General features: G+C 42.3%; 2 protein-coding genes and 2 long non-coding RNA genes across 7 annotated transcripts in view; 3 read left to right on the top strand and 1 right to left on the bottom strand.

Moving 5' to 3' along the window:
- The window catches only part of PHLPP2 (PH domain and leucine rich repeat protein phosphatase 2), an 86132-nt gene extending 52202 nt beyond the window's left edge, over positions 1 to 33930 (top strand). For all 3 annotated transcript variants that reach the window (XM_086689000.1, XM_086689001.1, XM_086689002.1), the window contains 10 exons: positions 1565 to 1625; positions 5056 to 5151; positions 13105 to 13260; positions 16253 to 16453; positions 20507 to 20669; positions 20891 to 21021; positions 21654 to 21764; positions 22596 to 22790; positions 25752 to 25983; positions 29135 to 33930. In XM_086689000.1, coding sequence (XP_086545126.1) covers positions 1565 to 1625; positions 5056 to 5151; positions 13105 to 13260; positions 16253 to 16453; positions 20507 to 20669; positions 20891 to 21021; positions 21654 to 21764; positions 22596 to 22790; positions 25752 to 25983; positions 29135 to 30289 — 2501 coding nt within the window. In that variant the 3' untranslated portion in view covers positions 30290 to 33930. The remainder of the gene's footprint in view (positions 1 to 1564; positions 1626 to 5055; positions 5152 to 13104; positions 13261 to 16252; positions 16454 to 20506; positions 20670 to 20890; positions 21022 to 21653; positions 21765 to 22595; positions 22791 to 25751; positions 25984 to 29134) is intronic.
- A 2160-nt stretch (positions 33931 to 36090) lies between these two features.
- On the bottom strand, positions 36091 to 52076 carry MARVELD3 (MARVEL domain containing 3). Of its 2 annotated transcripts, none has more exons than XM_086688999.1 (3): positions 51605 to 52074; positions 48552 to 48679; positions 36091 to 37741 (listed from the first exon to the last, which is right to left on the bottom strand). In XM_086688999.1, the coding sequence occupies exons 1-3, from the start codon at positions 51988 to 51990 to the stop codon at positions 37104 to 37106; spliced, it is 1152 nt and encodes a 383-aa protein (XP_086545125.1). In that variant the 5' UTR covers positions 51991 to 52074; the 3' UTR covers positions 36091 to 37103. The 2 variants fall into 2 exon arrangements, with proteins under 2 accessions (XP_086545125.1, XP_025776588.1); XM_025920803.2 differs by lacking the exon at positions 36091 to 37741 and adding an exon at positions 42176 to 43663 and having other exon boundaries at positions 51605 to 52076.
- On the top strand, positions 51292 to 56819 carry LOC147573396 (uncharacterized). Its single transcript, XR_015244714.1, has 3 exons — positions 51292 to 51399; positions 55895 to 55997; positions 56704 to 56819. It is a non-coding gene; the product is annotated as an uncharacterized LOC147573396 (long non-coding RNA).
- Positions 56820 to 56821: 2 nt separating this feature from the next.
- Positions 56822 to 70959, top strand: LOC147573395 (uncharacterized). Its single transcript, XR_015244715.1, has 2 exons — positions 56822 to 56854; positions 70795 to 70959. It is a non-coding gene; the product is annotated as an uncharacterized LOC147573395 (long non-coding RNA).
- The last annotated feature ends 471 nt before the right edge of the window (positions 70960 to 71430 follow it).

Below are 71430 nucleotides of genomic sequence, written 5' to 3'. Positions count from 1 at the left end.
ATATTCAGGATGATATTTACCTCTTGGTATGTGCAGTGTTTTAATTCTTGAAAAAGTCTGAAGCTTATAGACAGAATTTGAAGATTTGTTAAAAGTTGGATGATGGGTGAAAGAGTGTTCATTATTATATTCTCTTTTCTGTATCCCTAAAATACATTATTAAAATAAAAGATAGTTATAGACTTCTCTTTTCACTGCCTTTTATCATGTTAGAGAAATTTCAACTTGTAGCGTAGATTAATTGCTTGGGTCAAAACAGTGTCAAAGCTGATGAGTATTGACTTGTGCAAGTTCTAGATATTCTTGTGAGATGGTAGTCGGTCTTTTGTTGTGGAAATGTTTACTATTAGCCCTATTCTGTGTTCTAAATGTATCTAGAGAATGAATGAGTGGCCCTGCTAGAAAAGACCTCATAGACATAAATGCTGTCTTCGGTAACTGGGATTCTGTCACAGAGCTGTACCAAACGGGGCTTGTTTGAAGTTAGCCGCTCTGTTTACAGAAAGAATCCTTAAGTTCTTAACCTGGAAAAATTCACACCAACACTTGCAGTTCTGATGTCCCAAAAGTAAAGAACTCAGCTTCACAAAAGAATTATCCAAGTGATCAGTTAGTGTAGGAAAAGGCACTTGACCCCACTGATCATCGGCGATGTGCACATTGAAACCCCAGTGTGACACCACTACACACCTATCAGAATGACTAGAATAGTCCTTGAAAATCACTGAAAATACTAGTTGTACATTGGCCAACCACTCTGGAAAACTGTGTGGAATTATCTACTAAAGCTGAAAGTGTACTCAGTAACCCCAAAGTGGAAGAGACTTAAATGCCCACCAGCTCTAAAATGGGTCCATAAATTGTGGTATAATTACATAAAGAATTTTATATGGCCATGAGAATGTATGAACTACAGCCCTAGGCAGTAATAGGAACAAATGTCACAGGCACAATGTAGAGTAAATAAAGCCAGAGAAAGCATTATGCAGACTGTGCATGTGTATTTATGTGGATAGGCAAAAGCCATCTGTGGTATTGGGAGTTGGGGGTGGGGAGGGAGGTTGCCCTGGTGGGCAGTGACCAAAACAGGGAAACGGGAGTGAATTTCAGGGCAGCGGGTAATATGCTGTTTCTTGATCTGGGTACTGGTTACCCTATTGTGTTCTGTTTGTAAAAATCAATTGATCTATACACTTAAGCTTGTTGTACTTTTCTGTATGTATGTTTTTTACTTTAATTAAAAGATACTGCCCGTAAAAATCCAATTATTAAAAATTTTTTTTAAGTTAGAAAGCTAAGTAGTCACAGCTAACATTTAGCAACTTTCTGTGCTGTGTGAGTCCAGACCAGTACACAAGATCCTTTAATCAGTTGTTTCATTTGGGTTTCAAATCAGGTAAAGTTAGTCAGTGTCAGTTACCCAGCTTTTTGTCTTTAGTTCATCTCAGGAGATGACATCAGTTTTTTCTCTGGTGATTTCACTAAACCACTTTGCTGTTGTTTACTCTCTCAGTTACTTTCTTCTTTGGAGAGTATCACTAACACCTGTTTGTTTTTTGATTAGGGCTGACAGCAGTGAATGTCTATCCAGTACCCAGTCAACTCACTTCTCTAGAACTTTCCCGGTGAGTGTGTCTCATGAGAGTGGTGCTTGTTTGATTCTTAATATTTAAGAGATGGATGTGGATACTTTGGTGGTTTCGAGGTGTAAGACATCTAAATACATGAAAATATTTGGATAGCCTGGAGAAGGGAGAAAGAATGAGTGGAGAAATACTTTTAATGGCTGTACCATCTATTTAAAGGGAAAGTCCTCTTGAAACAGAAAGATGCCTGTGAAATATTCTTAAAAAGTCTGCAGATTTAGAATGAGATGCAAACAAAGGAAACCTTTTATTCCCTTCATGGCAGTGATTTCCTTTTTGCTGTCTGGAATCCGAGAACTCGTCTTGGTTTTATGTTTACAATTTTATTTTCTTTTTTGATATTCTTATGACCCATGTTGGTCTTATGTTCAGAGAGATATTAATTATATTCAGGATCTTATTACTTCCATTTGTGGACAAGAACAGATATAACTGAGGTTTTGCTTTCTTTCCTTCATTTTTAACACTGTTCATTCAGGAATCAGTGGCCTAGTGGAGAGTGTGACAGTCAAGCCAGCAGTGACAGGGCAGCATCGTAAGTGTGTGATTATAGATGACAGAGCAGGTAGAAGGGGCAGTGGACGGGGTCCTATACATATGGCCAGGATTGTTGTAAAGATTAAATGAGGTAATAAATGCAAAATATTACCATGGTGCCTGGCATAAAATAGTCTTTTGGGGGAATATTAGCTGCTATATAACTAGGTTTCTTTTTGTTGTTTTTTTTATTATCATTATTATTAAGCTGTTGTTTTAGATTCCCTCCCATCCATTTCTTTCTTTCATACCTTTACAGCAAAACCCCAGCATGGATCAACACTAAGATTTACCTTCTCCTCTGAGTTTCATCATTACCAAAGACAATCATATGGACACCACTGTAAATTCACAGTTTCCAACCTCATCAGTGCCCTGGGCATTGGCTCCACATTGTCCAACTTCCCTCACCCTCACCTGCACTAGCCCCAACTCCTTCACTCTAGAGCTTAGCTTCCCACTTGATCGAGAAAGTAGACCGTCTTGGGTGATCTCCCTGAGCGTCCTATCACCTTTCTTAAATTCATGTAATTCATATCCATTCTCAGTTTCTTTCTCTATTCAAGGCCAGTCCATCCTCTGGGCCTGGGATGGCTTCCACTCTGCTGCTCTGGACCTTGCTCTGTAGTCACCACTTCCTCACCTCTTGTGTGTGTTCACTGTCTTTTTTTTCTCAGTCTGTACACACACTCAATCTCCTCTGTCTTAATAGAGTCTGCTCTATCTTGCAGCCCTTCTAGAAGCTATCTATTTCTTCTCATCTCCTTTTTGTCCAAATTTCTCAGTAAGTATTTTCATTTGTTGGCTGGGTTTCCTTGGTTCTCATTTGTTTATCCCACCACAGCTTGCTTTGGACCTTCTCCTGTGGAACTTTCCTATATTGACACTGTTAATCTTGCTCTTTTCTTCAAACATCCTTCCTCAGTTGGCTCACATGATCTCATTTTTTTCATGCCACTTCGACCACTCCTGTCCCTTGCGTACTTTTCTTCCTCAGCTAGCCTTTTACAGATCACTTATTCCAGGTCTGTCCTCACTTCCTGCTTTCTTATTTGACGGTCTCATCTATTCCAGTGATTTCGGCTACACTTCGGTATCAGCGTCGCCTGGATTGCCAGCCCACACCTCTTCTTCCAGCCTCAGACCCATGTATCCAGACCCATGTATCCAAAAATTAGACATTTTTGACCTACCTGTGTCCAACTACCTCAAATATGTGCAAAGTGAAACTCTGTATCCACTCCTCCAGCCCTGCCTTAGCTTGTTGTCTTGTGTCTGTTTCAGCTTTTGGCATTATTGTAAGATAGTCATTTCAGATGGACACCACTCGAGACTCACATATCCAGCCTCATTTGGAGCCTCCCACTCCTTTCTCTGGATATGATTTTCTCCCTGGCAGTCTAGATGAGAAGCCTGAAAGTCATTTTTTATTCTTCCCTCTGCTCTACTCCCATGTCTAATTCATCTCCAAGTTGTTTTGATTTTTGCCTCCTAAGTATTTTTGGAATCCCTCCCCTCCCTTCCGTATGTATCACCACCCAGTTAGGCCCGTGTCATTTCTTGTCTGGAATTCTGTAACGGCTTCCTGATTGTTCTTCCTTTTACTGATATGAGCACCTCAGTCAGACCTCTGTGTGTACACAGAGTAAACTATTTAAAGTACAGCACTGGGGTGCCTGGGTGGCTCAGTCAGTTAAGTTTCTGACTCTTGATTTTGGCTCAGGTCATGAACTCACAGTTCGTGGGTTTGAGCCCCATGTTGGGCTCTGCGCTGACAGCATGGAGCCTGCTTGGGATCCTCTCTCTCCCCCTTCCTCTCTCCCCTTCCCCACTCATGTGTACATGCTCGCTCTCTCTCTCTCTCTCTCAAAATAAATAAATAAAGTACAAGACTGTGTTCCCCACTGCTTACAAACCCTTCAGTGATTCCCCTGTACCTGCAGGATAAAGTCACAAACTTCTAGATATGATTTAGGTCTTTCCGGCTTTGTTTCTTACCATTTGGCTCTGTATTTGCTGCTCTGGGATCACCAGACTGCTTATTATTCCCCACATACGTCATGCCATTTCCTTTCTTGTTTCTGCTCTAGTTCATGTTGTCACCTCTTGCTTGGTTTGTCCTCCTCATCTCGGGTCATTGTACAACATTCTTCAAATTCCAACCCAGATGTCATATTTCTTGGGGAGTTTGCCCTGATCCATGTCAGCAAAGTGCTCCCTTCACTTAGCCGTCATAACAGTATCTGAGTTTCTCCTACAGTGCCAACTTCTTTCTGCCTTGAGTTGATCTATCAATCAGTAGGTACTTTGAGCCTTAGCGAAGCTAAGTAGCATCTGAAAATGGAATTCCTTTTACTGAGTATCTGCCCGGTGCTCTACTAAATGCTTGAGTTCAAATTCTAAATGATTTGCAGCCTTCCCCCACCACTTGTCTTTTGTCACTACTTCCTTACTTCTATTCATTTGGTTCATTTTCTCCAGAATTTCTTTCTCTTCTCCTTCATTCATTCATTACCTGTGGAAATCCTTCTCATCTTGAAAGTTTGTTTAAAATGCCACTCCTTTCATTGTCTTTCCTCATCTCTCTTTCATCTCACTACTTGTGTGCTTTCCTACTGCTCATAGGCTTTGTGTCTTCTTTGAGGAGGTAAAATAATTGATCTAATATAATGCATGTTTCTGTCTTTGTCTCTTTCTGTCAACAGCATTCATTGAGCACTTAGTATTATATTCCAGGTAATGCACTAGGAATGCCTTGGGGCCCGTGCTCCTGCCTGCAAGGAGCTCAAGGGCTGGTTAACAGATACATTACAGACTAGTGAAAAGAGTTCCACACATCATCAGCAGCAATGCCTTTAATTATTTTCTGTAGAAACCTGCTGGAGTGTGTCCCTGATTGGGCCTGTGAAGCAAAGAAGATGGAGATACTAGATGTGAGCTGTAATCTTCTGACGGAGGTTCCCATGAGGTATGTGTGTGTTAACATATGTATGCATTAATATATATATGTCCATATGTATGTATAATTATTTTCCTAGATTTGTGTTGCCTTTCAAAGGTACTTTCATCTGTTTGTTCGGTAGGTATTGAGTACCTGTCTAGTGCAGGGCAGTGTGAATTGCTGTAAGGCTAATACATATTAGCCTTACATATTACTTACATAATAGTAATGGCTAATGCACAGTCTTGGCCTGCACGGAACTTGGTAAGTGGATAGTTGGGGTAAACTTGTGCACAGATAACTGTGATAAAATGTAACAAGGGTCACTGGCATAGATCAGCGATCTGATTGTGCTAATAGATCATTTGTATTGGATAAGTTTTATGAACTGAGTAATGTTCTAAGAACTTCACATTTATTGAGAGAGAGAGGGAAGATGGCGGCGTAGGAGGACGCTGGGCTCACCGCGCGTCCTGCTGATCACTTAGATTCCACCGACACCTGCCTAAATAACCCAGAAAACCACCAGAGGATTAGCAGAACGGGGTCGCCGGAGCCAAGTGCAGACGAGAGGCCCACGGAAGAGGGTAGGAAGGGCGGCGAGGCGGTGCGCGCTCCACGGACTGGCGGGAGGGAGCCGGGGCGGAGGGGCGGCTCGCCGGCCAAGCAGAGCCCCCGAGTCTGGCTTGCAAAAAGCGGAGGGGCCTGACGGACTGTGTTCCGACAGCAAGCGCGACTTAGCGTCTGGGAGGTCATAAGTTAACAGCTCTGCTCAGAAAGCGGGAAGGCTGGAGGACAAAGGGAAGGAGAGCTGCTGAGCCCCCGGACGACAGAGCTCAGTTTGGTGGGGAACAAAGGCGCTCGCCAGCGCCATCTCCCCCGCCCATCCCCCAGCCAAAATCCCAAAGAGAACCAGTTCCTGCCAGGGAACTTGCTCGCTCCGCGCAAACACCCAACTCTGCGCTTCTGCGGAGCCAAACCTCCGGCAGCGGATCTGACTCCCTCCTGCTGCCACAGGGCCCCTCCTGAAGTGGATCACCTAAGGAGAAGCAAGCTAAGCCTGCCCCTCCTGCCCCTGTGCACCTTGCCTACCCACCCCAGCTAAGACGCCAGATCCCCAGCATCACAAGCCTGGCAGTGTGCAAGTAGCCCAGACAGGCCACCCCACCCCACAGTGAATCCCGCCCCTAGGAGAGGGGAAGAGAAGGCACGCACCAGTCTGACTGTGGCCCCAGCGGTGGGCTGGGGGCAGACATCAGGTCTGACTGCGGCTCCGCCCACCAACTCCAGTTATACACCACAGCACAGGGGAAGTGCCCTGCAGGTCCTCACCACGCCAGGGACTATCCAAAATGACCAAGCGGAAGAATTCCCCTCAGAAGAATCTCCAGGAAATAACAACAGCTAATGAGCTGATCAAAAAGGATTTAAATAATATAACAGAAAGTGAATTTAGAATAATAGTCATAAAATTAATCGCTGGGCTTGCAAACAGTATAGCTGACAGCAGAGAATCTCTTGCTACAGAGATCAAGGGACTAAGGAACAGTCACGAGGAGCTGAAAAACGCTTTAAACGAAATGCATAACAAAATGGAAACCACCACGGCTCGGATTGAAGAGGCAGAGGAGAGAATAGGTGAACTAGAAGATAAAGTTATGGAAAAAGAGGAAGCTGAGAAAAAGAGAGATAAAAAAATCCAGGAGTATGAGGGGAAAATTAGAGAACTAAGTGATACACTAAAAAGAAATAATATACGCATCATTGGTATCCCAGAGGAGGAAGAGAGAGGGAAAGGTGCTGAAGGGGTACTTGAAGAAATAATAGCTGAGAACTTCCCTGAAGTGGGGAAGGAAAAAGGCATTGAAATCCAAGAGGCACAGAGAACTCCCTTCAGACGTAACTTGAATCGATCTTCTGCACGACATATCATAGTGAAACTGGCAAAATACAAGGATAAAGAGAAAATTCTGAAAGCAGCAAGGGGTAAACGTGCCCTCACATATAAAGGGAGACCTATAAGACTCGTGACTGATCTCTCTTTTGAAACTTGGCAGGCCAGAAAGAATTGGCACGAGATTTTCAGTGTGCTAGACAGAAAAAATATGCAGCCGAGAATCCTTTATCCAGCAAGTCTGTCATTTAGAATAGAAGGAGAGATAAAGGTCTTCCCAAACAAACAAAAACTGAAGGAATTTGTCACCACTAAACCAGCCTTACAAGAGATCCTAAGGGGGACCCTGTGAGACAAAGTACCAGAGACATCACTACAAGCATAAAACATACAGACATCACAATGACTCTAAACCCATATCTTTCTATAATAACACTGAATGTAAATGGATTAAATGCGCCAACCAAAAGACATAGGGTATCAGAATGGATAAAAAAACAAGACCCATCTATTTGCTGTCTACAAGAGACTCATTTTAGACCGGAGGACACCTTTAGATTGAGAGTGAGGGGATGGAGAACTATTTATCATGCTACTGGAAGCCAAAAGAAAGCTGGAGTAGCCATACTTATATCAGACAAACTAGACTTTAAATTAAAGGCTGTAACAAGAGATGAAGAAGGGCATTATATAATAGTGACAGGGTCTATCCATCAGGAGGAGCTAACAATTATAAATGTCTATGCGCCGAATACCGGAGCGCCCAAATATATAAAACAATTACTCATAAACATAAGCAACCTTATTGAGAAGAATGTGGTAATTGCAGGGGACTTTAACACCCCACTTACAGAAATGGATAGATCATCTAGACGCACGGTCAATAAAGAGACAAGGGCCCTGAATGAGACATTGGATCAGATGGACTTGACAGATATATTTAGAACTCTGCATCCCAAAGCAACAGAATATACTTTCTTCTCGAGTGCACATGGAACATTCTCCAAGATAGATCATATACTGGGTCACAAAACAGCCCTTCATAAGTTTACAAGAATTGAAATCATACCATGCATACTTTCAGACCACAATGCTATGAAGCTTGAAATCAACCACAGAAAAAAGTCTGGAAAACCTCCAAAAGCATGGAGGTTAAAGAACACCCTACTAACGAATGAGTGGGTCAACCAGGCAATTAGAGAAGAAATTAAAAAATATATGGAAACAAACGAAAATGAAAATACAACAATCCAAACGCTTTGGGACGCAGCGAAGGCAGTCCTGAGAGGAAAATACATTGCAATCCAGGCCTATCTCAAGAAACAAGAAAAATCCCAAATACAAAATCTAACAGCACACCTAAAGGAAATAGAAGCAGAACAGCAAAGGCAGCCTAAACCCAGCAGAAGAAGAGAAATAATAAAGATCAGAGCAGAAATAAACAATATAGAATCTAAAAAACCTGTAGAGCAGATCAACGAAACCAAGAGTTGGTTTTTTGAAAAAATAAACAAAATTGACAAACCTCTAGCCAGGCTTCTCAAAAAGAAAAGGGAGATGACCCAAATAGATAAAATCATGAATGAAAATGGAATGATTACAACCAATCCCTCAGAGATACAAACAATTATCAGGGAATACTATGAAAAATTATATGCCAACAAATTGGACAACCTGGAAGAAATGGACAAATTCCTGAACACCCACACTCTTCCAAAACTCAATCAGGAGGAAATAGAAAGCTTGAACAGACCCATCACCAGCGAAGAAATTGAATCGGTTATCAAAAATCTCCCAACAAATAAGAGTCCAGGACCAGATGGCTTCCCAGGGGAGTTCTACCAGACGTTTAAAGCAGAGATAATACCTATCCTTCTCAAGCTATTCCAAGAAATAGAAAGGGAAGGAAAACTTCCAGACTCATTCTATGAAGCCAGTATTACTTTGATTCCTAAACCAGACAGAGATCCAGTAAAAAAAGAGAACTACAGGCCAATATCCCTGATGAATATGGATGCCAAAATTCTCAATAAGATACTAGCAAATCGAATTCAACGGCATATAAAAAGAATTATTCACCATGATCAAGTGGGATTCATTCCTGGGATGCAGGGCTGGTTCAACATTTGCAAATCAATCAACGTGATACATCACATTAACAAAAAAAAAAGAGAAAAACCATATGATCCTGTCAATCGATGCAGAAAAGGCCTTTGACAAAATCCAGCACCCTTTCTTAATAAAAACCCTTGAGAAAGTCGGGATAGAAGGAACATACTTAAAGATCATAAAAGCCATTTATGAAAAGCCCACAGCTAACATCATCCTCAACGGGGAAAAACTGAGAGCTTTTTCCCTGAAATCAGGAACACGACAGGGATGCCCACTCTCACCGCTGTTGTTTAACATAGTGCTGGAAGTTCTAGCATCAGCAATCAGACAACAAAAGGAAATCAAAGGCATCAAAATTGGCAAAGATGAAGTCAAGCTTTCCCTTTTGGCAGATGACATGATATTATACATGGAAAATCCGATAGACTCCACCAAAAGTCTGCTAGAACTGATACATGAATTCAGCAAAGTTGCAGGATACAAAATCAATGTACAGAAATCAGTTGCATTCTTATACACTAACAATGAAGCAACAGAAAGACAAATAAAGAAACTGATCCCATTCACAATTGCACCAAGACGCATAAAATACCTAGGAATCAATCTAACCAAAGATGTAAAGGATCTGTATGCTGAAAACTATAGAAAGCTTATGAAGGTAATTGAAGAAGATTTAAAGAAATGGAAAGACATTCCCTGCTCATGGATTGGAAGAATAAATATTGTCAAAATGTCAATACTACCCAAAGCTATCTACACATTCCATGCAATCCCAATCAAAATTGCACCAGCATTCTTCTCGAAACTAGAACAAGCAATCCTAAAATTCATATGGAACCACAAAAGGCCCCGAATAGCCAAAGTAATTTTGAAGAAGAAGACCAAAGCAGGAGGCATCACAATCCCAGACTTTAGCCTCTACTACAAAGCTGTCATCATCAAGACAGCATGGTATTGGCACAAAAACAGACACATAGACCAATGGAATAGAATAGAAACCCCAGAACTAGACCCACAAACGTATGGCCAACTCATCTTTGACAAAGCAGGAAAGAACATCCAATGGAAAAAAGACAGTCTCTTTAACAAATGGTGCTGGGAGAACTGGACAGCAACATGCAGAAGGTTGAAACTAGACCACTTTCTCACACCATTCACAAAAATAAACTCCAAATGGATCAAGGACCTGAATGTGAGACAGGAAACCATCAAAACCTTAGAGGAGAAAGCAGGAAAAGACCTCTCTGACCTCAGCTGTAGCAATCTCTTACTCGACACATCCCCAAAGGCAAGGGAATTAAAAGCAAAAGTGAATTACTGGGACCTTATGAAGATAAAAAGCTTCTGCACAGCAAAGGAAACAACCAACAAAACTAAAAGGCAACCAACGGAATGGGAAAAGATATTTGCAAATGACATATCGGACAAAGGGCTAGTATCCAAAATCTATAAAGAGCTCACCAAACTCCACACCCGAAAAGCAAATAACCCAGTGAAGAAATGGGCAGAAAACATGAATAGACACTTCTCTAAAGAAGACATCCGGATGGCCAACAGGCACATGAAAAGATGTTCAGCGTCGCTCCTCATCAGGGAAATACAAATCAAAACCACACTCAGATATCACCTCACGCCAGTCAGAGTGGCCAAAATGAACAAATCAGGAGACTATAGATGCTGGAGAGGATGTGGAGAAACGGGAAGCCTCTTGCACTGTTGGTGGGAATGCAAATTGGTGCAGCCGCTCTGGAAAGCAGTGTGGAGGTTCCTCAGAAAATTAAAAATAGACCTACCCTATGACCCAGCAATAGCACTGCTAGGAATTTATCCAAGGGACACAGGAGTACTGATGCATAGGGGCACTTGTACCCCAATGTTCATAGCAGCACTCTCAACAATAGCCAAATTATGGAAAGAGCCTAAATGTCCATCAACTGATGAATGGATAAAGAAATTGTGGTTTATATACACAATGGAGTACTACGTGGCAATGAGAAAAAATGAAATATGGCCTTTTGTAGCAACGTGGATGGAACTGGAGAGTCTGATGCTAAGTGAAATAAGCCATACAGAGAAAGACAGATACCGTATGGTTTCACTCTTATGTGGATCCTGAGAAACTTAACAGGAACCCATGGGGGAGGGGAAGGGGAAAAAAAAAAAAAAAAGAGGTTAGAGTGGGAGAGAGCCAAAGCATAAGAGACTGTTGAGAACTGAGAACAAACTAAGGGTTGATGGGGGGTGGGAGGGAGGAGAGGGTGGGTGATGGGTATTGAGGAGGGCACCTTTTGGGATGAGCACTGGGTGTTGTATGGAAACCAATTTGACAATAAATTTCATATATAAATAAAAAAAAGAACTTCACATTTATTATTTAATCCTTTAACCACCTTATTAGATAGACGCCGTTATTCTCATCTTACAAATGAGAAAACGAAGGCTTTTTGTGGTTAGGTAACTTGTCCAAGGCAACACTTAACTAGGAAATGATGGGAGCCGACATTTCAATGTAGTCGTTCTTATTCCAAAGTCTTCACTCTTCGTCATTACACTGTATAAATAAAATGCATTGAGGAGGGCACCTTTTGGGATGAGCACTGGGTGTTGTATGGAAATCAATTTGACAATAAATTTCATATTTAAAAAAATAAATAAAATGCTTTAGAAATTAACAACTTTGAACATTTAGAGAATGCTTCATGAGAGAATTGCATATTTGAGTTGACCTTTACAAGATGGTGAGATTTCTGTATGTGGAGGGGGAGAGAGGGAAATGCTGGGGCTGAGGGGATGATATATTCAATAGCACTGAGATGTAAAATGTGTGCTTATCACCTAGTGGAGTCTTTAAAGTAAACTGGAGCCTTACAGCATGGTAGGTGTGAATGCAGCCTTTGGAATCAGACCTTTGTTCAAGTCCTGATGTTCATGTAAATGGACCCATGCAGTTCATATCCATGAATTAATAGTTGAAGTGGCCTAGCACGTTTTAAGTGATAGTAGTAGTTTTTGTTATAATAAATTTTGTTGATTATAATCAGTTACAGTTGATCCTTGAACAATGGGGTGTCCTGACCCCTGCACAGTTGAAAATCCATGTGTAACTTTTGACTTCTCCCAGAACTTAACTACTAAGAGCCTACTGTATACTGGAAACTTTACTGATAACATAACATCATATTTTGTGTGTTGTATGTATTAGATACTATATTCTTAAAATGAAAAAAGAAAAATCTCATTAAGAAAATCCTAAGGAGGGGGCACCTGGGTGGTTCAGTCAGTTGTGCGTCTGACTTTGGCTCAGGTCATGATCTCACGTCTTGTGAGTTCGAGTCCCGCATTGGGCTGTATGCTGACACCTCAGAGCCCAGAGCCTGCTTTGGATTCTGTGTCTCCCTCTCTTCTGCCCCTCCCCGGCTCGTGCGGTGTCTCTCTCTCCCCTTCAAAAGTAAACATTGAAAAAAAGAAAAGAAAATCCTAAGGAACAGCAGGTATAGTGTTCTGCATACACACACACACAGACACAAACACGTGTGTGTGTGTGTGTGTGTGTGTGTGTGTATGTGTGTGTGTGTGTGTGTGTATAAAACCTGCATGTAAATGGACCCATGCAGTTCATATCTGTGTTGTTCAAGGATAAACTGTGTATTAATAAACTGAATTTTTGGTGCTGTCTAAACTTAAAATGTAAGTCAGTTTATTCTAGAGATTGCTTTTTTTGTTTAGGTCTATTCTGTGCTGTTTGCTTTCATTAAGTCACCTTTTCCCAGAATGGCCTTAATGACTTCCTGGTGGGAGGTGGGTAAGCATATGGTCATGGCCGCTTTGTTGGCTCAAGTGCCTACCGGTGTTTAGACTGTCTAGAAAAATATGTTTCTATTAGTTTACTGATTTCCGTGAAATAGCCAAGGGCAGACTCAGAAAAAATGATTTAAGTAAGTTTTTTATTTGTTTCTTTGTACTGTTCCCCTTAGAATTCTTAGTAGCTTGAGTCTTAGAAAACTGATGCTGGGGCACAACCAGGTACAGAGCCTGCCAGCCCTGGTGGACCACATCCCTCTTGAGGTGCTGGATATTCAGCATAACTTACTCACCAGGCTGCCAGATACTCTCTTCTCCAAGGCCTTAAAGTAAGTACTATAAGGTGTATTTAGAAGAGCAGAATCATTGGCTCAACAAACTGCATTGACTTGTCATTGGAGTGACCTTTGGAACTATATTTACAGTGTTTATCTCACGGTTTAACTGTAGGTAGAGATTTATTTATTTGTAATTTATAAGAAATAAAATATGACACTGTTGTATGACGTAGTAATCTTCAACTCAAAGGTTGAAATAACCATCAAATACTTAAGTTTTAGTGTTGTAAACAATTTCAAGTGGGTTGGGAAATTTCAAACAGATTTTCATTTCAGAAAATGAATACATTTATGACCTCTTAAAGAAAAATCACAGTACTCTGATAGAGCTTTCTTGGGAGGTGTTCAGCTTTTGCATTGGGATAAAAGGACATATCACTGAAATTAATTTAGGTTTTGCTTCTTGCTTTATCGATCTATCCTCAAGTTACATTCTTTATGTGCACTGCTTTTTTACTGCCTACTTTGAAAATTGTGCATTTAAAGGTAAAATTGTTCCAAAAGGTATTATTTGCTTTCTCATTATAAGTTAACAGATAGTATGTCTTCCAATTACTTCCTGTAATCAGGTTTATCTGTCTAATACATATGTCACCATTAAGGGAAAACTAGTTTTAAATATAATCTTCTGCAGTAGGGAGAAAGCAATATTGTCTTCAGTTTGGAAGTGGAGAAAATGGAGATGAGCAGTAGTGCTTTAAGGCTACAGGGTATATACAAAAAGCATTTAGCTCACAGGTGTCTGGCTTGTTCTTTGGCAGATTATACATCTCTCTTTTTTTTTTCATTTTTTAAAGGTTTATTATTTATTTATTTTTAATTTATCGTCAAGTTAGCTAACATACAGTGTAGTCTTGGCTTCAGGAGTAGGTTCCCATGATATATCACTTACATACAACACCCAGTGCTCATCCCAACAAGTCCCATCCTCACTGCCCATCACCCATTTTCCCCAACCCCCTGTCCGCATCAACCCTCAGTTTATTCTCTGTATTTAAGAGTCTCCCTCTCTGTAACTTATTTTTCCTTCCCTTCCCCTATGGTCCGTCTTCTATTAAGTTTCTTGAGTTTCACATATGAGTGAAATCATATGGTAACTATCTTTCTCTGACTGACTTACTTCACTTAGCGTAATACTCTCCAGTTCCATCCCTGGAACTGGACAAGGCAAATGACAAGATATCATTCCTTTTCATTGCCGAATAGTATTCCATTGTACATATATACCACATCTTCTTTATCCATTCATCAGTTCATGGACATTTGGTCTCTTTACATAATTTGGCTATTGTTGATAGCACTGCTATAAACATTGGGGCACATGTGCCCCAATGAATCAGCACTCCTGTATCCTTTGGAAAAATTCTTAGCAGTGCTATTACTGGGTCATAGGGTAGATCTATTTTTAATTTTTTGAGGAACATCCACACTGTTTTACAAAGTGGCTGCACCAGTTTGCATTCCCACCAACAGTGCAAGGAGGTTCCTCTTTCTCTGCATCCTTGCCAACATCTGTTGTTGCTTCAGTTGTTAATTTTAGCCATTCTGACCAGTGTGAGGTAGTATCTCAATGTAGTTTGGATTTATATCTTATACATCTCTTAATGTATAATATACTTGGTTGGATTTTCCTAAAAGTAAAATCTTTGGAAATTCTAGAAAATATTTGAGTGTAGTTTTCTTTATGGAATGTTTATATGGGATCTTAATGCAGTAAAATTTAACTTGTTAATTAACAGGTATTTGTTAGTAATGCATAACATTGCATTTAGTCTTTTTTTTTTTTTAATATTTATTTGTTTGGGGGAGAGTTTGAGGGAGAGGCAGAGGGAGGGAGACCGAGGATCTGAAGCAGGCTCCATGCTGCCACGCTCATAGCAGCGAGCCTAATGTGGGGCTTGAACCCACAAACCACAAGTTCATGACCTGAGGTGAAGTCGGGCGCTCAACTGACTGAGTCACCCAGGTACCCCTCCACTGCATTTAGTTCTAATGACAGTTTGAATAAAATTAGTTTACAACCTTAGGATTTGTAGTAAGGAAGTTACTGAGTAGCTGTAGCAAACCTTTGATGACATTTATTTAATACTGACTGCACAGAGCACTTTTGGGACCTACAAAGACACACATACAAACAGTACCCTCAACACCTAAAGAGCTAGTTAGGGATATGGATCACATAATATGAAGAAGACTTAAGAACACACAACAAGGTTAATAATATTAGCTACCTTTTATTTGAGCATGTTCTATAAATATGAAACGCCATGCTAGGCAAATTTTAAACATCATACCTTGTTTTGCCTATGAGATTGGCAGAGATTAAAGTGAATTATACTCAGTGTTAACAAAGGATTGAGCAAACAGACATTCTTAAATCCTTCTTGTGGGAGGTATAATTTGGTATAATCTTTCTGTGGTTCAGTTTGACAGTATGTGTATACAAATCTTAAAGATACATGTATCTTTTGACCGTACAAATTCTGCTTCTGATAATATAGTCTAAAGAAACAATTAGAAAAGGACACAGAGTTGCTCATTATGATGTCTGTAATAGCAAACAGTTATGAACAGCCTACATGCCCATTATAGGGGACTAAAAAGGGGATTGGCTAAATAAATATGACCTATTAAAATCAAAAACTTTTCTGAAGGATGTCTTCATAGTTGAGATATTCATGAACATGACATTCAACAACACCTTTTTCATAACAACAGACAGTAAAAGATGAAGCTAGGTTATAATCAGGCCACCCAGAAGCCCAGGAAGCACAACCAAGCCTGAATTCTTTTCTCTCTGCTTGGCTTGCAGGAGTTGAATAAAAGGAACTTTGGCTGGGTGGGTAAAATCAATTAGAGAAAACCCTGGAGAAAATTACTTGTGTTACAGGTTGGGGAGCATGAAACGACAGCATCCCGTACCGAGATGGGTGACGGTAACAAATAACCATAAAGTAAACGATGATTGTGTGTGTTCCATCAGTCTCAGATACTTGAATGCATCTGCAAACAGTTTGGAATCTTTGCCATCCGCTGGCGCTGGAGAGGAGAGTCTGAGTGCTCTGCAGCTGCTTTATCTGACAAACAACCTCCTGACAGACCAGTGTGTGCCCGTTCTGGTGGGGCATCCACACCTGCGAATCTTGCATCTTGCAAACAACCAGCTACAGACCTTTCCTGCAAGGTAAGCAGATGCAGACTTCAGTCATTTCAGACACATAGCGTGAAATCTGCATTTGCCAGTCTCCATTACAGCTATCTTACTGGGTACTCGTGCTTTATGTTGCGCAACTTACTGGTGCTATGATTCTACTAGTTGAATGGAAAAATCTGTACCCACTTGTTAAGTATCCATAACCAGAAGTCGTGGCTGAAATCCATTTAATTTTTTGTTGTAATTACTTAATAATAGTCTGAGAATTTTCAGCCTAGACAAGTACAAGCTTATGAAATACATTCTGAAAACAAGTTTTTTCTTTTTTTGTCAAAACTGTTTTATAATATACTGTTGAGTCCATAATTTATTTGTTTTATATATATCTTGAATGCCTTCTGTATCTCAAGTACAGCATAAGTACTGGGGAAACAGTGGTGATTAGGTTACAGTCTCTGTCTTCAAGTAACTTACAGTCAAATTAGGGAAATAGACAATAGGTAATTGCAACGCAGTTTAATAAATGCAGGATTTGGGGGTGCCTGGCTGGCTCAGTCGGTAGAGCATGTTACTCTTGATCTTGGGGTTGTGGGTTCAAGCCCCACATAAGGGTGTAGTGATTACTTAAAAATAAAATCTGGGGGCGCCTGGGTGGCTCAGTCAGTTGAATCCGACTTCAGCTCATGTTATGATCTCATGGTTTGTTTCTTCCATCCCGCCTTGGGCTCTGTACTGACAGCTCAGAGCCTGGAGCTTGCTTTTGATTCTGTGTCTCTTCCTCTCTCTGCCCCTTCTCCACTCACACTCTGCCTCTGTCTCTCTCTCAAAAATAAATAAACATTTAAAAAAATTTTTTAAATAAAATCTGAATGAGTGAGTGAATGAATGAATGAATGAAGGATGTTAAAAATATGCATAGGTAGCTAACTGCACCATACAGTACCTGGGGGTGGGGTTGGCCTTCCTGGAGGAAGAGGTGATATAGCCAGGCTATACCTATAAGAAAATATAAGCGAGATATTTAATGCTGTCAAAGTTTTAAACAGTGTTCGTGGAGAAATAAATATCTTCCAAAATACATTTGATAAAAAAAAAATTGGGGAAGATTTGATGCCAGGAAAATCCATCTATACCATGAAAGTACTCATTAAAAATCATGTTTTCAAAAATGAAGACTATATGAAAATGACATTTGATATAATTTGAATGAAATTATATATATCATATAAAATTATATCATTTGTACTATAATTTGAAATTATATGTTTGATATAATTGGAAAACAAAGCTGTTTTGATTCTGATGATATTTTACACATTTTCTTAGAAATGTGATAAACTTAGAAAAATTCATGGAGATATTATAATTTTTTTTTTTTTGAGAGAGCAAGGAGAGCATGAGCAGGGGAGAAGCAGAGAGAGAGTCTCAAGTAGGTCCCATACCCAGCAAGGAACCTGCCCCGGGGCTCTATCTCATGACCTGAGATGAAACAAGAGTACTACACTGTATCAGCCATCCAGGCACCCTTAGAGATTATAATTTTTGTGAATGTTTATGAAATGAGGTATTTGGAGCTTATAGAAGACAAGCAAGGACAAGATTACCTCCTTCAAAGAATTTGAACAATGGCTTTTAAAGTGAATGCAGAATCTTAATCCTGTCAGATTAATTCCGTTGGCCTCAAATATGTTCCTGTAAAGTGAAAACAGACCATTGACAAGTCATATTGGCTTATGAAGCTATTGGGAGATACCAGATATGATACTCTGAAGCTAATGAATTCCTCCTAATCTGATGACATTCTTATTGTTGGAAGTCAAAAGCAGGCTGATACAAAACTTAAAACTCATTAAAGATTATGAAAATAGGTTAGAAGTAAAGATAAGAATTAAGAAGAGATCACACAAAATTAAAGTACTCTGCAGATAATAAAACTAAATGGAATTTAGGAGCGGTATATTAAAATGTATGTTCTATACTGAATAATAAGTCCACTGTCAAATCATCTCCTGAACAGTGTTTAATTATACTAGCATAGTCCAAATCTTCTGTTTCTTGTTTTTTTTTTCTTTAATTTTCTTTTGAGAGAGAGCATGTGCGTGTGAGGGGGGTAGGAGCAGAGAGAGAGAGAGAGAGAGAGAGCATAGCCCCACTCAGAACTTGATCTCACCAAGTGTGAGATCCTGATCTGAGCCTGAATCAAGAATTGGACGCTTAACACACTGAGCCACCCAGGTGCCCCAGAATCTTGTTTATTTTGGACTACTTTGAGAATCTAGAGTAGTTCTGGGTGCTCAGTAAGAAACTGGCTGAGATAGGGATCCTGCATTTCTTCTTACAAGTTAGATCCAAGCAGGGAGTAGTATAAGAGAAAAAACAGGAGATTTGGACAGGAGAACACTTTAAAAATGTATTGTTAAGTAAAATTTAAAAAGAGTGGGGTTATTAATATATATAATATAACATCATTTTTTAATTTGAAAAATGTAATTTATTGCATTAAAAAGGACAAGAATACGTTCCACCAAACTATTATTTTAAATTTTTTTTTTTTCAACGTTTATTTATTTTTGGGACAGAGAGAGACAGAGCATGAACGGGGGAGGGGCAGAGAGAGAGGGAGACACAGAATCGGAAACAGGCTCCAGGCTCTGAGCCATTAGCCCAGAGCCTGACGCTGGGCTCGAACTCACGGACCGCGAGATCGTGACCTGGCTGAAGTCGGACGCTTAACCAACTGCGCCACCCAGGCGCCCCAGCCACCAAACTATTATAAGAGATTATCTCTGGTAGTAGGATTAAAAGAATTTTTTTCTGTTCATCTTTATTTTTCAGTTTTTTTTTTTTTTTTTCAATGAGTATACATTACTTTTGTAATCAGAAAGGAAACAATTTTAGTTTACTGAGTTTGGTTACTAAAAAGTATTTTTGAATTTTCTATCAATAGACATTATTTATGATATATGGAGGGGCTCCTGGGTGGCTCAGTTGGTTAAGCCTCCAGCTCTTGATTTCAGTTCAGGTCATGATCTCACAGTTCATGAGCTCAAGCCCCGCATCAGGCTCTGCGCTGACTGTGTGGAACCTGCTTGAGATTCTCTTTCCCTCTCTCTCTCTTCCCCTCCCCTGCTCATGCGCGCTCTCTCTCTCTCTCTCTCTCTCTCTCAAAATAAATAAACTTTAAAAAAAGAAATTGTTTATGATATGTAGAAAGGGAAGGATATAAATTTTATGTAAAATAAATACACATATAAAAATTTTGGTAGGACATAAATTTTATATAAAACACATATGCATATGAAAATTCTAAATATGAATCTCATTTAGCAAAATGAGACAAGTAATTTCAGATTGGTGGTATTGTTGATTTATTTTCCAAACTTTCTCCACGTTATGGCAGTTTATTTATAATTTTTAAATCAATAAATTATAAGTAAATCAGAGCAGTTTGTAATAATCTAGATAAAGATGTTAAGCTGTCTGAAGACATTTTGCTTGTTGTGTAGAAAGCTTTGCTTAGTCCTGTAGAACAATGTGATTTGCTTATATCGCAGTTTGTGGCACATGGCTATACATATAGTAAGCACTCCTTAAATGTCTACTGAAGATGGATTATGTTATTAATAGGTAACTGTAGAAATTTAACACTGAATGGAATCTTAGTCATGATTTAGTACTTTATAGCTGAGGATATTGATATCCACTGACATTAAATATGACAGTATTTTGCAACTAGTCAGTGGCCAAGCAAGTACCATAATAATCTTCCAACAGTGGGCTAGTGCTGATTCAGCCACTTCCCATAAGTCAGATAATGTTCATACCCACAAGATCTAGCAGCTATAAGAGAATCAAGGGAAACTTCAGTCCTTGAAACACAGTGAGAAGCAGATGAGGCTGAGATTCAGCAGGAACAGTCACCTTGATGAGCCGTTCCCTTTGTTGGTGTCTGGCTGTTTCACTCTGACCAGTCCTCTGGCAGCAGACCAGGTCGCCGCTGTACTCTGTGTGTGGCTGCTATAAAACTGGCTTGGCATCTTCTCATTTTGAGTGCATTGTGCTATGTTGTTATTTGTTTTTCAGCAAACTGAATAAATTGGAGCAGTTGGAAGAACTGAACCTAAGTGGCAACAAGCTTAAAACCATTCCCACGACCATAGCCAACTGCAGAAGGCTTCACACCCTTGTCGCACACTCCAACAACATCAGCATTTTCCCAGAAATTCTGCAGTTGCCTCAGATACAGGTACTTTTATGTGATGGAATGGTGTCCTGCTGGAGAAATGGCAGGGTGTTCTCTTCTCATAAAGGGGAAGCAAGCGGCAGTTTGGGATCACAATAGATTTTATTGATTCCTGGGAAGAAATGAAGTTTCCTTTGGGGATACACTAGGGGGCTGAGAGTTAGGGAGTTAAGAATTCAGTCTCTGTGATGTATTTTCTTTTGATTTCTCCATTTTCCTCTCAGTTTGTAGACCTAAGTTGCAATGACTTGACAGAGATCTTGATTCCGGAGGCTCTGCCTGCTACTTTACAAGACCTTGACCTGACCGGAAATACAAATCTGGTTCTGGAACACAAGACGCTGGACACATTTAGGTAGGAAAAATTTTGAAGTTGAATCCACGTGTCTCTTAGTTCTACCAGCCATGTGTGGATCTCCTAAAGCTCTGTAGAGATCTTGATTAATTAAAGGAATAGAATGAATTAGGCCATAAAGCCCCTCAGTCTCTCGTTTAATTCAGTTATGAATGGATAGTGTATCCAGTAGACAGCCCATTTATATCAGAACTCAGTGTCATGGCTACTGCTCAGCCACACCCACACACTGAATATTTTCACATAGACATCTTAGGTGACACCGATTACATTATATTACGTCATCGAAGAAATGATGCAGGCTCATTCATTGCACCAAGACTTTGTGGTATCAGAATATTTAAGTAGACAGTTGGCTAAAACTTTGAAATCTGTTGTGCTTCGTTTTTCATTGAAATGAACAGTATCAGCTGTAGCAATATTTGGCCCCTGTTTCTTCTTCCTACCTACCCCTTTCCTTTCTCCTCCTTCTTGGCCAGTAGATCAGTACACTACTTTCATGCAGTCTCTCTGTAAATGAATCTTGGTCTGTCAGCAGATGATTTTATAAAAACACATGTTCTTGCTGGGATAGTTTTTGTAAAACACAGAAGGATATGTGGTTTAACCTTCCCTTCCTGCACTTCCCACAGCCATATCACAACCCTGAAAATTGATCAGAAACCTTTGCCAACCACCGATTCTACAGTTACATCAACCTTCTGGAGCCATGGACTGGCTGAGATGGCAGGGCAGAGAAATAAGTGAGTATCTTGGCCATGGAGAGAAATGAAAAAGGCAGCCCCTGACATCTGATCTGATGCTGAAAGCTAGGCCATGTTGTTCTCCTCTGGGACATAAACAGATCATAGAATGCCAGCCTCAGAGAAGGTCCCCCTGAGACTGTGATGCAGTGTGACAAACACAAGATGAATGTACAGTCCACAAAATACCAAACAGCCCCTCTCAAGGCTAAAATGGTGACTGCTACTTTCTTTACCAATTACAGCTTTATCCTTCTGCTAATCTTCTTTCCCTATAGTTAAGATTTACTGAGATAGCCAACCACAGAATGGCCCCATGTTCTGATAGCACCCAGTCTTGGATGATCCCCTATTTCATTAGACGGTCCCCAAAATGACCCAACAAAAGCCCAAATCCTGTAGTAGATTCTCTCCAACACGCTCTTAACCTATTCACCCCAGAGTTCCATGGTACACATTCTCTATTGCTGCAAAGCATAATAAACCCAACTTGTCCAACCGTCATCGTGCTTCTGGGGATCTTTGACTGAAGGATGTTGGCCATACTAGTCATTAATCATTGCTAAGGGAAAACATTTCATCTTTCCAGCCTTTGGCAGCATTGCAAAGCTAGTATGTACTGCTCCTGAGTGGGGCTGAATTCCCCCACTTCTTATGACATCACCTCTTTCAGATGCTACTTAATTATCTAATACTTATTTCATGTGTAGATTAGAATTTACTACTGTTCTTTCCACCCTCAACTAATACTTTTCAAAGAAGGTTCCCTGGAGAATAACGCTTTTACCATAACTTTCTTTGATCTTTGTTTCTTTCATATTTGTGTTACAGGCTGTGTGTATCTGCCCTAGCTGTGGATAACTTTGCAGAGGGGGTGGGAGCCGTGTATGGCATGTTTGACGGGGACCGTAATGAGGAGCTCCCTCGCCTACTCCAGTGCACCATGGCAGATGTGCTTTTGGAAGAAGTACAGCAGTCAACAAATGACACTGTTTTCATGGCTAACACCTTCTTGGTATCTCACAGGTAAGCAGGTGGGTTGAATATTCTCTAACTCAGCTCTGCTTTTGGAAGACTAAATCTTACTAAGCCAGAAGGTCAGGGTCTAAATTACAGGTATAGGATCAAGGTGAGATCTTGCTCCTCCTGCTGTGACTGTTCTTTATATATCAGCACCGAGGAATGTGGGGACTTTGGTCCTTTAACCAGTGACCTACAAAGGGTTAAAGTACTGCTCAGATTTGTGTATTTAGAATACTTATTATTGAGGATTGGCCAATTAATCTTTTTTTAAAATTTTATTTTTTTAAGTTTACATCCAAATTAGTTAGCATATAGTGCAACAGTGATTTCAGGAGTAGATTCCTTAGTGCCCCTTACCCATTTAGCCCAACCCCCCTTGCACAATCCCTCCAGCAACCCTCAGTTTGTTCTCCATATTTATGAGTCTCTTCTGTTTTGTCCCCCTCCCTGTTTGTATATTATTTTTGCTTTCCTTCCCTTACGTTCATCTGTTTTGTCTCTTAAAGTCCTCATGAGTGAAGTCATATGATTTTTGTCTTTCTTTAATTTCACTTAGCATAATACCCTCCAGTTCCATCCACTTAATTGCAAATGGCAAGATTTCATTCTTTTTGATTGCCTAGTAATACTCCATTGTGTGTATGTGTGTGTGTGTATATATATATATACATCTTCTTTATCCATTCATCCATTGATGGACATTTGGGCTCTTTCCATACTTTGGCTGTTGTTGATAGTGCTGCTATAAACATGGGGGTGCATGTGTCCCTTCGAAACAGCACACCTGTATCCCTTGGATAAATGCCTAGTAGGGCAATTGCTGGGTCATAGGGTAGTTCTATTTTTAGTTTGCTGAGGAACCTCCATACTGTTTTCCAGAGTGGCTCACCAGCTTGCATTGCCACCAACAGTGCAAAAGAGATCCTCTTTTTCTGCATCCTCGCCAACATCTGTGGTTGCCTGAGTTGTTAATGTTAGCCATTCTGACAGGTGTCAGGTGGTATCTCATTATGGTTTTGATGTGTATTTCCCTGATGATGAGTCATGTTGAGCATTTTTTCATGTGTTGGTTGGCCATCTGGATGTCTTCTTTGGAGAAGTATCTATTCATGTCTTTTGCCCATTTCTTCACTGGATTATTTGTTTTTTGGGTGTTGAGTTTGATAAGTTCTTTATAGATTTTTGGGTACTTAACCCTTTGTCTGATATGTCACTTGCAAATATCTTCTCCCATTCCATCAGTTGCCTTTAGTTTTGCTTATTGTTCCCTTTGCTGTGCAGAAGCTTTTTATCTTGATGAGGTCCCAGTAGTTCATTTTTGCTTTTGTTTCCCTTTACTCTGGGACGTGTTGAGTAAGAAGTTGCTGCGGCCAAGATCAGAGAGGTTTTTGCCTGCTTTCTCCTTGAGGATTTTGATGGCTTCCTGTCTTACATTGAGGTCTTTCATCCATTTTGAGTTTATTTTTGTGTATGGTGTAAGAAAGTTGACCATTTAATCTTCTAAGCCACTTAAGGGCAAAAACTCTACATAACCAAACTAGTGAATATCTGTTAGTAGCTAATATCACATCTTGCGTATCAGGTGGGCTCTGTGAAGGACACACACAGCTGAGCGGTGGTGACCTTGTCTCGCTGAGGTTGAGATGGAATAGCCGGGAGCCCAAACCAGTTTTGTCTCTCATTATAACATAAAGCAAAGATGCTGGGAAAGGAGTCTATTTTTCAGTAATAGAATTGAGCTAGGAGCTTGGCAAAATAAAGAGTTTAGGAAAGAGAACTTGGTTTATGAAGCACCTCCCAGAGCCAGCCAGAAGACCAAGTCTTCCTCATACCGTATCTTTAATTTTCCAAACAAACGAAAGAGGTAGGTATTTCATCAGGCAAGTTTCTCAGAGAAATATCTTGCTGAGGATCTGCAATGAGCACATGTCAGAGCTGGAATTTGCAACCAGATCTTTCTCCTAGCACCTGCCCTGTGGTTAGCGTTGTGTGCCATGTGCTAGGGAATGGATGCCATGTGTATGGGAGATCTAGAAGGAACAGTGTGGCCCTCCTTTCAAGGAACTTAAAGACCGAGTGAGGGGTTGTTCCAGGAGCAGCACCTTCAGCACGACCAGAAACTTGTTAGACTTGCAGATTATTGGGCCAGCCCTTTACCCACCCAATCAGAACCTCTGGGGGTGGGGCCCAGCAGCCTGTTCTAAAGAGCCCTCCAGGTGATTCTGATGTGCTGAAGTTGCAAGTGACTTGAATGAGGTCACTGCAGTCTAGGATCAGACCCAAGCAGAAGCAGTAGAGAAAGATGTATGTTCACTGTCTCCCCTACCCCCAACCTTTTTGTAAAATTTCTTTCCTCAGTCCACTGAGCATGGAAGGCAGAACTCTTCACCATCATCTGTAGCAAGAGACTGCCTTTAGGTGGATACAGGTGAGGCTGGTTCACAGTCATGTGGCAGAGAAACAAGGAAATCACGGACATGAAGGACTGCCGCTTCTAAAACTAGCTACCATGTCTTTTCTTTCTTTCTTTTTTTTTTTTTTAATTTTTTTTTTTCCAACGTTTTTTTATTTATTTTTGGGACAGAGAGAGACAGAGCATGAACGGGGGAGGGGCAGAGAGAGAGGGAGACACAGAATCGGAAACAGGCTCCAGGCTCCGAGCCATCAGCCCAGAGCCCGACGTGGGGCTTGAACTCACGGACCGCGAGATTGTGACCTGGCTGAAGTCGGACGCTTAACCGACTGCGCCACCCAGGCGCCCCTCTTTTTTTTTTTTTTAAGTTTACTTATTTTTGAGAGAGAGAGAAAGAGAGGGAGGGGCAGAGAGAGGAAGAGAGAGAATCCCAAGCAGTCTCTGTGCTGTCAGCTCGATGCAGGGCTCGAATTCATGAACTGTGAGATCATGACCTGAGCGTAACCAACTGAGCCACCCAGGTGCCCCTGTTTTCTTTTCCTTCTTAACAGAAAATTGGGAATGGCTGGACAGAAGCTGGGCTCCTCCGCTCTCCTTTGTTATATCCGCCCTGACGCTGCTGACCCAACAAGTAGTTTCAGTCTGACTGTGGCCAACGTCGGCACGTGCCAAGCAGTCCTGTGCCGTGGTGGAAAGCCAGTGCCACTCTCAAAAGTCTTCAGCCTGGAACAGGACCCGGAGGAGGCTCAAAGGGTGAAGGACCAGAAAGCCATCATAACAGAGGTGAATTTCACTCATTGGCAGTTACTTCTCCCCAGATCTAGTGAATGCTGTTCTACATACAGGCAGTGAACTTCCATTTTCTTCCCATCAAGCCGTGCAAATTGCATCCAATCCAGATAATAGTATTAGAAGAAAACCTAAAGAGCAGTTAATGACTAGCAAAAAGAAAAGGCAAATTAGAAATGAAAAGTCTTAGTTTGCAATCCTTCAGATTGATACCTGGCATGTAAAATAAATGTAAATGTCTCCCTTGGTTAATTTTTAATTCCTCTGGTTTGTTACTCTAAACAGAAAAAGAGAAAGTTCTACAGTTTGACATCCCTGTTGTGAAATGCAAAGTTTCAAAATATTTTTCCTGTGTATACTGTGTATGGCTTAGTATGCTCTGGTGGGTTTTTTTAATTTGTTTTTTTGTTTGTTTTTTTGTAATGAAGCATCAATATCTGTGCTATTTTATAGCTTCTCTCCTTTTTTAGTAGAGTAACATTTTTGCTTTCAAAGAGACTTTAGCAGTAAACAGAACACTGTTTACTACAAAGCAGAATTCTCAGATGCTTTGCCCATTTTTGATTGTCTGTTTCTTTATTGTTGGGTTTTAAGAGTTCTTTGTATATTTTGGATACAAGTCCTTATCAAATATCTGTTTTGCAAATATTTTCTTAGAGTCTCTCTTTTTTTTAACAGTACCTTTTGCAAAACAGAAGCTTTTAGTTTTAAAGAAGGCCCACTTACAGTTTTTTTCTTTCATGGATCATGCTTTTTGGTGTTTACAAACTCATTAACAAACCCAAGGTCACCTAGATTTTCTTCTGTGTTATCTTCCAGAAGTCTCATGTTTTAATTTCGGTCTGTGACCTGTTTTTAATTAATTTCTGTGAAAGATGTAAACTCTGGGTCTAGATTCCTTTTCCCTTTTTTGCATGTGAGTGTCCACTTGTTTCTGCGGCAGTCATTGAACAGACTGTCCTTTCTCCATTAAGAAACTGCTTTTGCTCCTTTGGCAAAGATCAGGGGACCTTATTTGTGTAGGCCCATTTCTGGGCTGTCTGTCAGAATTCTGTGGATGGGTTACGCAGATTTGACTCCACCCAAGGAACACAAAACTAAAAAAAGTACCATTATAATGTGGCTTGATACAAAGAAGATTCTGGAAAGCTGAGGCGTTGCTCTTAGAAAGGTCTTTCAGTCAAAACAAAAGATAACTTTATGGTTAATTTGTTTTTTCAGAATTTAGGTAATTTTTCTTGGGGTGTCCTAGGCAAGCAGGAATTATTCTTATAAATGTTAGTTTAACCACAGACATTTATTATTTGCTAAGCACTTTACTCCTATTATTTTATTTAATTTTCAGAATAATCCCCATGAAAGAAGTGTTTTTATTTCCATTTTACAGATGAGGAAATTAAAATATAGAGTTTATGACAAATTCTGGTAAATGAGAGAGCCAGGATTGTTACCCAGAGAGTCACTGCAGCTGTGAAACAGATATATTGATGGCTTCAGAGGCTTTGTTTGATTTTTATCTTTTTTTTTTTTAATGTTTATTTTAGAGAGAGAGAGACCGAGACCGAGTAAGAGCAGTGTAGGGGCAGAGAGGCAGGGAGACACAGAATCTGAAGCAGGCTCCGACTGAGCCACCCAGGCACCCCTGATTTTTCTCTTGAAAAGAAATCACCTGCATCTAGGATTATTCCTTTTCCTCTACGTTTAGAATTCTATCAGTTGTGACTTGATCCGCTATTCTTTCTTCATACGATCCTTACAGTAGTAAATTATGCTATGGAATTCAGGTTTTATTTTTCTAAGCTAAATAGCTTTAGAGATTATTTAATGCTTTAGCTACGAAGATTCTCTTAGCCATTTAGTATCTTCCTTAATCTTTTCAGTCCCAACTGTGCCTTTAATGAGAAATCATTAAAAAAAATTTTTTGTAATGCTTATTTTTTATTTTTGAGAGAGAGAGAGCATGAGCAGGGAGGGGCGGAGAGAGAGTGAGACCCAGAATCTGAAGCAGGCTCCAGGCTCTGAGCTCTCAGCACAGAGGCGGACATGGGGCTCAAGCTCGCGAACCGTGAGCTCATGACCTGAGCGGAAGTTGGACACTTAACTGACTGAACCACCCAGGTGCCCCAATGAGAAATCATTTTTAATGACCCACCTGAGTTTTGGCCTCTGTGAGAATACTAGTGATGGAGAATTAATGACTGTTCTACTTATTGTTTTTCTTTTCTTTTTTTTTTTTTTAATGTTTGTTTATTTTTTTTTATTTTTTTATTTTTTTATTTTTTTTTATATATGAAATTTATTGTCAAATTGGTTTCCATACAACACCCAGTGCTCATCCCAAAAGGTGCCCTCCTCAGTACCCATCACCCACCCTCTCCTCCCTCCCACCCCCCCGTTTGTTTATTTTTGAGAGAGAGAGAGCGAGCAGGGGAGGAGCAGAGAGAGAGGGAGACACAGAATCTAAAGCAGGCTCTAGTCTCTGAGCTGTCAGCACAGAGTCCCACATAGGGCTCAAACTCACAAACTGTGAGATCATGACCTGAGCTGAAGTCAGCAACTTAACCGAGTCACCCGGGTGCCCCTCTACTTCTTGTTTTTCTGACAGATAATCCTCTAAGGACATGCCAAGGCCTGTGCTTCATTGAGAGCAAATCTCTCTTTTTTTTTTTTTTTCTAAGTTTATTTATTTATTTTGAGAGAGTGTGGAAGGGGTAGAGAGAGAAGAAGAGAGAGAATCCCAAGCAGGCTCCCACACTGTCAGCACAGAGCCTGACTCAGGGATTGATTTCGCAAACAGTGAGATCATGACCTCAAGAGTCAGATGCTTAACTGACTGAACCACCCGGGTGCCCTGAGAGCAAATACCTTTTGAGATGGAGGTGCCTTCTAGCCACTTAATTTTAATTGGTTTTAACTTCAGTCTTGTGAACTATTTGGTATAACGACCACAGGATACTTTATCCTTTTAGAATTCTGTACATTTATTTTTGTAAGTCCATTTAAATTATAGAAATCCTCGGAAAAACCGTACAATATGTCCGTTCTCTTTTACTGTATAGCCCTAGGCATTATGATCTAGAAAGATAAAAAAAATTATACGTCATTATTGCTTGTTTCTCAGAATTTGCATTCTGCTTGTCTCCAGGACAACAAAGTGAATGGGGTAACCTGCTGTACCCGGATGCTGGGCTGTACATACCTCTACCCTTGGATCCTCCCCAAGCCCCACATATCTGCCACTCCACTTACCATTCAAGATGAGTTGCTGATTCTGGGAAACAAAGCATTGTGGGAACACTTGTCATATACAGAAGCTGTCAACGCAGTACGCCACGTGCAGGACCCATTAGCAGCTGCCAAGAAGCTGTGCACATTAGCCCAGAGCTATGGTTGTCAGGACAATGTGGGGGCAATGGTGGTTTATTTGAACATTGGTGAGGAAGGGTGCACATGTGAAATGAATGGGCTCACCCTCCCAGGTCCTGTGGGGTTTGCTTCAACCACCATTATCAAAGACCCCCCCAAACCAACCACTCCTTCCTCCAGTAGTGGTATTGCCTCTGAGTTTGGCAGCGAGATGTCCACTTCAGAGGTGAGCAGTGAGGTGGGGTCCACTGCTTCTGATGAACACAACACTGTTGGCCTGGATGCTGGCTTGCTTCCAAGGCCAGAAAGGCGCTGCAGCCTTCATCCAACACCCACCTCTGGGGTTTTTCAGCGCCAGCCTTCTTGTGCGACTTTCTCAAGTAACCAGTCTGACAATGGCCTGGACAGTGATGACGACCAGCCTGTGGAAGGAGTCATAACAAATGGCAGCAAGGTAGAAGTAGAAGTAGATATCCACTGCTGCAGGGGAAGGGATCTTGAGAACTCCCCCACTCTTACAGAGAATTCTCCTACCCCGTGTCCCGAAGAACATGCTAGAGGATCATTTTTTGGGATCCGAAGACAGAACAGTGTGAACAGTGGCATACTTCTGCCAGTGAGCAAGGACAAGATGGAGTTGCAGAAGTCCCCCTCTACTTCCTGCCTCTATGGAAAGAAACTCTCCAACGGCTCTATTGTGCCCCTAGAAGATAGCCTGAACCTCATTGAGGTGGCCACAGAAGCACCCAAGAAGAAGACTGGCTATTTTGCTGCCCCGACACAGCTGGAGCCAGAGGATCAGTTTGTTGTTCCTCGTGACCTGGAAGAAGAAGTGAAGGAGCAGATGAAACAGCACCAGGAAGGCAGGCCGGAGCCTGAGCCCAGCGAAGAGGATCGGACCGAGCTCCCGGAGGAGTTTGACACAGCACTGTAATCCTCCCCCAGGAGCTGTGGTATCAGGGAAGGCTGTGTAGTGTCGGGGCAGAGATCCTTCCAGAGGCATTTTGCCTCTGCATTTCTAAACCATAGCTTAAGGGGTTAGAACTTGGAGCCAAAAATGGTGGGAGCTATCAGGGTCTTGCTCCGGATAAGCTAGTAAACACCATCAGTGTTAAGTTTCACATTTAACCTGCATTGGAATTCCCAGAGTCACTGGGAAGAGAGCAGATGTTCTTCTGTATCAATCCTACCACCTGCCATTAACCCTTTCTCTCCTAGGATCATTTGAGAATTTGCCTGCCTGGGCAGGAAAGGGGCTATTTCTGTGGAGGAAATAACTGAAGATTGATTCTCTTCACTAATTGCTGCTGATGGATCTCTGTGACAGAGAAATCACCTTATATCTCAACCTAACTGATGGGATGTGATGTGACTAGTCACATGGCTTTTCATTCTTCTCTACGAGAATACAGCCTTTCGAAATGATGTTTATTGGAAATGTAGAACCAATCAAACAGATAATTTATGTATGTAATGTAATGAGAGCACTTTTCATTGACTGTGAACTTTTTATTTTTGAATCTGCACTCGAGCCAGTCTTCTTAGAGGCAGCCCGGCACCTCTGTCTGTAGACACAGTGATCATCGGGCATTGGCACATTCTGTGAGGGGGACTAGGAAGGGCTTTGGGAAATCATTGAACTGTTGGATGTCCAACTGGGGAGAGTAGCATCCTTGGGGACGAAGATGGGGAAGGAGAAAGGACTAAAACGACTCCCCCCAAATCAGAAAAAAGAGAATAACTCCTTGACAAATGTGGCTCCTGCGAGGAATCGCCCAGCAGATCTCCAGAGAAGTATTTGGGGATTGGCCTCTTCCCACAACACGTGATGGAGTTGGCCACCAGCGTTCTCATATGTTGGGCCAAGGCTGATGCTGTTGGCGTCCAAGTAACCTTGCATGTAGCAGGGGACTCTGCACAGACTGAGGCTGAATGTGAACAGATGGATGGATGGAGCTCATGGGTTAGACACGCCCCTTCTCTTAATCTAGAGGGACAGTTTTCTAAAGTGTCGGAAATGAGTTGAGTTCACCTCTTTAACGTTTAACAGAGTACTCTTCTGAACGCTGCTTATCCACCTCACATGGTTTCAGAGTACTGGGCTCAATTACTAATATAAGAAAGACTTAATTGAGAAAATCCTAAGCTTACAGAAAACCTGGTTTACTGTATTTTTTGCACATTCCACATAACCTTAGCAAAATGTAGTTCCTTTCCTATTTCTGTTCTGTTGCCTTTTCCACTAGAAGATTTACTTAGGAAAAGTAATTCCTACTTACTCCTACAAAATTTTGACATTGCTTGATTTTACCCAATGGGGAATGTGCTTTGAATTTTTTAGAATACTTTCACAATTAAAAAGAAATAGTGTGGGACCATTAATTTGCTTTATGAGAAACAAAATGTTAAAGATAGATTTGAGATATATATATAGATGTGTCTATATCTTTTGGGGTGTTTTGGAAGTTTTTGTTAAAGCAACAGTAGAAAATCTTTCCACAAATGGTTATGTATCCTCATCTTCTCCAAGGCCCCAGAGCTGTGTGTGCATCAGTGGGGTACATTCTTGGGGGACTCCATACCACTCCAAGTAGCTGTCTAGAGTTCAACCCCTCAAAAATCTGAGTTTGAGTCCCCACATTGCCAGGAAAATGTGTATCAAACTACTGGTCAGCTACTAAAAAGTTTTAGATCTCAGGTCTTGATTTGAAGTGGGGCATATAATGGTTCCTATAAAGTTGAGGTGCCGCTGGAAAAGGGAACAGAGTGTGTTGCTGCCCTATTTTTATATGGGAAAGTGGGGGGAAAAAATGAAGGAGAAACGAAAATGAAGAAAAAGCTCAAGATAATAGTGATGGGTGATGTAAAACATCTTCTTACCCAGACAGCACAACTTTTGAGTTACAGAATAGTGATGCTGTCTAAAAAAGAAAGTTACTTTGGGAATATACCACTTTCTTAGTATAGTTTCTTAAAAATAGTCCTTTATCTCTGTGAACCCTTTTCTTGTCTTTGTTTCCCACCCTACTTATCGGGAACACCCCATTCTGAAGTGATTTCACCAAAAGTAAATGCATTTGTTTTTTCATCAGAAGAACTGTAAAATTCCAAATGTTCTTTTATGTGGTAGGTTTATTTTCAAGAAACATTAGGTTGCATTGAAAACCTTTAATATAGGCTGTACCAAACTAACTACTCTTTCCTGTAACTGCCTTTCATTCATTTCCCTCTATAATTGCTCTGTATTAAAATAGAGGGTAAAAAGGCCATCGCCTGTTACCAAAAATATACAGAACTCTTGACCTATGAGGTCATTTACAGTCGTGTGAGTTGATTAGGTTGTCAGGTGGTAAAATCCAGTAATCTGTCTCCAGGTGAATGTAATCTACTTCCCAGGACTTTACCCAGAGGATGTGTTCTCCAGGTGGGCAGAGTACGGTTGATCTCTAGCCCAGAGATTCGGGCCTCTGCATGATTCTCAGGTCTCTGTGTGTATCTCCCATTTAATAGAGAACTTTAAGAGAAGTTGTGAAAGGGTATCACTCCTGCTTCTGGAGCAGTTCAGGAGTCCCATGGAAGAAGGAAAAACACATGAGTCTTGGCAGCCACCGTATTCTTTTTATCCAAATGGATTGGAAATATATTTGAAAATCTGAATGCTAGTGTGTCATAAAGAGTCTGCCATAGAGTCATTGAATTGGCACTCCTGATACAAGTGAGGGCTTTATTATAATACTACTGTAGAGTGTATGTGTGCAATAAGTTGATGAATTCATTTCCTTGGTGTATAGAAGAGCCAACACAAGCAGCTTGGTAATCACTGGGTGCTAATATAGTTGTTTGTAGCGAGTGCTATTTTCCGGGAGATGGAGCCAGTTAGGTTTGGTTTGTCTACTGAATATCAAACGATGCTCTTCTTTCCCTGTAGACCTTCAGCAAAAGCAGGTACTTGCAAGCCACAGGCTCACCTTCTCTATCTACTCAATAATTATTAATGAAGAGACCTCCATAAGGGAGCATTTGGCTGTTATCGATAAATGTACCAATTATTAAATAATTAGTCTCCAAGCCATTCAGTGATGTCTGCAGCATCACTATAGAACTGTGTTGCATCACTTTTTACTTCCCTCTGGGTGGGGTCTTTTCAGACTCCCCCAACCACGGAGGCAAGTTAATCTTTCTCTCCAGTTAGTGACTTTTGCCCCATAGTTGGGTAAGCACTTCCTAGATTGAGAAAAGCAGCTACAGTAAATCCTGCTGTTTCCTTCATTTGATGATCATTCAATCACACATAAGCTCCTTGTATTCTAAATTTCATGCACTTCTCCCAGATGCTGTAGGGTTTTCTCTCACTGTTGCCAGTTGATGTCATCCGGACAGTGAGTTCATATCTTATGGTTTTGTGCAATCATTGTTGTATTGTAGTCCTAAGACTCATGATAGTGTATTTTTGATATTTTTGAAATGTGTTAAATTTTTTAATTCAATAATATGAGCCAGAGCATGTTGCAGCAAATCTATTGTTTGTAAAAAATAACAATAACAATAATAAATAAAATAAAATGGAGTATCTTTTTCATGGCTTCGTTTTAAAATGGAATACCTATTGTTTTATAAATATTTTATTTTGGCATGAAACTGTAATTTTCTCTAACTTGTATGTAGAATTAGTTTCTTAAACAGAATTTTTTTTGCCTTTTTTTTTTTTTTTTTTTTTGCTTTAGAGGAAGATAACAGATGAAACCACATTCCATGGCACTCTATGAAGCTGTGAGTTAAGGCAAGAATATTTTTGGTCACCTCTTAAGCTGAAATAGCAATAAAGGTTTTTTACATTAAGAAACCTATTCTGACTTGATTTATATAAATCGTTTAAAGAAATCCCAAAGACAGGAAACAGTCCTTGTTCACATGCAGATTGTTAGCTGACTAGAGGTAACTCAATTGTAAGTAATTTACAGTTCTTAAATCGTACAGCTGATGATAACACAGAAGAGCCAGTTGGATAATCCAGCTGTCTGACGTGTTTGTCCTAATGTAATGGTTTCGGTGTCAGAACTTCAGACATAGTGGTGGTTTTGACTCACAAAATACTTACAATCCAGTTAAGCCTCTAAATTGTCCTCCCACCTTCCCCCCGCTGCTCGTCTCCCATAATCTGGACTTCCAGGCAAGATGAGGTTCCTTTCCAAATAACAGCCAAATTGAAATCATTTTGCAGGTTTCCTCCTTATCTAGCCGAATGAATACTTTAAAACCTGGGCTCATTACCTGTTCATTGAACACCTTCAATGTGCTGGGCCCAAGGGCACCATCTGTATATGCTTTAATGCCTGAATTTCTTGAGACACACAGCTCCCTATTTCGGGGTGGCAGAAGTCAAATCTTCCTTCTCTGCTTTGTGTGATATTAATTCGCTGGTACCCCAAAGGCCACAAGAGTACCTTAGTCTCTCATAATACGTTCTGAACATATTGGGTTAGTTTTGTGTCTACTACTTAAAAAATTTGACTTGAGGCAAGTTAAATAGCCTTTCCAAGACTCCGTTTTCCTCAGTTGTTAAATGGAAATACCACCATCTCTCCCATCAGTTAGTTGTGAGCTTGAATGAGATCGTGTGAACAAATGCTGCCTTAGCCCAGTACTGGGCCTGGTATATTGTGAGCACTCAACAAAAGGTCAGCTGTTAGATAAGCCACTTAACCTCAAACCTTCATCTCACCTGTAGCAAGTGAACAGTAAGTCCTGATTTGCCTATCAGACAAGTAGTAGAAAATAAGATGAGGTTTGCTAAAGCCTTTGGACATTATGAAACTCCACACGTGGAAGGTTGTGATTTACAGTGACAGATGGACTCCGATCCCTCAGAAGGAGGGGAATCTCGGGAGCAGTATTGCAGCTGCCCTGGGCACAGTGCTGGGGTCTAGATGGGTCAGAGTCCCCATTTCATGGGGAAAGCTATAAGAGGAACATGTCTCGGGAGATAATGCGGGGCCGGGGGCAGTGCAGGAAGGCTTTTCTGGGGTGTGTGTGAGGAACGGGTTCTTTGATTTTTGCTGCTGTTAAATTTCCTGTGTACCACTCAGTTAAAAGCTGTGGGACTCTGGCCACCGCCTTGAGGCCAAGGGTGACAGTGGAAGAAGCAGCTTTCTGCGGCACAGTGTTTTTATGTTAACCTAGTAATGCAGATTTTCAGTTGATTATTTTCCTCCAAGCTTTACTTTTTGTAGAAGTATAATTAGATATTTTCTCATTTCTGTATGAGGTTTTGTTTTGATCCTTCACCTTCAATAGGTTCTATCAGAAATAGCTGTTGAAAGGACAGGAGAGGAAAGGTAATATGTTCCAGGGAGGAGAGCAGTTGGGGGGGTAAGGAGGGGGAAAATGACATTGACTTAGTTTTCTTTCATTGCCATTTTCACATCTGTTGAAAGAGGCTTATGTTTGCTGATTTCTTACTAACTGTAAATTAGAGAATCTGACATTTATGTCAAAATTGCATTGTGGAAATAGATTGTTCCTAGAAATGTACTAAGAATTTGAACTTATTAATAGTTTAACCTCATTTATAATACGAAAGTAAAACTGATATTACAGAAAAAAACAATTAGCTATTGAAAAGCAAGAGAGCAATTAGGGAAAAAAACTGTCATAAGAATGCATGTATTTCTAGGTGCATTTAACAACTGAAAATCTGAGACTAGTAAAGTATAAGAACAGCTATAAAACTTTAGATTAAAATAAGTGAAAAACTTTATTTTTAATAGTCAGTGTTAATGATCTATTACATTCTGAAAACAATCCAGGGTCCTGAGTGATTACAATCTACCTTTGAAGGGCTCCTCTAGAGGGGACTGTCAGGGAATGGAGAAATGAAGAAGCCTCCAGTAAGCCTTTCTAGTCTGATAAAATTCACTACATTTTATTTTTGATATCAGTTGAATAACACATTTAAGAAGTTTATGAATTTTGTTTCTATCTGGAAGCCTCATATTTAAGAAAATTATAAGATATTTTAGGAACGTGAAATCCAATTGAATGGCTTGCAGCAAAAAAGTAACTTGGACGCTGGCAGAAAAACCCTTTTTTCTCAGCCCTAATGCAGGAATCCTGAGGGGGAACATTCATTCTCAAAGCATCTCCCTTCATGCATCAGGAATCCTGGCTCTCATCTGTAAGGGAGGAACGCTCCGTTGGACCCAGGCAGTCAGGGCACACTGCTGTACCAACAGAGTGGCTTCCTTCTAAGAGAGTCAGAATGTAATTACTCATTTAGAACTCAATCATCCAACTGCTTTAAAATCATTCCCCTGGGACCAAATACGGGGGGCAATGGCACGTCTCTTTTGGTGACCTTAAGTAGTTATGACAGGAAGATATTTCTACTGTAACACTGGACCTGCTACCCCGGATGTGTAATTCTCATCTCTCAGAATTTTTCTGGCTATGTAGCTATTATCATGATTACCTTACCATCTGGTAAGAGAGCCACACCATAAAGGCATCCCCAGACTTGCAATGTTGCTCTTTGTTGCAAAGGTGGAGACATCTTTTTCAAGCTCTCAGCCAACAAAGACTTACTGATTAAAAAAATGAAATGATCATCTAGCTTTGCACTGGTACCAGAGGGAACATTTGTAAAATCAAGTATGTGAAGAACCATAGTTGTGTAATGTGCCACTTTAAGGGACACATCTTTTTGAGAGAAACAAGGGAGGTGGGTTGCCATTTAGGTTCCAGAAGAAGTCTCAGAGCGTTCCTGACCACAGGTATTCAGGCGCGTCATTGTAATTTCTGTTCTGTGCTTGGCTGTCTTTGTAGTGCTTCTGTTCCTGGTAGCTCCGCAGGGCCAGCACTACGCTGGCACCGTACGTAACCACCAGAAGACAAGCAAAGGTGGCTGCTGCTCCATCAGTGCCTGCCAGCTGGCAGTTCATCCAGGTGAGACCCTTGCGGGCATAGAGCCGCGCTCTGGCTCCGCAAGTGTCTGTGGCATTGATCCGCAAGGCTACGTGGAGGTAAGTGCCAATGCCTACGCTGTAGCTCACTGCCGCCAGGAGGCTGAAGGCAGCCTCCAGCAGGAGCCACTTCGCCGACAGTTTGGTTAGACTTTTGGCTCCTTGGAGTAAAACGCCCATAGTAAGGACACCCAGCCCCAGAGAAACAGCCACACCGCCATATATCAGGGGTGCCCGGAGGACTGTGTACTGCTGGTCCAGCTGCCGAACCTGCTCCAGCTCGGTGCCCTCAAAGGGTGAGTAATAGTTGTTCCCAAAGCCGCCGCCACTGGTGAAGCTGGCACTGAATCCAGCAAGGACAAAGTAGGAGGCCACGATACACATGAGAACCATCCCATTCAGTATCACCTCCACTATCTGTACCACACCTAGGAGGAGAGAGATTCGGGATTTAACACTGACGTCACTCACACCCAGGAAAATTGTAGGTCAGATCAGAGAAGTACCACTGGGGCCCTGATTTGAAGGACACGGTCGGATTTAACATTAACATCCGTGGTTTTTGTTTTTTTAATACTCATATGTTCGAAAAACAAAATGCCACTCTGGGAAAAAAATTTTGTCAGTTTCTTAAAAAACTAAACATACTTACCATGTGACCCTACGACTGTACTCTGGGAGCACTCATCCTCAAGAAACAAAAACTTCAAAGTCCACACAAAACCGTGTACACAAAAGCTCACAGTAGCTTTGTTTGTAATAGCCTAGTGTCAGAAACCCAAATGTCCCTCGGTAGCGAGCGGTTAATCAGGTACATCCATACTGTGGAAAACCCCTCAGCAATTAAAAGAGAAGGAGCCGTTGACACATGCAACAACTTGGGTGGATCTCAAGGGAATTATGATGAGAAAAAAGCCAGTCTCAAAGGTCACACACTGTATGATTCCATTTATGTAACAGTCTCAAAATGACAAAATTAGGGAGACAGCACACAGTTTCATGGTTGTCAGGGGATGGGGACGAGTGGGGAGGGGTTGCATTGTGACTATAAGGGGGGGAAGCCCTCGGGATGCCTGATGATGGAACAGTTCTGTAGTTGATGGTAGTGGTGGCCACATGAATGTAACACATGACAAAACCACACAGACAGGAGTGCTTGTAAAACTGGTGAAGTCTAAATACGCTCAGGAGACTGTCAATGTCCCGGATACAGTATCACACTATGGTTATGCAAGATGCGGCCATTGTGGAAAACTGGGTTAAGGGTATTCAAGTTCTCTGTACTGCTTTTGTAACATTTTGCGAATCTATAATTATTTCAAATCTTCAAGTTTTTTTTAAACTAAAAATGACATGAAAAGGTATAAACTGAGGGAAAAAAATCACTCATGTCCCTGTCCACCCTGCTCTCTACCCCCAACCACCTTCATTATTTCCTGATGTAATTTTCCAGTGTTCTTTATGCAAATAAAAGCACACTCAAATCAGCATTTCATCACTCCTGCCCTGCTTTTTTCACCAGGAAGCATTCCGCACACATTGCTCTGAGTCTTGTTTTGTTCATTTAACTATTCCTGGAGATGTTTTCAGATCAGCTCCGACAGTGTCCACGTACTTTGTTAAGTAGCTTCCAAAGTCACTCTGTGGATGGCCCAGTCTATTCAACTGATGGACACATGGGCTGTTCACTTGGGGGTTTCTTTTGAGTTTAAGGGATTCACAAATGCCGCAAGGCAGGAGGAATCAACAGGCGAATGGAGACTGAATATCTTCTTGTCCAAGGTCAGCTTTCATTCATCATGGACAGAGGCCATAGCCTCTGCTTAGGTGTACTTGTGGGAGAATGTCTCCTGTCATTCTCCAGGGTTCAGAGATGAGAACTAAGAGGAAAGCACATGACCCCTCCAGTGGGAACACCAGGTTCACATCCCCACACTTAACTGCTGGTGATCTTACCCCAGTCACTGACTCGAAGCCTCACACACTTCATCTGACGAATGAAGAGAACTGCCTGCCTGTCTTATCCCACAGGGTGGGGTGAGACTTGATGAAATCAAGTACATGAAAATACTTGGAAAATCATAAAATGTTACACAAGTGGATGGTATTGGAAGGGGCTTAGTGAGAGATTTAAGAAATTGGACAAGTGTGGTTTCCCAGAAATCAGGAAACCTCTCTAATACATTAGACAGTACCACAGTGTATAAAAACTGGACAGCTAGAGATGCCTGGGTGGCTCAGTCAGTTAAACATCTGACTCTTTAAAGTTTATTTATTCTGAGAGAGAGAGAGAGAGAGAGAGAGAGAGAGAATCCCAAGCAGGCTCCACACTGTCAACACAGAGCCGGACATGGGGCTCAGACTCACAAACTGTGAGATCATGGTCTGAGCAGAAACCAAGAGTCAGACTCTTAACGACTGAGCCACTCAGGCTCCCCATTATCTGATTCTTGATTTTGGCTCAGGTTATGATCTCAGGGTTCTTGAGATCAAGCCCTGCATCGGGCTCTGCACTGACAGTGAATGCCTGCTCTGTCTCCCTCTCTCTCTCTCTGCCCCTCCCTGGCTTGCTCTCTCTCTCTGTCTCTCAAAACAAACAAAAACCTGGGCAGCTAAATACCAGTTTCTCTAACATACTGGCTTTGCTGATCCTAACTCCTGCAAGGCCCACACAAATTCCTAGGAGGTCCATGGGACACAGCAGCCAAAGGCTTTAACGGTTGAGGAGCTACATTCCTCTTATTTAAATTTGAAGATAACATCAGATCAGAACTGCCCACTCTCCACCCAAGCACCATAAACTACCGGCCACTTGCTCCCTCTAGCAGAGCAAGTGAATTGGCCCAAATATCATTCTAATTCAGGGGGAGTAGTTATCCTCTACATAGAACACCTCTCTCTGCCTTGGCTTTCCTTGTGTACGTGTGTTAACATCTCTCCCCCTGAAGGGAAGCAGGAACACCATCCTTCTACCAGATGGGGAAAGCTGTCCCTTCTGGGACAGATTCTGCCCAAACAGTAGAGTCATGATCCACACAGCATGTATCTGCTAGGATGACATGAAATAAATCTAGATCTTGTCAACTACCCCCCTGGGCTACAACAGTTGAGAGGAATAATGGTCTGTTGCTGGGTCCAGTGATGTGGGATCTGTGGAAGGAATATAGCCACTGAATATTATCACAGTACCAGCCAGGCCTGGCCTGGCTTAAGCTATTAATATCATACAGGCTCACCTATTTCCAACCTTGCTGTTAGTGCAGAAAGATTCACAGCCATTAGAAGAGGAAAAAAAATGCTGACTGCCAGAGCTAGGAGTTTATCTCTATGGTGGGATGGGTCAAGTCTCCAGAAAGAGCAGAAGGCTCTGTAGAAGGAAGTGGAGACTGAAACAGACATGAGATTTTTGTTATAAATGGGGTCTTTCTGGGTGAGGCTGGTTTTGTGGCTGAACATGTAATATTCTGCTTAATTATACATCTATTTCTGGCCAACCGACACATGAAAAAATGCTCAGCATCACTCATCATCAGGGAAATACAAATCAAAACCACAATGAGATACTACCTCACACCTGTCAGAATGGCTAACATTTACAACTCAGGCAAACAGATGTTGGCGAGGATGCAGAGAAAGAGGATCTCTTTTGCACTGTTGGTGGCAATGCAAGCTGGTGCAGCCACTCTGGAAAACAGTATGGAGGTTCCTCAAAAAACTAAAAATAGAACTACCCTATGACCCAGCAATTGCACTACTAGGCATGTATCCACGGGATACAGGAGTGCTGTTTCGAAGGGATACATGCACCCCAACGTTTATAGCAGCACTATCAACAATAGCCAAAGTATGGAAAGAGCCCAAATGTCCATCGATGGATGGATGGATAACGAAGATGTGGTATATGTACACACTGGAGTATTACTCAGCAATCAAAAAGAAGGAAATCTTGCCATTTGCAACTACATGGATGGAACTAGAGGGTATTATGCTAAGTGAAATTAGAGAAATACAAATAAAGGATTTCACTCATATGAGGACTTTAAGATGCAGAACAGGTGAACATAAGGGAAGGGAAGCAAAAATAATACAAAAACAGGGAGAGGAACAAAACATAAGAGACTCTTAAATATGGAGAACAAAGAAAGGGTTACGGTGGGGGGGGGGGGGTTGTGGGAGGGGGGATGGGCTAAAGGGTAAGGGGCATTAAGGAATCTACTCCTGAAATCATTGTTGCACTATATGCTTAGATGTAAATTAAAAATAATAAACAAAAATTAAATATATATATATATATATATATATATATATATATATATAGTAAATGTGAAAAAACTGGAGAGCAAATCAAATTTTTTTATTTATCTTAAATAAAACAGAAACATGTGCAGTCAAGCCAGGCATAAAATGAAAAATAAAATCTCCTTCTCTCCAGAAGCAAATATTCCTAAAGCTTTCTTATGTACATTCTTGAAGAAATTTTCTTTTTTTAAAAAATGTTTATTTTATTTTTCAGAGAGAGCACACACAAGTGGGGAAGAGGCAGACAGAGAGAAGGAGACAGAGAATCTGAAGCAGGCTTCACTACTGTCGGCACAGAGCCCAGCGCTGGGCTTGAACCCACAAATCATGAGATCATGACCTGAGCCAAAGTTGGATACTTAACCGGGTGAGCCACCCAGGTGCCCCTCTTCAAGAAATTTTCTAATCATATACAAGCATATATTTCACTTTCTAAACCCAAATGGAAGTCACTTTTTAATTTGTTTGTTTGTTTGTTTTTGAGACAGAGAGCGTGTGCACATGGGCCAGGGAGGGCAGAGGGAGAGGGAGAGAGAGAATCTCAAGCAGACATCACCTCCAAGTTAAAATTTTTCTTTGGATTTTTATTTGGCTCATGTAATGCAAAGAACATATTCATTTGTACCAAGAATATATTGTAATGTTCCAGAAGCCATAATTTAACATGTAATAGGACCCATTAAATTGTCTGGCCAAAAGTGGCATTCTACTGTTGGGAAAGATTTTACATTCTTTTATACTGGATGGCTCCTGTCTCCCAGATGTTGGGTTGAATTCTTCATACAATGGCACATTTACAAGAGGTACAAAACACTTATTGAGCTTTCAAGGCCACTCTAAGCAGCTTGTTGGAGTAGCTTCTTTGCATCTCATTGAATTAATCGTATTCCTCTTTGTTCAGCCCACGACTACCTCCAACTTAAATTTTACAGGCGGTGTCTCCACAGTATCCATCACTACACCCTGCACCCAGAGCATTAAGGACGTGTAGGATTGGAGATCTCAGTGTGGAAGAACTTCGGGGCTCATCTGCTTAAAACAGTTGTGTTTAGAAAAGTTCAGGCTGAAATGCTTGTCTCCTGGTAGATGGCTTTTCAGGGACTTTAAAGATAAGGTTCTTCAGATTCACTTGGTCACCTCTCTCTAGTTAATCAAAAGTGCCTTGTCCAACAGCACATGCCTCTTCCTTGTGGGTCCCGACCTCCAGTTTTGTTCTGTTTCAATAATTGTGGGTCATCGCTCACCAAGAAAGAACTCTAGAACCCGAGTGTGGTACATCAGAGAACACTGCTCTGTGTAACCCAGGGCTTCATGCAGGATACCAAAGTCAGCCCATCAGTCTTCAAGGGCTGGCAAGTCCCACAGTGAAGTATTCCAGTATTCCAGTCGTTCAGAGTAACTACCATCACTTATATTGGGCAGGACGGTTTTTTACAAAGCCTAAAACTCCAACATCTCTGCAGGCTTCTCTTTCAGCTTCCTGACCTTTTGGTAACCCCTGATGGCCAGCACAGCCCCTAGAGCAAAGACCCCAATGGCTAGCGTAGCAAAGATTCCAACTCCTATGTCTCCCCCGTGGAAACTGCAGCCGAAGCCGCTGTAGCCTTTGCTTTGGTACAGCACCTCCCTCTCTTTGCACACTGGAGAGGCGTAGGCAGCGGAGAGGTGGTGGAAATAGAAGTACAGAGCTGGGATGTAGGCCCCAGCAATGAGTACGTCCAGCAAGCCTTCGATCACCAGCAACAGGGGGCAGTGCCATGGGACCCGTAGGACACCCAGAACAACCAGGAGACAGCAGAAGGCCATGAGGGCTCCACCACAGGCCATGGCCACAGTGACGGTGGGCAGCTTCAGCTGGTAGAACTGGACATCCAGCTGCTGCGCTTTCTCCCCATCAGCACCATTGAAACCACTGTAAGCCCCTCCAAACTGGTAGTAATAAATGCCCCCCAGGCTGGTGATGCCTGTGTAGCCCCCTGTGGAACTGTAAGACACAGAACTGCAGGCCAGGATCAACAAGTTCAGGAGAACCTCCAGCATCTGACAGCAGGCTGCAAAAGAAGGGCGTGTTACCATTTTCACAGGTGCTGTTTCAGACTTGGAGACTTCCACCTTGCTGCTCATCTTCCCTGCAGTAGCCAGCACCACAGCAGTCTCTTTATTCCGTGCACACACACCCCCTACCACCACCATGGGGAGGCCCCGATCAGCCAAAGCCGCCTGATGAGCATTAGATGCTAGCGTGCAACTGTGGGCTCCGGAAATGATGCTGGAAGTACTCTAGGCTAGAAAGAGTAATTCTCAAAACAGCTTGCCCCTCGTGGGGTGCAGGAAGAGGGTGGGAGAAATCAGACCAGTTACCAACCAGAAAGAAAGGCATCCTTGATAGAAGGCAAGAACATTCTCAGCCCCAGCCCATCCATGCCAAGAAGACTAAAAAATAGTTATCTTCTCTTTAGATACGTTTTGTGGCTTTCTTCGGTTTGAAAGAGGAAACCTCCCCAAGTTTGAAGGAAATAACACAGAGCTTAAAAAAATACAATGAAGTCAGAAAATAGTATAGAAGTTATACATCAAAATGTCAACTGTGGTTCACATATATTAGAAACAAAATTAGAAAGATTAAGTCAATTAAACCCACAAAGCTTCCTGAATTAAAGAAATGTAATAGGTTTCATTGTTCTTAGATTTCAACTCAGTAAGTATGTTCTAAAGTTTAACTTTGTTTTCTTTAGTTTCCCTAAAAAGCAAATTTGGGCTGTGGTTTTTTTTCTCAGGGCTAGATTCTCTTAAGGGCCCTTGGTTTCTTTGTCTTGAACAAGGAAAGAGCTCCAGCTTTTCCGCCAAAGTTGGCTGCTTTCCTTAAGACCCACTTCATTGAGATATAACTGACATGGAAGAAAATGACCCACATTGAATGTACAGCTTGTTGAGTTTTGACAAACACACATGCCATGCAATCTGAGTCAAGATTCAGAATGTTTTCATCTTCCCAGAAAGTTCCCAAGAGACTGTTTGTGGTCAGTCCTTCACCCTCCTCCTCAGACAACCAGTGATCTGCTCTCTGCCATTAGGAATGAGTAGGTTGAGCTTTCTAGAATTTTTTTTTAAGTTTATTTATTTGAGATAAAGAGAGGGAACGAGTGGGGAAGGGACAGAGAGAGGGAGATAGAGAATCCCAAGCAGGCTGTTCGCTGGCAGTGCAGAGCGCAACGTGGGGCTCAGTCCCACAAACCATGAGATCATGACCTGAGCCAAAATCAAGAGTTGGTCGCTCAACCAATTGAGTCACTCAGGCATCCCTTTAGAATTTCATATAAATGGAATCATATCGTTGTGTGTGTGTGGCTTCTTTTTCTCAGGATTCTATAAAGCTGGGCACTTCTGAGCTGAAATTATATATCCTGAATGGTTGCAAGAGGTCAGCTGACTCGGGGTACACTCCCAGCAGCTCCCAGGGGTTTAGAGAACCAGATTTTGTGCCTAGGTCCAGCTGGTGATGCCTGTGTGCTGTATGAAGCTGTGTTACATCTACATGTTCTGTAACTGGAATGATTCACTCTCAAGTATTATCTTAACACTCTTCAATTCCACCCCCACCAATGCAGATAGCATTATTTCTTTAATTATAAAAGTAATACATACTTACTGTTAAAAAAAATATAGACAGAAACATATAATGTAAAGGTATCTAAATCCCAACCAATTAAAAAAATAACCACTGTGACCATTACTTTTTCTTCTGGACTTTTCTGTCATATACGCATAATTTTTCTATTGTTTATTTGCTTTTAGGTGAAAAATGGGGACCTACTCTACTATTATTTAACCTATTTTTTTCAGTTAAGAATATAGTGTGAACATTTTTTTCCATCTCAGCAAATATAAATCAATATACTTCATATTTTTAAAGGATGTATAGAATACCACAAGTTTAAATAATTCCAATGTAAAGAACATTTAGGGTTTTCCCAATGTCTTTGTTGTATGGGAACAAATATGTATATTTCTTAATACAGTGTGGGGAGAGCAGAGACCCTACAAGCCCCTTATTCCTATTTTATAGGTTTTATTTTTTATTTTTATTTTTATTTTGAGAAAGAGAAAGAGAACAAGCACAGGCTGGGAAGAGGGGCAGAGGGAGAGAATTTTTTTTTTTTTTTTTTTTATTTTGGGGCACATGGGTAGCTCAGTTGGTTAGGTGTCCGACTTTGGGTCAGGTCATGATATTGTGGTCCATGGGCTCAAGCCCTACGTCGGGCTCTGTGCTGACAGCTCAGAGCCTGAAGCCTGCTTCAGATTCTGTGTCTCCCTCTCTCTCTGACCCTCTCCTGCTCACACTCTCTTTCTGACTCTCTCAAAAATGATGAAATATTTTAAAAATTATTTATTTTGAAAGAGAGAGAGAGAGAGCATGAGCAGGGGAGGGGCAGAGAGAGAGGGAAGAGAGAATCCCAAGCAGGCTCTGAACTATCAGCACAAAGCCTGATGTGGGGCCTGAACACATGACCCCTGAGATCATGATCTGAGCGGAAAGGAAGTCAGATGTTTAACCAACTGAGCCACCCAGGTGCCCCAGAGAGACAGAATCTTAAGCAGGCTCCATGCTTAGTGCAGGGCCTGAGAAGGGGCTTGATCCCACGACCCAAAAATCATGACCTGAACCAAAATCAAGAGTCAGACATTCAACCAACTGAGCCACCCAGGCACCCTTCCTTATTCTTATTTTAAATTTTATAGAACCAGAAAAGAATAAGCAGGGCTGAGAGAGATGCGCAATTAACCAGAATGCAAATGTCATGATTTGAGCACTACTGGTCGAAGGGGAGAGAGAGCAAAGGCAAAACGAAACTGCTCCAAACAAATCAGGGAGCCAAGAAGGAGAGCAGGAAATGCACCCAGGGAACTTGCAACTCCTCACCCGTCCCTCCAGACAATAAATGAGTACAACCTGTACATGCACATGCACTGGTGACCTGAGATACAAACGGGGACATTTGTACCTGCTTTTTGTCTCATCTTTAGTCTCAGCCCCTGAAGATTTTAGTATCTGAGGGGACTTGCTCATAAGTGAAAGTGGGACCCCACTCTTTGTGTCAGTGTCCTGACTGTTCCACTGAACTCTTCCAAAGCATGGCTCACAGCCCCAACTCCTCGGTCTCCCTAGGAAGTCAGAGAGGGACACAGCTTCCTCCCCTCTCCACCAGTTTGCTGGAAGAGGACATGATTTCACCAAAGAGGAAGTCACAAAAGATCTACTCTAAGACAGGGCTGAAAATCTTCAGGTGGCCTTTATCCAGGCATGCATTTCCTGCTGGAGACAAGTTCCTACGTTTAATGGCTGTTTCAACACAACACCAAGTATTGTGTACTGATGTGGGTTTCTGCACATCCAGAATCCTTAATAAGCCTTCAATGGTTAGCTTGGGACTAGTGAACCATCCTTTCACTATCTTGACTCAGAAATGACCTCTAGGCCCAAAGCCAAATAGCCAGGAGCAGACAAAGCTAAATCAAGGTGCATTTGGGTCAGGAGCTTCAAGTCCTGCCCTCTCCTCTTGGTAAAATAATCACAGAGGAAAACATACTTCTACTGAGAAACCTGTTAACCAGCCTCTGGCTTATTCCTCTTATTTTTATCAGCAAGAAAAAAAGAAAGGTCAAGTGAGTAAACCACTTTAGGTCTTGGAGTTACTCTAAGTTTGCATTCCAGCTCTTCCACTTAACACCTGAGCTTAGATACCTCTCTGAGCCTCCGGAGTTACTAAGTGAATTAGAAGCAATGAGGTTGTGCCCGTATATGTGAACTAGAGTGCAGATTCTTGTATCTGGATTGCCTAGAGCTTTTTCACGAAAGTTCCATAGAATCTCATAACCATGTGCGTCATTGGAATGATCCTACAATACATTTTCAGGGACAAGTTCCTTGATTTCTCACCCTTAGGCTGAGAAGTTTTCCCCCTTAGTCATATGCAGCTTAGAAAAACTTCTCACCAAATCATGTGATTTGGGCTCACCCTGGCAAACCAGATTTTCTTCATTGCTGGCAAGGCCAAACACTCAGGTTTGGATGGGAACTCTGGGAACCACATTTGGAGCTGATGCATGATATCATTTAAGTGTTTTTGCTAACTGTGTGTTCTAGTAACTGTGTTTTTTTTCTTTTTGTTTGTTCTCAATAAAACAGTACAACAGGGGCATCTGGGTGGCTAGAAAAGTCGGTTAAGCATCCTACTTTAGCTCAGGTCATGATCCCGTGGTTTGTGGGTTTGAGCCCTGCATTGGGCTGGGTGCTGACAGCTCAGAGCCTGGAGCCTGCTTCGGACTCTATGTCTCTCTCTCTCTCTCTCTCTCTCTCTCTCTCTGCCCCACCCTCACTCATGCTTTCTCTCTCTCTCAAAAATAAGTAAACTTTAAAAAAAAAAAAAAGAACCAGTACAATAGAAATTACCCATGTACTTGGTATATAATAAGGTAAGTATGGTTTCACAACATCTGTGTGTGAACTTGGTCTTAATGTACAATAGATTTCTTACTATGGATCTCAGTCAACAAATATTAACTGTAACATGAAATGCTACCAGGCTGCCCCCTCCAGGTGGCTCTAACTCAGCCCTCCCACAGCTGACAGCTCATAGCTGGTTCTGCCTGCCATTCTTCCACCTCTGAGGCCTGAAACCTGCCAGCATTGCTGCTTGCCTCGCCAGACCCCAGGGCACATCTGAAGAGAAGCACCGGAAATCTAGCTGTACATTTCAGACGTTCCTACTCTTTTGGGGAGGCGGGGGGAAGGCGGGGTGGGGGGAATGAGAACCTCATTGCAATTATGGAAATGAAAATGCTAGGGACCCAAAAGGGAAATCTACTTGAATTTTTGCTTCGCCAGCTCAGATCCCTTCGAGAACCATCAGCAAACAGTAAATGGTCAAAATGGCTCACCTCTCCCAGTGCACAAGTATTTGCATTTATGGCATTCCAGGAGTCCTTCAGCCTCTGACTGGTAATATTCCACTCCCTCTTGTCCAGACCTGGGGTTCGAGGGCAGGTATCTCCCTGAAGTAAGTTCACTATAACCAAAAACATACATGGTCATTAGGGGCTTCAAATTCAAGAGCTTGTTCAGTATTAGAACACTGAACATCTCAAGCTGGGCCCAGACATTAAAGAGATGGGCAGAACAGAAACAAAATTTGTTGTAGTACTTCATATTCCAGAGATTTCCCTGGTTTAGTGGTCCCACAGGGTATCCAAATACTTGGCCCAACATTGTTAAGCTACCACATCACATATCTCTACAATTCTGAACACTGATTTGATGCTAGTCTGTCCACCTGCGGCTAACTAGGTAGCCAGGAGCCACCTTTGTGAGCCTAGGTTTTCAGTCATCACAGACCCGGCTTTCTTTAAAACTAGTTTGCATTCAAGGAGCCTGGGTGGCTCAGTTGGTTAAGCATCTGACTTCAGGAGCGCCTGGGTGGCTCAGTCGGTTGGGCGACTGACTTCACCTCGGGTCATGATCTCACGGTTTGTGGGTTCGAGTTCCACATTGGGTTCTGTGCTGACAGCTCAGAGCCTACAGCCTGCTTCCAGTTCTGTCTCCCTCTCTCTGCACCTCCCCTGCTAGTGCTCTTTCTGTCTCTGACTCTCAAAATGCAAATAAATGTTAATTAAAAAAAATTTTTTTTTTAAAAAGTATCTGACTTCAGCTCAGGTTATGATCTGATGGCTTGTGAGTTCAAGCCTTGCATCGGGATCTGTGCTGACAGCTCGGAGCCTGGAGCCTGCTTTGGATTCTGTATCTCCCTCTCTCTGTCCCTCACACTCTGTCTCTCTTTCTTTCTCTCTCTCTCAAAAATAAATAAACATTAAAAAAACAAAAACAAATTAGTTTGCATTCACAAGACTCTGATGCCCAGGCTGGCATTCTCTTCATTCTCTTGTTACTTTAGAAAGATCTTAGTCTGCAATAACTCTCTAGACCTATGGGTAGTACAGACAACTTTGGAAGTCATCTCTCTCTCTCTTCCTCTGCTAGTTCTGGCACTTTTTTTCTTTTCCCCTTTAGCCAGCATATCCTGAGCTTTGTCCGAGAAGCAATGGTGGGGTCTGCATTCAACCTACTCGGCTCCAGGGATCCTTCTAATGTTCTCATCATGGATCTCTTGGGTTTGAAATCCTTAAACTCTTATGGCCTTGGATAAAGTCCAAACTTTTAGCACAACACAGGAGAGCCCTTGCTCTTCTCTCTTCACTCACAACCTCATACTCACAGACCCAGCCATAATAAACTTCCTTTCTCCACCCCCAACCCCCCACTCCCACCCCCCAAAAAGATGACAGCATTCCCATGCTCTAGGTCACTATGGAAGCTATTTCTCTGCTTGGAACCCCTTTCATCTTCCTCTCCCAGTCTTCCCATTCTTGCCCCTTTTCCAGAACTCAGCTTTGTGGGCATTGTGCTCCAAGAAATCTTCCAGATCTTAGGCAGGGGATCTGTTCTCTTCAAATTGGCTTCCCCTGAAGTGGCACATTTCACACTGTGCTGCAACCAGCCCGTTTACTTGTCTGTCTCCTACCAGACAGTGGACACTGCCAGGATATCTCACCCATTAAGTAATGGAGCTCTGGCTCCTACATCCTGCTGATTAAATAAAAGCTTATTGTGTAGAGGAAATGTGGAAATAGATTGTCCTTTGGTTTCAAACCACCAACTGTCTATGAGCCAAAAACACAAAAGTATTCCCTTCACTCGTTTGGGGCTGGGGTGGAGGACTGGGACACTGACTTAGAAGGAAATCCAAAATGTAGCTCTGAAGAGCTACCAAAGCAATTTGGCTTTGGTCAGGGATGAACAATAACTAGTGCCTGTGACTATATCTGGGCACACCCTTTTTCATAGTTTGGCTAGTTGGTTTTAGATAATGTAACATAAGCTCAAGATAACAGCTTTCCCCGCTGTGTGGACACAACAGGGAGGGAGGCCAAGCTTAAGCCTCCAAATCCTATAGCAGAGAGGAACCTGACTCCTCCTTAGAGAAGAGGGCAGGTGTCAACCAGAAAGCAGCCATCACTCTAGTACTTTTCTCCTTGTTGGCCTGGCACATAATCTAATCGGGCATTCAGTAATATTTGTGGAGTTGGATGGAATGTTTGAGGGAAAAAAGACCAACACCCTAGAAAGAGGTGTGGAGTCTAGGACTGCCTCCTCTCCTCCCTTCCATCCTTACCCTCTCTCAGCGTACTAAGTCCTGCAGAACAGCAAGAGGCTTTCACCTCACAAGGCCCATAATGGAATTCTCTGTGTTCTACCAGGCAAGGATGGCATACTGTGTTCATTCAGCGGGGTGGGATCTGAAACAATCATGGGATTTGAAGAGGCTGCCCGGAAAGACTTCAATGACAAAGGTAGGGAAATCTCTGTCCTTCGGTGGGAGTTTTAGGTGGATTTAGTTCTTTGGCTAAACCGGTAGCCTCTCCCAGCTGTCTGTTTTGAAACGCATATACCCCTAGAAGAAGTTGCAGATTCAACTATTAACCCTTCACTGGGCGGCTTTTAATTAGCCCTTGGCACTGGGACTTGGAGGTGGGCTGGTTTGGGAACACAGGACAAAGGTCTCAGGGTCTGAAGCCCCAAGGGGCAGTCGTGTGGGAGGAGCCTTAAGTTAACACCACCTACTTAGTCTCCTTCCCACCCCTTCCCTTTCCTGTCCTGAAGTCCTCTCTTCCTCCTTACCTGGTCCCCGGCCCTGCCACTGCTAACAGGAGTGGTTTCTACTTTGTTAATCAGGTTCGGATCAAGAAGTGGGGGCACCGTAAGGTTTTCTTTCCCTCCCAGGTCACCTCTAAGAGCGCAAAAGGGAGGAATGGCACTGTCTTTCTTTAAGCCGGCCTCTTAGGCCACGAAGCCGGGGGCGTGGGAGCAGCGCAGACAGGCCGCAGACCCAGGCTTCCTGGGTGCCCAGGTCTCAGTGCGCCCCTTAACCCCACCTCACCTTGCCGGGTCACGGTGCCCGAAGCGCTCCTTCCTCGGGAGCGACGGCTCCGTGGTTTCCCAAGGCGCCGGCCAGGGGGTCAAGGCTGAGTCCCAGGTTGGCTTGCGGGGTCCGTCCCGTGTCCGGCTCTGGCGGGACTTTTCCCAAACTCTTTGTTCACCCGCGCGAAGGTCTTCGACCCTGTGTCTGTCGTGGCGGGGGTCCCGGTCCCTCCCCCTGTCCCGGTCCCCGTCCCTGCGCTCGCCCCCGTTTCTCTCCCTGCGCCGGTTCCCGTGTCTGTCCCGCTGTCGCTCGGGGTGGAGGTCTCGGTCCGGGCGGGAGTGCCGGTCTGGGTCCCGCTCTCTCGGTCGGGCGCGGGGCTCGCGAGCCCCTGACGTATCTTCCATGGCCCAGTTCCGCGTCCCCACCCCGGAGCGACCCGAGGGCAACAATCCACAAGTTTCCCGGGCAGGTGGCCAAGCCCGGGGGCGGGGCGGGACGCTCACCTGCGCGCACGCGCACTAGCGGCACGGCGGGCTCGGGGAGCGCTCACCTAAGCGCGCTGCCGGCAGGGGGCGCGGCTGGGCGCTCGAGAAGCGGGAAGCGCGTGCCGGGCTAAGGCTTGGGGGTGTGGCTCGCTGCTCTGCGCGCAGCGGAGCTGACGACCTCCCGCCCACCACACCTCGTCTTCTTTGGCGTATCCTCTCAGTGACCCTGAAAGGTGGGTGGCAAAGGGAAGTGAGTTCTCGACTTTCTCAGCCCCGTGGGTGTGCGTTCCCGGAGCGTGCCCATCCGTTCGCTCACCCATTTTTTGGCCCTCCAAAAATCCAGCCACCCAGCCGGCTTCCCTTCCACTGGCCCTCTCTGTCTTCCTCCCTCTTCTGCTGTCCTTACAACTGTGTTGTTCGGGGGTGCTTGTGGCCAGTTCGTCTACTGCAACAGCCCTGGGCTTATGAACGTTTTTTAAAATGACTAACCTACACGGAATAGGCAGCTTTTTCTTTTGTCAAGTGAGGATATTTAAAAACATAAAATTGCCGTCTGTTAATGAATCCTTTAGACAAATATATGTGAGCACCTACTCTAGCACGCCCTGGAGATACAGTGGCAAACTCTCATTGCAGGCGCTTCCCTTCTGGCGTGTGTGGGAAAAGAGAGAAAGGGCCCTAGAGGAAGAAAGAAGACAATGTCTAAAATTTAACAAGGAGGAGGGCAGGTTTCTTTCTGCAGGTCTGAGAAGGGACCTTTGAGTTCAGTCCTGGATGAGAGGAGGCAGCTTTGGGGATAGCTGACAGAACGTTCCAGAAAGAGAAGCTGAATAATGCAGAGAGCTGGAGAAGAAGGTTTCTGCGAAGGGAGTGAGAGAGGATGGGATGACGCTGAGAGGTGGAGTAGGTGATGTAGGGTCTTTATGGTGAAGACTCTGCATTTTCGTTCTGAAAGTAATGGGAAAACACTGAATAGTTTTGAGCAAGAGAACGACTTGTTCTAATTTATGGTTTTACAATACTACTCTGGCTTTTGTGTGGAGGGTGGATGACAGGAGGCCAAGGGTAGTGGCATCAGATGAATTAGGAAGCCAGCAAAGCAGAGGCGCCTGGGTGGCTCAGTCACTTAAGCATCCGACTCTTGGTTTTGGCTCAGGTCATGGTCTCTCAGGTTTGTGAGTTGGAGCCCCATGTTGTGCTCCACGCTGACAGCACGGACCCTGCTTGGGATTCTTTCTCACTCCCTCTCTCTCTCTGCCCCTCCCCTGCTCTCTCTCTCTCTCTCTCTCTCTCTCGCAATAAAAAAATAAACTTTAAAGAAAGAAGAAGAAAAAGAAGCTACCAAAGCAATCTGATGGGTGATAGTGACTCAGTTGCTGGTGAGAAATGTTCAGATCCAGGTGGTTTGGAGGAAGAACTTACAGGATGGATTGGATGTAGGGGAGTGAAGGCAAGTGAGAAGTGACTGGGCGGTGGAGGCAGCCATTTACTGAATTGGGAAGACTGGAGGGAACAAGATATGGGGAAAAGTGGAAAGTTCCATTTTGGACATGCAAAATTTGAGGTGACTGTGATTCATCTAAGTGTAGGTGTTCAGTTGTGAAGGAATAGGTGAATGAGTCTGGAGCAGGGAGAGGGTGGGGTGGAGACACTCCGTGGGAGTAAAGGCACTCACCTGAGGACAGAGGGGTTAGAATGCAGAGGAAGGCCTTGGGCAGAGTCCCTGGGAAATCTAACATTTAGAGCCAACACTAAGAGGATTAAGAAGTGCTGAGTGAGGTAGTAGGAAACCCAGGAGGGTGAGATCACAGGCCTACCTGCCACACAGCAGCCCACAGGAGCCCTGTGGACCTAATCCTAGGGCCTTCCACAGATATTTATTTGAACGATACCCTGTTCTGAGCCTGGCACAACTGTGGCTATACAGGAGGCCTGGTGAACGGGCAGACACAGGATGGTTCAAGTGGCAAAGTGCTGCCTCTCAGACCTTCCCTCTGGGGCTCTGCAACCCTCTTTTTGAATAAACAACCCCCCTCACCAGCTCACCTTTTTGTTTCCCTTGTTTTTGTTTTGTTTCGTATCTTTACTTTTTTTTTTGTAATTCCCAATTGTTTTCCATCATTTTATTTTACACCCTACTCACATGTATAATAATTTTCAAACAGTAGTAGTAAAAGCATAAATAACAGTTATGTATCCATTGTAATCTTCACTTTGCTAACATGTTTATATTATATTTTGTGGCATATTAAAATCATTTATTCTAGATGGTGGAATTATGGCTGTTTTAATTTTCTTCTTAATTCTTTTTTTTTAATTTCCCAAATCTCTACAATGACCATATGATACATTTCTAAAAACAATTTTTTTATTTTATTTTTTATTTTTTAAAATTTACATCCAAATTAGCATATAGTGCAACAGTGATTTCAGGAGTGGATTCCTTAGTGCCTGTTACCCATTCAGCCCATCCCCCCTCCCACAACCCCTCCAGCAACCCTCAGTTTGTTCTCCATGAGTCTCTTCTGTTTTGTCCCTCTCCTTTTTTTATATTATTTTTGTTTCCCTTCCCTTATGTTCATCTGTTTTGTCTCTTAAAGTCCTCAAATGAGTGAAGTCATATGATTTTTGTCTTTCTCTGACTGACTAATTTCACTTAGCATAATACCCTCCAGTTCCATCCACATAGTTGCAAATGGCAAGATTTCATTCTTTTTGATTGCCAAGTAATACTCCATTGTACATATATACCGCATCTTCTTTATCCATTCATCCATCGATGGACATTTGGGCTCTTTCAATACTTTGGCTATTGTTGATAGTGCTGCTATAAACCTGGGGGTGCATGTGTCCCTTCGAAACAGCACACCTTATCCCTTCGGTAAATACCTAGTAGTGCAATTGGTGGGTTGTAGGGTAGTTCTATTTTTAGTTTTCTGAGGAACCTCCATACTGTTTTCCAGAGTGGCTGCACCAGCTTGCATTCCCATGTATCTTTACTTTGATCGGCTACTTACTGGTTTGCTGCTATGTGGGGCAAACCATTTGGGGCTTGTTTTCTCTCTCCCTTTCTAAAAATGTTTTTATTTATGGGGGGGGGGGTGTTGGGCAGAGAATGAGCTGGGGAGGGGCAAGAGGAGAAGGAGACAGAAGATCTGAGGCAAGCTCTGTGCTGACATCAGACAGCCTGATACGGGTCTCAAACTTACAAACCTTGAGATCATGACCTGAACTGAAGTCAGATGCTTAACCTACAGAGCCACCCAGGCGCCCCAAGCTTGTTTTCTCTTTTTATGTTTTTATTTTGATTTTTTTAAATTTTTTTAACGTTTACTTATTTTTGAGACAGAGAGAGACAGAGTATGAACAGGGGAGGGGCAGAGAGAGAGGGAGACACAGAATCCGAAACAGGCTCCAGGCTCTGAGCTGTCAGCACAGAGCCCGACGCAGGGCTCGAACTCACAACTGTGAGATCATGACCTGAGCCGAAGTCGGACACTTAACCGACCAAGCCACCCAGGCACCCCTGTTTTCTCTTTTTATTTTTTTTTAATTTTTTTTCAACATTTTTTATTTATTTTGGGACAGAGAGAGACAGAGCATGAACGGGGGAGGGGCAGAGAGAGAGGGAGACACAGAATCGGAAACAGGCTCCAGGCTCCGAGCCATCAGCCCAGAGCCTGACGCGGGGCTCGAACTCACGGACCGCGATATCGTGACCTGACTGAAGTCGGACGCTTAACCGACTGCGCCACCCAGGCGCCCCAATGTTTTCTCTTTTTAAATAGTGCTTCACCCTTTGCTTTCTCTTCTCCCTTCACAGACACCATCACTCCAAGCACCAAGTCCGCTAAGGGCAGGGTCTCTAAGAGTCATCTGCAAATGCTTCCCATTATGTGCTCAGTCAGGATTTGCTGAGTAGACAGGTGGGTAGATGCATTTGCCTTTTTATTCTCGTTAGGATGCTTTGTGGAACAAGGAGGACACGGATATGTCTTTGTGGGAGGCCGTGGAGGAAGGTCTTTCCGATCTCCGGGTTATGTGCCTTAACTTCTCCACAAACCATCTGTGGCAGATTGCCTTTTCTAAAAAAGACCACACCAGTATTTCCAGCCCCACATACTCTTCCAAAACTTTGGCACTGCCCCCTCAAGATGGGGAGTCTCAATCCCCACCCTGTGAGCCTGGGCAGGACATTATGGTTGCTGGACAAAGAGATTCAGGGCTGGCTACATAATTTGTGGGGCCCAGTGCAAAATAAAAATGTGGGGCCCTTTGTTTAAATATTATTGGGAATTTTAAGATGGTGACAACAGAGTGGTAAACCAAGTGTGGGTCTCTTCTAAGTACGGAGCCCTGGATGACTGCACAGGTCACATTCTGTGAAGCTGGCCCTGAATAGAAATGGCTTCTAAGTCCTGTCATAAAAGGCAGTGCAGCTTCCTTCTGGCTGTCTCTGAGAATGCTCCATCTTGGAACCCAGTCAAGTAATGTGAGGAATCTCAGGCTACATGAAAAAGCCACGTTTGGGTGTTATGGCTGTTAGTCCCAGCTGACAACCACTGTCACCTGCAAGATATTGGTGAATAAAATATAAATATAAAATCTTTTGATTCTTTTACCTTCTTCCAGGAACTCGTGGACAGACATTATGCATATAGTAGAAGATTACAAGGACAGGAGCCCTCTTGTGAAGGTTGAATGTTCAACCAAAGCAAAGAGCTCCAGTAGCAGATGGCCAAAGACTATAGCCAGTGGTGTGTTAGAGAAATTTCCTGAAAAGGTACGATCACAACTCTCATTCATATATAAAACGGACACATGCTAAACCTTTTATTTAACTCAGTAGTCATGGGGGGAAATCAGGCAGATGTTACCACAGGTTCAAAAGAAAATCTGAAGAACACACCCAGTATAGATCAGGAATCATGAAACAGGTGTACAAAGGAGGCAAAACCAATTGTTTGCAAAGAGCAAAAGGAAAATCAGTTGAACCTCTACCAGACAAGATAGAATTTGTATGTCCAAAGGTAAAACTTTACTTTTTTTCATTGCTATTGATTATCTACATTTTAGAGTTGTAAAATAACACCGTTTTCTGCTGAAGCACAAATAGAAAGGCATTGCCTTTACTTAAACTGGAAAAGTGGGATGCTAAATGGTGTTAGAGATTTCGAGTTTGGGAAAATGTAGCAGGAGGCTAGCTCTGAGGAAAAATAGTACACACTGCTGGTTCTTTTTTTTTTTTTTTCATGTTTATTTATTTATTGGGAGAGGGAGAGAGAGCAAGGGAGGGACAAAGAGAGAGAGAGGGAGAGAGAGAATCCCAAGCAGGCTCCACGCTGTCAGCACAGAGCCCAATTTGGGGCTCAGATTCACAAACAGTGAGATCTGACCTGAGCCAAAATCAGGAGTCAGACGCTTAGCCGACGGAGCCCCCCAAGTGCCCCTACACTGCTGGTTATGACTTAGCATGCTTGGAATGAAGCCTGGGCATCTGCAGTTTTTAATAGTTCCACAAAGCACCCCATTTGAGAACCAATCTGTTAATATAAATTAGCATTCAATTTTCCACCCGAAGGGAGAGCCTAATGTGAGAATAATCCAAATCCTCACCTAAATTTTTTGTTAAAAAATAAACATTTCTGTTGGTTTGGGATATGTTCTATGGCACTTGGGGGTAGAGGGTTGACTTTCCCACTTGTGTTCTTAACTCTGAGTGGTTTCATTCAGCCATCCCTATCAGGGAAACAGTCCTTCAGGTGTGTGGATCAAGAGGAAATTCCTGCATATTCCCTGTATCTCCTGGCTTCCTCTCTCTTTCGGAATATCCTGTGCTGGTCCCCAGACTCCAGGCTCTAGCTCTGGTGACAGAGAGGACTTCTGACCTTGTTTAGCCTGCAGCAAGGGCAGAGCTGGCCAGCAGGGGGCAGCGCAGGCTCAGGCTGGGGTGTCCTCGCCATACTCCCCTTTCCTCAGCCTGAGCATTTCCTTGCCCAACTGGCCTGGGTGACTCTATTTCTCTCATCAGAGGTGTGATAGAAAAAGCACACAGTTCAGTTTAGTTCAATCTTTCCTGAACTTTGCATACTACATAAATGACCTTAGGAAGTTTCTCAACTTCTCTTTGCCCAGATGTTCGTGTTTGCAGAATAGGGATAATTGTACCCATCTCCTAGGATTAAATCAAGTAAATATGTGTAAAACACTTGAAGCAGTGGTTGGCAGAGTTAATACTATAAAAGTATTCACTGTTCTTACCATCACCGTTATTGTTTATCAGGCACTGTTGACTCCTAAATGAACGAGACTGTTTTTTAAAGACAGTCTTGAGGCAGGGCAAAGAAAAAGATGTACATGGGTGTACACGGGGTATGGAGGGGGCAGAAGTAACCAAAAAACAGCTTCCCAGAGGACAGAGTGCTTTTAGGAATATATAAGACAAAGGGGCTTGGGAGTTGGGGAGCAAAAGCAGGGGACAGCATTCTAAACAAAGGGGGCAGCCAATGGAAAGGCAGGTTTGGGGAGCTTCAAGTTCAAATCCTTCTACTTGAGCCAGCCCTGGGAGCAAGGGAGGATGTGAAGGGAAAGGAGACAGAGATGGGTAGGGGCCAGATGATGACTAGACTTGAAAGTCAGGGGTGCCTCTGTATCTCAGTTGGTTGAGCGTCTGACATTGGCTCGCGTCATGGTCTCACAGTTTGTGGGGTTGAGCCCCACATTGGGCTTGTTGCTCTCAGTGCAGAGCCCACTTCAGATCTTCTGTTCCCCTCTCTCTCGGTCTCTCCCCTGCTCACACTCTCACACTCAGAGATAAATAAAACATTAAAAAAAAATTTTTTTTTTTTTAAAGAAAAAGGAAAAAAGAAAGTCAGCCATATGGACATGGACTTCCTGCTGCAGGTCTGTGGACTCCAAGCAAGGGCACACAACCTCCACTGTGGGGAGGGAAAAAATATTAGTGCTTTAATTTGTAAATGCTATCTTGTTGGGAATTTCTGTTTCTTTTTTGCGTTTATTTATTTTTTAAGGGGATACATATATTTTTAAGTTTATTTATTTATTTTGAGAGAGAGAGAGAGAGAGAGAGAGAATCCCAAGCAGGCTTCACGCTGTCAGCGCAGAGCCCCACACAGGGCTCGATCTCACAACTGTGAGATCATGACCTGAGCTGAAATCAAGAGTCAGACGCTTAACCGACGAAGCCATCCAGGTACCCCATGGATTTCTTTTTCTGTACCTGATTTTCTAATATGTGAATACAATGGTACACATATGCAATTTATAAATAAATACATTTGGCCCTTGAATGACACAAGGGTTAGGGGCACCAAGCCCCTGTGCAGTCAAAAATCTGCGTGTAACTTTTGACTCCCCCAAAACTTAACGGTAACATAACAGTCAACTAATGCATGTTTTGTATGTTATACATGTTACATATTATATTTTTACAATAAAGTAGGCTAGAGGGAAAAAATGCTATTAAAATCACTAGGAAGAGAAAATACATTTACAGTGATGTGCTATATTTATTGAAAACCATCCACATGTAAGTGGACCCATGCAGTTCAGACTCATGTTGTTCAAGGGTTAACTGTATTTGTCTATTGGGATGCATGCTAGGTTTATGACTACAGGTCATGCAGAACCACCAGAGATGGCTGGCTTTTAACCAGGAAAATGACAGAAATAACATCTCAGGGGCACCTGAGTGGCTCAGTCTGTTAAGCGTCCAACTCTTGAGCTCAGGGTCGAGCTTGCAGGGAGAGCTGGCCCAAGTTGAGGCGTTGGCATTGGGGATGGCAAAGATGTGGACTTGAGTGATATCAAGGAAGTATTTAGTTCCATCAACAGGAAGTAGTAATCTCTAAGTGGCCAGGTAGCCAAGAGCATGGGGAATAGAATATCAAATGCTCAATGAAAACAAACACTCAAAGAACATGGGTACCCAATGATTGTCAGGTGTTGGTAGCTATAAATTTTTATTACAGAGAATATAAGTCCAAGATTGGAAACTGTCACTTGTATTTGGACTGTAAAGGTGACCTTAACTGAGTCATGAGAGGATGATGATTCCTTCTTGCCAGGAAGGAGTCAGACTACACTCTTGAGTGAGAATGGTAGGAGGCAGGACCATTGCGGGGAGGAAGGGGAGGCTACGTTTCTGGAAAGAAGGGACTTAAGCATATCTATAGACTCAAAAGAGAGGGGATCAATGAAGGGATGAAAAACAGAAACAGCTGCTCCAGTAGAATCCCCAGGGCCTGGTGTCCTGGCAGAGTATCATTCCACTTCTCCTCACCAGAGAAACCCCTTCTCTTATCAAAGTGCTCATTTAAAATGGTTAAACAGAATGACTCTTACACAATTATAAAGTGTGTATCAATGATTTATTTAGCTTTACATATTTATTTAGATTGTTTATTACTAATGACAGAATGGCAGTATGAGAAAATTGGTTCAAAGGCCTATGGGAGAGACCAAAGTATTTCTAGACAATGCAAGACAACACACCAAAAGAAGATGGTCAAGTCAGCTCCCAAACTGGCTAGTGTCTTACTGGTTGGATGAGTTGAATGAGCAACAGCCCCAGTTTGCCCAGGACACTCCTGCTTTTATCACTAAAAGTTCTTTGTCTTGGGAAGTCCCTCAGTCCCAAAGCAAATGGGAACAGTTGGTCATCTTACCTAAAGGACCATAAGCTATAAGCTTTGAAGTTATTCTATTAGACAGGAAGTCACTTCAATCTTTACTTTCCAAAAAGCACTTGCAATTGACCAATCCGAAAGAGGATCCAGCTTTACAGAACCTGACCCTGAATCAAGACAAGTGATACGTCAAACAAAAGCACACTATCCCCTAGAGAATCAGTAATTTGGTGTGGGCCTGCTCCACAGCACTCCATATAGCATTGAAGACATGAAGTTATCTCTTGCCTCTTTTCTAACTGTTGAATAATTTTTGACACTCTACAAAATAAAACAAAAAATAATTTCTGTACCTCGTCCACATTTCTGTAGAGGAAAGAAAAATTATCAAGGGCAGGCTCAGTCCTCAGAGCTGGGGAGACTCCTCTCAGTATAAGCCATTCACTTGCATAATTAAGAATTACCCCTCTAGGGGCGCCTGGGTGGCGCAGTCGGTTAAGCGTCCGACTTCAGCCAGGTCACGATCTCGCGGTCCGTGAGTTCGAGCCCCGCGTCGGGCTCTGGGCTGATGGCTCGGAGCCTGGAGCCTGTTTCCGACTCTGTGTCTCCCTCTCTCTCTGCCCCTCCCCCGTTCATGCTCTGTCTCTCTCTGTCCCATAAAATAAAAAACGTTGAAAAAAATTAAAAACAAACAAAAAAAAGAATTACCCCTCTTACAAAAAACATTAAAAAAAATTTTAAAAAGAAAAACAAAGGGGTGCCTGGGTGGCTCAGTTGGTTAAGCGTCCGACTTCAGCTCAGGTCATGATATCACAGTCCGTGAGTTTGAGCCCCATGTCGGGCTCTGTGGCTACAGCTAAGAACCTGGAGCCTGCTTTGGATTCTGTGTCTCCCTCTCTCTCTGCCCCTCCCCTGCTCATGCTCTGTCTCTCTCTGTCTCAAAAATAAATAAAAACATTTAAAAAATTAAAAAAAAAAAAAAGAAGAATTACCCCTCTTACAGTAGCTATCATTTTGAAAGGTTGTAAAAGGTTTAGATCCCTGGCAGGTCAGAGTTCAGTCTCCAGGGACTAGACCCACCCAGATAATCCAGGATAATTTCCCTGCTATAGGATTCTTAATCATATCTGATAAGTTGCTTTGGCCATGTGAGGTGACATATTCGGTTTCCGGGGAGTAGGCTGTGGAAATCTCGGGGAGTAGGCTGTGGACATCTCGGAGGGGGACATTCTTCTCTTTACTGTACTGTGGGTCAGTTTCAGGAGTGCTTTGGGTCATTCGTGAGTCTCCCATGAGGCTGTAGCCAAGAGTTTGGTTAGGACTGTAGTCATCTAGGTTTTAATGCGCCCAGAGGATCTGCTCCAAAGGTCATCCAGTCACGTGGTGGACAAATTAATGCAGCTACTCTCAGGGGGCCTCGATTCCTCTTCACAGGGGGTGTCCATAGGATTGCTTGGGTATCAAGGCATAAGGCTGGCTTCTCCCAGAGCAAGAGATCAAAGAGACCAAAATGGAAGCTGCAGTGAATGCTTTTTTTTTTTTAATTTTTAAATTTTTAAATATTTATTCATTTTTAAGAGACCTAGAGTGTCAGCGAGGGAGGGGCAGAGAGAGAGGGAGACACAGAATCTGAAGCAGGCTCCAGGCTCTGCACTGTCAGCACAGAGCCCAACACAGGTCCTGAACTCATTGACTGTGAGATGGTGACCTGAGATGAAGTCAGACACTTAACCGTTGGAGCCACCCAGGCGCTCCTGCTTTTTTTTTTTTTTTTTTTTTTTTGCCTTAGAAGTCACGTACTGTCACCTCTTCCATGGAATCATTAGTCATGCAAGTCAAGTCACGTCCTTACTGCACGTGAAAGGACCATATTAGGGCGTGACTATCAGAAGGCAAGGATAACTGGGGCCCTCCGTGGAGGCCAGCCATCCCAAATGTTTATTATTACTCATCTTTTGATGTATGGTATCATTAAAAAGTTTCTCAGATTGTGGAAACGTTTTCAAAGCATCATTTTTAGAAAAAGTCTATGAGTGCATGTGTATGTATTAATTGTAAAAGTAATGTAACATCGGGGCACCTGGGTGGCTTAGTAGGTTGAGCGTTCGCTCTTGATTTCGGCTCAGGTTATGATCTCACGGTTTGTGAGGTCGAGTCCTGCACTGACGGTCAGCTGTCAGCACAGAGCCTTCTTGGGATTCTCTCTCTCCCTCTCTGCCCTTCCCCTGCTTGTGTTCCCTCTCCCCATATAAATAAATAACTTAAAAACATTAAAAACCAGGAATGTAACATAAAAAGTAACCTCTCCTAATTATAAACTGCTTTCATTTTTGCATATTCTATTAAGACTTTGTCTGCAAGGGTGTCTGGGTGGCTCAGTCAAGTTAAGCATCCGAGTTTGACTCAGGTCATGATCTCACAGTTTGTGAGTTTTAGCCCTGCATGGGGCTTACTGCTGTCAGCTTGGAGTCCGCTTCAGATCCTCTGTCCTCCCCCCCCAACCCCACGCAACTCTTCCCCTTCCCTGCTCATGCCATCTCTCTCTCTCTCTCTCTCTTTCTCTCTCTCAAAATAAAAAAATAAAAAAACTTGGCAAAAAACATTTATTTTGCATATTTTCATACTGTTGTAAACATAACACATGAAATTTTGCAGTATGATGAGGAGGTTAAATGTTTGGTCTGTGAAGCCTAGATTTCCTGGGTTCAAAGCCTGATTCCACCACTTACTAGCTATATGACCTTGAGAAAATAACTTAAATTTGATATGCCTCAATTTCCTTATTGGCAACATGAGGATACTAATGCCTCATAGGGGTGCTGTGAGGATTGAATGAGTTAACACATTTAAAAGTATTTATAACACTATCTGATGCGTAGAAAGTGCAAAATGAGAGTTTGCTGCTGTTTTTATTTTTTTAGCGTTATCTTGTAAAATACTTATGTCATAAAACACTGTTATGTCTTTCTGTAAAAGACAAAAAAAAAAAAAAGAATATATGGAAGTCCTCTGGTACCTCAGACTGTGACCTTATTTGGAGATACTGTCTTTATAGAGGTAATCGAGTTAAATGATGTCTTTAGGGTGGGTTCCTAATCCAATATGACTGGTGTCCTTATAAAAAGGGGAAACTTGAAGACAGAGATAGACATGCATAGAGGGAAGACAATGTGAAGGGACAGGGAGAGGATGGCCATTGACAAGCCCAGGAGAGAGGCCTGGAGCAGACTCTTCCCTCACAGCCCTTAGAAGGAGCCAATCCTACTAACACCTTGATCGTGGACTTCTGGCTTCCAGAACTGTGAGACAATACATTTCTGTTGTGTAAACCACCTGGTTTGTGGCACTTTGTTGTAGCAGCCCTAGCAAGCTAGTACAAACACTTTCTTATGATGGAATATGTATCTTTACAATTGTGATTATGCTAATTACTATGATGTATACTCATTATATGAATGATGTTATCACACTTTGCTTAGCTGTTCCCCAATAGTGACACTTAGGATGTTTTCAGTGCTTCAGTATCACAGCTAATGCAGAAATAAATTATTTTTTCAGGATAAATTCTCAGGGGTGGGATTTCTGGGGTCAGGGAATATGGGTATTTTTGTCTTGATGTGTCTTTCCACTTTGTTTTCTCAAAGGGCCACTCTGATAGTCCATGTTTGAAACATGGTGATGGCAAATCAAAGTCCTGTGTAATTATTTGTCTCTATTCTGGGCCCCTATAGGGCTTCATGCATTTTGGAGTGCCCTTCGAGCATCAGTTTCCATTGTAGTGCTCAGTGAAAAAGTCCACGAGTCACTAGCAAAAACTAGCATTTCTCTACATCTTAGGACATCAGTAATATGTGTGCAATAACCAAAAACAAGTTCCTTCAGCCTATTCATCTCACCAAATGTGCAGCATGTTGCCTTCAAAGGTGACTCAGAGAAAATCCACTGCCCTACCAAGGAACAGCACCTGCATCAACTAATAAGTATGGGCCCTGTTAGCTTTCTGCATACTGACATCAGCAGAATGCCCTGTCCTGTTCTTAGCGCCACCTTGACCAGCACCACCCAGGTGTGGGTGATTCCCAACTCAGGTTTCACAATGTCCCCCGGGAGGCAGTTGAGTACAAGAGGCAGCCTGGGACCAGGGAGGGTGGAGCTCTGACTTCAAGAGCTAGCTGCCAGTGAAATCTGGACACAGACAAAGAGTGTTGCTCACCGCCTTCACACTTCTCCATTCAGCATCATTTCCTTCTTTGTGGGCACATGTTACCCTCAAAGGGCTGCAATCTCTCCCCTTGTATCACCTACCCCCAAAAATCTGCTCAAAGTAAACTTTTACACACAGGAACAAGCAATCTGTGCCCAATAATATCACTCCTTATCCAAACGGAAGCTCCACAGGAGCTGTTTTTTTTACTGCTGTGACAGTGCCTGGCATGTAGTAAGTGCTCAATAAACAAGTGTTGACTAGAGGAATAAACTTCATCTTTTAAGGTCATTATTATTATTATTTCAGATTAAAAAATTTTTTTTAATGTTTATTTTTTGAGAGAAAGAGAGAGAGAGAGAGAGACAGAGCATGAGCAGGGAAGGGGCAGAGACAGACGGAGACACAAAATCTGAAGCTAGGCTTCAGGCTCTGAGCTATCAGCACAGAGCCCCACATAGGGCATGAACCCACAAGCCAAACCCACAAGCCGTGAGATCATAACCTGAGCCGAAGTCAGATGCTCAACCAACTGAGCCACCCAGGTGCCCCTATTATTTTGCATTAGTAACAGCACTTACTATAGTCGAAATATTTGAAAATTAAGAAAAATGTAGAGACAAAATTGAAGTCACCCATAAAAAATCATCCATAAATCCATAGCTACCTTATTCCAAATATGTTAATGTTTTATATATTTTTTCCAGTAACTTTGACATCCAAATTTATATGCTGGCTATTGTGAAAGTGCTTCAAAATAGTGTAAGTATAAGGTAGTATTAAAAAATACTAATTTAAAGGGGTGCCTGGGTGGCTCAGTTGGTTAAGCGTCTGACTTTGGCATGGATTATGATCTCACAGTTTGTGGGTTCGAGCCCTGTGTCAGGCTCTGTGCTGACAGCTCAGAGCCTGGAGCCTGCTTCAGATTCTGTGTCTCCCACTCTCTCTGCCCCTCCCCCACTCACACTCTGTCTCTCAAAAATAAATAAAAATGTTAAAAAAATACTAATTTATAATGTCCTAAAAATGGTCTTTTGGGTAGTCCTAAGTATTATCTCCTCCAGCCATTTCTGTGCCCAGTGGCCATCTGTTTTGTTGATATTCTTGACAAAGGGGATAGAGTTATCTTGGGTATGATAAAATGTGCAAGACCTAATTAATTTTTTTTTTAATTTTTTTTTTTTTAACGTTTATTTATTTTTTTTTTTGGACAGAGAGAGACAGAGCATGAACGGGGGAGGGGCAGAGAGAGAGGGAGACACAGAATCGGAAACAGGCTCCAGGCTCCGAGCCATCAGCCCAGAGCCCGACGCGGGGCTCGAACTCACGGACCGCGAGATCGTGACCTGGCTGAAGTCGGACGCTTAACCGACTGCGCCACCCAGGCGCCCCAAGACCTAATTAATTTTTAAAAGTAAGTCCATGTTTGGCAGTTCCTTTGTCTGGGGCCGGCAGAGAGGGAACCTGCGGGGAGGTGGAGAATAACGGGCAGTGTCACAAAATCAAATAAACAACTGTAACATGTTGGGTGTTGCAACTCTGAAAAGTTGGGAATGATCATGGCCCGAAGGCAGTGGTCCTCTGGCACCTTGCGTGTGTGAGGGCAGCTTTTGTTGCAAACCAGTCCCAGGGACCCTGCCCTTGTGTGTCGGGCCTCTTCATACCACATTCCTCTCAAAAGGTCTCTCTTTTGAGTTGATGGCTTGCTTAAAATCCAACATCTTATTTAAACCTCTATGTTTTGGGGTGCCTGTGGGGGGCTCAGTCGGTTAAGCACCCTACTCTTGATTTCGGTACAGGTCATGATCTCAGTTTGTGAGTTCAAGCCCCACATCGGGCTCTGTGCTGACAGAGTGGAGCCTGCTTGCAATTCTTTCTCTCCCTCTGTCTTACCCCTCCCCTGTTTGCTCTCTCTCTCTCTCTCAAAATGAATAAATAAAACATTTAAAAAATAAAATAAAACTTTATGTTTTCAGTCTTCTCACACCAGTACTATTTCAAGAACAAGACCAGAAAATAGTATCATTTATAGGATCTCCCTTGTTTGCCCAGTTTGTTCAAGGTCACCAACAAATTGTTGACACGTTAAGACCGGAATCCAAATTCTTGGATGCCCTTCCATTTTGTCATACCCACACTCCTGTTTGTTCCTTGTTCTGGGTTGAATTATGTTCCCTCTAAATTCATATATTAAAGCCCTAACTCACCAGTATCACAGAATGTGATGTTATTTGGAAATAAGGTCATTGCAGATGTAGTTAGTTGCTGAAGTAGAGTGGGCCTCTAATCCAGTATGATGCATGTTCTTATTAAAAGGGAGAGTGATGTGTTAAGATGAAGGCAGAGAGCAAGAGGATGCCTCTATGGGTCAAGGAGTGCCAAAGATTGTCAGTTAACCACCCTTAGCTGGGGAGAGGCATGGAAGAGATTCTCCCTCCCAGGCCTCCCTCCAACCCTGTGGACACCTTGATCTCAGACTTCTGGCCTCTGGAAGTCTGAGACAATATATTTCTGTTGTTTAAGCCATGTAGTTTTTGGTACTTTGTATCACGGCCCTAGTAAACTAATATGCTCTCCCTAGTATGACTGAGATGTCATTGAATCTTGGGAAATTAATGTTCTCCATAGGGGTTGGAGTCTCTTTGGTGATTCTAGCTTCCTTTTTCCTCATTTTGGAAAGTGGTAGTGCTCAGGCAGAGGTAAAGTTTTCTGATATGTTCCATATTCCAGTATGTCAATAGTTTGAATTATTAAAGTCATGAATGTGCAGGGTAAAGTAAAATATGAAAATGTGTGATAAAAAACTTGGTGCGTAGAGTATACCATCAGATTATATCTATGGAAATTATATCTGTATATTCAAGGGACCTGACACAAATTATATCTATTGTTTGTGTACACACACACACACACACACACACACACACACAGATTGTACAAAGAAAGAGATTAGGAATATAATGGACATCTATAAACTACTTCATCCAGTGTGCAGAGTGCACATTCCTCTCATGCTTACATGGAACATTCACTGAGATAGACTGATCTAAAAATCAATGATCTAAGCTTCCACTCTAGAAAAGTAGAAATGGAAGAGCAAATCTAAAGCAAGCAGAAGAAAAGAAATAAAAATTCGAGGGGCACCTGGGTAGCTCAGTTGGTTAAGCGTCCAACTTTTGATTTTGGTTCAGGTCATGATCTCACAGTTGGTGAGATCGAGCCCTGTGTCAGGCTCCAAGCTGCCAGTGTGGGATTCTCTCTCTCTCCCACTCCCTCTGCCTCTCCCCGCCCCATTCTCTCTCTCTCTCTCTCTCTCTCTCAAAGTAAATAAATAACCTTTAAAAATTTAGAGTAGAAATCAATGAAATATGAAACAGGAAATCAATAGAGAAAATCACAAAACTGAAAGATGATTCTTTGAAAAGATAAATCAGATGATTTAACTCTAGGCATGATAAGAAAGTAAGAGAGATGACCCAAATTACTATTATCAGGAATTGAAGAGAGGATATCATTGCAGATTCCATGGATGTTAGAAAGATGTTAAAGGGATATTATGAACAACTCTCTGCTCACAGATTTGATAACCTAAGTGAAATGGACCAATTCCTTGAAAGACACAACCTGCCAAAATTCACACAACAAGAGATAGATAATCTGAATGGACCTTTAGCCACTAAAGAAATCAACTCAACAATATATACCCTTCCAAAACAGAAAGTACCAGGCCCAGATGGGTTCACTGGTGAATTCTACCAAACATTTAAGGAAGAAAAGTATATCAATTCTCTCTAATCTCTTTCAGAAGATAGAACCAGAGGTATAGTTCCTAATTCATTCTGTGAGTCCAGCATTACCCCAATACCCAAACCTGATAAACTACACACCAATGTTTCTCATTAATACAAATGTAAAAATTCTCAACAAAATATTAGCAAATAGAATATAATAATGTATAAAAAGAACTATACACAATGACCAAATGGGATTTATCTAAGATACACAAGGCTGATTCAACATTTGAAAATAAATTAATCTATCACATCAACTGACTAATGAAGAGAAGGCACATGATCATATCCATAGATACAGAAAAAGCATTTGATAAACTCGAGCATCTATTCATGATAGAAACTCTCAGTAGGGACTCCTGGGTGTCTCAGTTAATTAAATTTCTGACTGCTGATTTCAGCTCAGGTCATGATCTCACAGTTCATTAAATCTAGCCTGCTTTGGGCTCTGCCCTGCCAGCACAGAACCTGCTTGGGATTCTCTCTGCCACTCTCCTGCTCATGCACATTCTCTAACTCTCTCTCTCTCTCTCAATATAAATAACCATTTAAAACAAAACAAACAAACAAAAACCTCTCAGTAAACCTGGAAAAGAGGGGAGCTTTCTCAACTTGATGAAGAGTACCTATAAAAGAATGTACAGCTTATATCATACTTAATGGTGAGAACTCAAAAGCTTTCTCACAAGGGTAGGAACAAGGCAAGGATGTTCCTCTCATCACTGCTTTTAAACATCATACTTGGAATTCTACCTAATGCAATAAGACAAGGAAAGGAAATAAAAGGTATACAGATTTGGAAGAAAGAAGGAAAACTGTCTTTGTTAACAGATGACATGATCATTTATGTAGAAAATCCAGAAAAACTCAACCCAAAAAGCTCCTAGAACAAATAAGCAATTATGGCAAGGTCACAGAATACAAGGTTATGATATAATAATCAACCACTTTCCTACATATATATATATATATATATATATATATATATATATGTATATGTATATATATATACATATACATATATATGTATATATATGTGTATATATATATATATATACACATTTATGTATATACCATCAATGAACAAGTGAAATTTGAAATTAAAAAACATAATACCATTCACATTAGTACTGCAAGAAAAATGAAATAGGCACAAAACTACTGAATAGGGCTAATCTAGCTACCCGGTAGGATAACATAGAAATGCTAGAGGGTGGCCTCTGAGGCTAGATCAAAAAAGACACCAGGCTTCTGCCCTGTTCTCTCCACTCACTCACTCTGGGAGAATCCAACTGCCATATTGTCGAGACACTCAAGCATCCCTCTGGAGAGGTCTACTTGGAAAAGGACTCACGTCTTCAGCCAGCACCCAAGAAATTGAAATTTTCTGTCATCGGCCATGTGAGTGAACCACCTTCAAAGTGGATGACTGTAGTCCCAGATACATCTTGACTGAAACTTTGTGAGAGACTCTGAGCATACTCCCCAAACTAAGCTCCTCCTGAATTCCTAACCTGTAGAATTCCTAACCTGCAGAAACTGTGAGAGAAAATAACTTTTTGTTGTTGTTTTAAGCCTTTAACTTCTGATGCAATTTGTTTCGCATAATAGATAACTAACCTAAATGGGGATATTATCCACTGAGTAAGTGAATCCTGAAGGAGAACTAAGTTTCAGGGGACAGTATAATAGATATGGGGCCATACAATTCGCTCTTGCCAATAGAATTTAAAAGGAAATGATATGTGTCACTTCTCGTTTGAAACCATTAAGAATGGTTCTGCCTTGGGGCGCCTGGGTGGCGCAGTCGGTTAGGCGTCCGACTTCAGCCAGGTCACGATCTCGCGGTCCGTGAGTTCGAGCCCCGCGTCAGGCTCTGGGCTGATGGCTCGGAGCCTGGAGCCTGTTTCCGATTCTGTGTCTCCCTCTCTCTCTGCCCCTCCCCCGTTCATGCTCTGTCTCTCTCTGTCCCAAAAATAAATAAACGTTGAAAAAAAAAATTAAAAAAAAAAAAAAAAAGAATGGTTCTGCCTTTTCTACATTCACTCCGTCTTCTCTACCTCCATTTCCCCCAAACCAGGGCATCATTGAGGCTATGTGGTGAAAAATGTCAGAACCACAGGATGGAATGAGCCTGGATCCTGGAATCACTCCTGAAAGAAAGCTTCCTATGAGAAATCCCAACCATGAACACCTGCTTTGAACTTTATGTGATTGATAAATAAACATTAATTGTATTAAGCCACTGAGACTGGAGATCATTATAGCAATTAGTGCTGATTGGTCTGGATAATAGATACACATTAAGTTTAAGTTATATCTGAGGTATCAAATATGGAGGAGGCAGTTGTAAGTACTAGATGCTTGGAAAAAGCTGGAGAGATAGCTTGTGTATCATCTGAGGTCCCCAGGCTTTCGGGAGTCTCCATTCTTAACTATCATGTTACCAAAATGCACATGACATATGCACTAACACATCTGATAACTTAAAGTAAGTTTTTAAAAAAATATTTTTATTTTTAAGTAATCTCTACCCAGCATGGGGCTTGAACTCACAACTCCGAGATCAAGAGTCACACGCTCCACTGACTGAGCCAACCAGCACCCCAAAGTAAGTTTTCAATATTTTGGAATTTTCATCGAAAATTTTCCTTTTCAGTCTGTAGTCTTGTTGTGGTGTTCAAGAAGTTTTCATAGTTGGGGCACCTGGGTGGCT

The sequence above is a fragment of the Puma concolor genome, chromosome E2 (assembly GCF_028749965.1).
Source record: "Puma concolor isolate L17-30 chromosome E2, mPumCon1.1.hap2, whole genome shotgun sequence".
NCBI classification, from domain to species: Eukaryota; Metazoa; Chordata; class Mammalia; order Carnivora; family Felidae; genus Puma; species Puma concolor.
This window is presented reverse-complemented; position numbering and strand designations above follow the sequence as displayed.

Excerpts from the sequence above, each read along its gene's own strand:
- MARVELD3 (XM_086688999.1), bottom strand. The coding sequence starts at position 51,990 with ATGGAAGATACGTCAGGGGCTCGCGAGCCCCGCGCCCGACCGAGAGAG. Across the intron at positions 48,680-51,604 it reads GGGCACCGTGACCCGGCAAG|TGAACTTACTTCAGGGAGAT; the intron begins GTGAGGTGGGGT and ends TTTTGGTTATAG. Across the intron at positions 37,742-48,551 it reads ATACTTGTGCACTGGGAGAG|GTGTGGTACAGATAGTGGAG; the intron begins GTGAGCCATTTT and ends CTCTCCTCCTAG.